Below are 72,089 nucleotides of genomic sequence, written 5' to 3' on the forward strand. Positions count from 1 at the left end.
ATGTAATCATGCAATTAAAGACTATCATATGGGAGCTGAATTAAAGGTACACATGCAACTTTACTCTGGCATTTCCTAATTTTTGAGGGCTTGACTTTGCAACCTTTTCATCATTTTTTGGGATGTAATTTCCTAAATGGTTTAAAAAGCAAGCTGGAAAAACAAATTTCATCATCTGGAATCACAATGATCCCCAACTTGGGTCATCAGCAGGGTTAGGATGTTTAGATCCACAGCGCAGTCTTCCACCACCCGAGCTAATGGAGTAACTGATAAGAACAACAGATTGTCAAAGAATATGTAAACCAGCCACTGGGGAGGGAGGAAGGAGACAGACACTTTACCAGTAGGTTTCACCGCTATTTCCTAGACAGCAAAGACCTTTTGAGTCTCAGGACTCCTGGCTTCAAATCCAGGTTCTGCAGGGAAGTGTTCTCCAATGGTTACAGACCCTTCAGTCCTTATCCCCTCCTCCTCAGCTTCTGCCCCAGTCTCTCTGCCCCTGACTCCTGTCCCCTCCTCTATTCCTGTCATTTCCCTCCTCCCTTCTATTCCTGTCCTTTCCCCCTAACTTCTGCCCATGTGCCCCTCAACTGAAAACAGAGTTTTACAATGGGAAGTTTCAAGAAAGCTTAACGATAGATGTTGCTACCTGTAATACCTATAATCACTTGACATTTTTTCAGTATTACTTAGTAATTGTATGTTCATTATGAAGTCTGACAGACACTCAAACTTCTCTGTACAGTGAAGTGCAGAGTTAGATTCATAACAGGAAAAGCAAATGGAATTTAGTGATGGATAGAGGCAATTTTATATATATAAAGAATGGTCAATGCATTCATCTACCATATAAACAGCCTTTAAGATTGGAGAACATTTTATGAAGAAGAATGTTATATACAGTTAAGCAAGGGTGGCACATGGCTCAGGCATTTGGGGAGGCTGGCATGAGCGTCAGAAGCTCCCCCAGTGCCTGCCCTGGACTGTGGCTTCACCCCGAGGCCCACCCCTGCTTAGCCTCCCCCACGCGATGCTCTGCCCATGCTCCTCCCACACGCCAACCCAAGCCCCGCTCCCATTCAGCTCCCCCCCACCACTGGCCGCTGATCCTTACTCCTATTCTCTGCTGTGAGGGTGAAGGAGAGGAGCAACTCGGCAGGTGGTGGGGTCCTTGGGGAAGGGGGCGGAGCGGGGATGGGAAGGGGCAGAGCAAGGGCAGGGCCACGGGGAAGAGTGGGAGTGGGACTTTGGGGCACAGCCCAGGTGGGGCAATAGCCCAGGTGTCTGCACTCTCAAAGGTAGTGGGTTAGCAGCTGTTTGGGGAGGCTTAGCAAGGGCCGGCTCCAGGCACCAGCTTTCCAAGCAGGTGCTTAGGGCAACAGTTAGAATGGGGTGGCAGTCCATGTCCCACAGCGGCAATTCGGCGGCTGCCGCTGGGCTTAGCCTCCCCTGGCCTTTAAAACTCACCACTTATGCTGTTAAGGCACAATATGGTTTTAAGATTAGGATCTGCCCAGAGGAGATGATAAAAGCTTCTCACAAGTACTGTGCCTTTAAATTAAAAAGAAAAAAAAAGCAAATACCATATTGTTCAAGAGACCAGTTGGCTGATCTCTCTCGATGTAGAAATAGGGGAAGAAGAGCAATATGGACTGTCCTGGTTTTCTAAGATACAGAATATCATGTGCTTTGATCTACAGTCTACAGGAAAAGTGTTTGATTACTTAAGTGTCTAGCAGAGTGTGGCAGGACCCCCCTTGGCTTCTGCCTCTGCTAGGTTCACAAAGTCACTCAGAGACCCTGGGTTTAGTAACCACTGGTGAGCTTTTTTTCTCAGGCTTGTTCCCCCCACTGTTTCACCATACAAGTAACCCTTCACCATTTGCAGGCAGGAGGGAAGGGAGAGCTACCTCCCTGCTTCTGTTCTCTGCCTTTTCCCTTTTCTCCTGCTCTCCCCTGGCTGGCTTCCATCCCCTGAGGTTTTTATGTAGCCCCAGGCTAATTAGGTAGCAGCTGTCTCCACCTCCCCGGTTAGGGCCAGGTTATCTCCAACCCGCTCTAATTTGTTCCTCTAATGAGGAGCGGGCACAGCAGAGGGCTGAATTTGCAACCCTTTCCCCAGTACCCTGTCACAGGCGTTATTAGATTTTGGGATACACTAAATACTGCTTTATTAAAAACTGCATATCATAGTGTAACTCAGGTTTAATTGTTATGGATCCAATTCTGATCTGAAGTACACTGGTGTGGTCAATGCTCAGTAACTCCAAAAGGTCAAATTCATCCCTGGTGTAAACTGCATTGACTTCAGTGAAGTTAAACCAGGGATTAATTTGGCTCATTCACTTTAATGGAATTTACCTTAGTGTAATCAAGAGCAAAACTGGACCAATTATCGTTGATGCTATATAACTCATCTAGCCTTAGCTCCTGCCCCCCCCCCCGACTCAGCCCAAGGAACTGGATGAGTTAGGTTGGGATCTGAAGCACTGTGTAAGGGCAAGGAGAGAGAAATCCTCTCCCTGCCCAGGCTGTGCACTGCTACTACTCCAGCCTAAAGGCTACAGAAGTATCAGTGGCCCTTGCACCACACATGCCTTCTGGTCCTATTTCTGTCCCCACTCCCAAAGATCTACAGCGCCCAGCTGTGCTGGGAGTCCCCATGGAAGTTTTCTTTATGGTAACCCGGGGGTGCAGACTTCTGCCCTGCAAATAGAATCACAATCATGCCATTGTGTCAGGGCAGGATTCAGGTCTGGATGCATATTTGTTACATAGTTACTGAAATCATTCGGATTAACATTTTTTTTAAAATGATGCCATGCTGCTCCATGGCCCCCTTCCACCATAGTGGTAGAATGTTAGCTGAAAAGTCTTTGGCTGACCGCTGTACTCCTCTCACTTTTTAATTTCAGACAGTTTTGCTGATATTTAACAGTTATAGGATGTGTTTTCAATATGTTTTCCCCATTTTTAACTCTGGATCCTCTGAAAATACAACCTTGCCCATGCTCTGAATGTTTTTTTTTTTTCCTATTTGTTTTTAAACAAAAGTGGCATTCAGAAAAATGTAATCAAACACCCATAAAAAGAAGGCAGCCTAATTATAAATACTGCCTTGTTTTTATGATATACATAGCTCTGTGGAAAAAAAACCGTATGTGGTCATGTAATTGAAGACTGTATCATAATGCATACACAAATTCTTAATGCCTTGATTCTGGCATTTCCTAACTTTTGAGTATTTGACTTTGCCACTGTAATAATGTTCTTTTAAAATAGTTTGTGTGTGTGCATGTGTAATTCTGTAGGTTTTCAAACAAAGCAAACTTAAAAACAAGAAATTTCATCACATAGCATCAGATTGTCACTGTAATGTGGTCAGCATCCACCTTTCACAAGCGTTCCCTCTGGCTGGGTGTGTTTGCATATTTTCAGTAAGTAGTCCCAGCCCTGGTTTAGGGCCATATCTCCAGGGCTTCCTCCCTGGAGACACTATCTTCCTGTAGCCCTCCCTGGGCTCAGTACCTACAGCCAGCCAGCAGCTCCCCCAATGCTCCCCTGGTCCCTGCCGGAAAACTGTCTTAGGCTCAGTCCTAGCAGCCAGAAGCCTCTCGCTCTCCCAGTCCCAGCCAGCAGACTGTCTTTGATCCTGCTGCTCTTTCAACCAGGCACACGGTCCTTTCTTTGCCAGCTCCAGCTCCTGGCCCTGACTGGCCAATCCAGCAGCCCCTCTGATTGATTGCTTCCTTGCAAGCACTCTAGGCCACTTGCAGGACCTCTCCACTGCTCCTTTCCTGGGATGGATATGGTGGAACCTTGAGGCCTCCAGCAAGGGAGCTTTAGGGCCTACTCCACCCCATCACAGTCACGCATGTGGGCCATCAACAGGGTTAGAACACAGATTCAGCACACAGACCTCTGCAGCTTGAGCTAACTGAGTTAGTGAAAGCAGTGGTTGGGTATCATTCTCTTTGTGGACCAGCACGTAGAAGGGGATGGGTCACACACATTACCAGCAGAGAATAGCAAAACTCAAGAATCTTGGTTTCTATTTGGATAAGGCTTTGGATTCTTTGACCATGGGATGGTGTTCCAAGTAAGAGGAGTGCCAGGCAGAGACAGGCTCCACCTAATGAAGAGAGGGAAGAGCATCTTCGCAAGCAGGCTAGCTAACCTAGTGAGGAGGGCTTTAAACTAGGTTCACCAGAGGAAGGAGACCAAAGCCCTGAGGTAAGTGGGGAAGTGGGATACCGGGAGGAAGCACAAGCAGGAGAGCGCAAGAGGGGAGGGCTCCTGCCTCATACTGAGAAAAAGGGATGATCAGTGAGTTATCTTAAGGGCCTATACACAAATGCAAGAAGCCTGGGAAACAAGCAGGGAGAACTGGAAGACTTGGCACAGTCAAGGAATTATGATGTGATTGGAATAACAGAGACTAGGTGGGATAACTCACATGACTGGAATACTGTCACAGATGGATATAAACTGTTCAGGAAGGACAGGCAGGGCAGAAAAGGTGGGGGAGTTGCATTGTATGTAAGAGAGCAGTATGACTGCTCAGAGCTCCAGTATGAACCTGCAGAAAAACCTGAGAGTCTCTGGATTAAGTTTAGAAGTGTGAGCAACAGGGGTGATGTCATAGTGGGAGTCTGCTATAGACCACCAGACCAGGGGGATGAGGTGGACGAGGCTTTCTTCAGGCAACTAACAGAAGTTACTGGATCGCAGGCCTTGGTTCTCATGCGAGACTTCCATCACCCTGATATCTGCTGGGAGAGCAATGCAGCGGTGCACAGACAATCCAGGAAGTTTTTGGAAAGTGTAGGGGACAATTTCCTGGTGCAAGTGCTGGAGGAACCAACTAGGGGCAGAGCTCTTCTTGACCTGCTGCTCACAAACCAGGAAGAATTAGTAGGGGAAGCTAAAGTGGATGGGAACCTGGGAGGCAGTGACCATGAGGTCGTCAAGTTCAGGAACCTGACACAAGGAAGAAAGGAGGAGAGCAGCAGAATACAGACCCTGGACTTCAGAAAAGCAGACTTTGACTCCCTCAGGGAACAGATGGGCAGGATCTCCTGGGAGAATAACATGAGGGGGAAAGGAGTCCAGGAGAGCTGGCTGTATTTTAAAGAATCCTTTCTGAGGTTACAGGGACAAACCATCCCGATGTGTAGAAAGAATAGTAAATATGGCAGGTGACCAGCTTGGTTGACTTAACAGTGAAATCCTTGCTGATCTTAAACACAAAAAAGAAGCTTACAAGAAGTGGAAGATTGGACAGACGACCAGGGAGGAGTATAAAAATATTGCTCAGGCATGCAGGAGTGAAATCAGGAAGGCCAAATCACACTTGGAGTTGCAGCTAGCAAGAGATGTTAAGAGTAACAAGAAGGGTTTCTTCAGGTATGTTAGCAACAAGAAGAAAGTCAAGGAAAGTGTGGGCCCCTTACTGAATGAGGAAGGCAGTGAAAGAGGATGTGGAAAAAGCTAATGTGCTCAATGCTTTTTTTGCCTCTGTCTTCACGAACAAGGTCAGCTCCCAGACTACTGCACTGGGCAGCACAGCATGGGGAGGAGGTGACCAGCCCTCTGTGGAGAAAGAAGTGCTTCGGGACCATTTAGAAAAGCTGGATGAGCACAAGTCCATGGGGTCGGATGCGCTGAATCCGAGAGTGCTAAAGGAGTTGGCGGATGTGATTGCAGAGCCATTGGCCATTATCTTTGAAAACTCATGGCAATCGGGGGAAGTCCCGGACAACTGGAAAAAGGCTAATGTAGTGCCCATCTTTAAAAAAGGGAAGAAGGAGGAACCGGGGAACTACAGGCCAGTCAGTCTCACCTCAGTCCCTGGAAAATCATGGAGTAGGTCCTCAAGGAATCATTTCTGAAGCACTTAGAGGAGAGGAAGTGATCAGGAACAGTCAGCATGGATTCACCAAGGGCAAGTCACGCCTGATTAATCTAATTGCCTTCTAGGACGAGATAACTGGCTCTGTGGATGAGGGGAAAGCAGTGGATGTGTTATTCCTTGACTTTAGCAAAGCTTTTGACACGGGCTCCCACAGTATTCTTGCCAGCAAGTTAAAGAAGTATGGGCTGGATGAATGGACTATAAGGCGGATAGAAAGCTGCCTAGATCGTCGGGGTCAACAGGTAGTGATCAATGGCTTCATGTCTAGTTGGCAGCCAGTCAAGCGGAGTGCCCTAAGGATCGGTCCCGGGGCCAGTTTTGTTCAATATCTTCATTAATGATCTGGAGGATGGCGTGGATTGCACCCTCAGCAAGTTTGCAGATGACATTAAACTGGGGGGAGAGGTAGATATGCTGGAGGGTAGGGATAGGATACAGAGGGACCTAGACAAATGAGAGGATTGGGCCAAAAGAAATCTGATGAGGTTCAATAAGAACAAGTGCAGAGTCCTGCACTTAGGACGGAACAATCCCATGCACCGCTACAGACTAGGGACCGAATGGCTAGGCAGCCGTTCTGCAGAAAAGGATCTAGAGGTTACAGTGGACGAGAAGCTGGATATGAGTCAACAGTGTGCTCTTGTTGCCAAGAAGGTCAATGGCATTTTGGCATGTGTAAGTAGGGGCATTGCCAGAAGATCGAGGGACGTGATCGTTCCCCTCTATTCGACATTGGTGAGGCCTCATGTGGAGTATTGTGTCCAGTTTTGGGCCCCACACTACAAAAAGGATGTGAAAAAAATTGGAAAGTGTCCAGCAGAGGGGAACAAAAATGATTAGGGGACTGGAACACATGACTTATGAAGAGAGGCTGAGGGAACTGGGAAGACTGGGTTTAGTCTGCGGAAGAGAAGAATGAGGGGGGATTTCATAGCAGCCTTCAACTACCTGAAACGGGGCTCCAAAGAGGATGGATCTCGACTGTTCTCAGTGGTAGCAGATGACAGAATGTGGAGTAATGGTCTCAGCTTGCAATGGGGGAGGTTTAGGTTGGATGTTAGGAAAAAACTTTTTCACTAGGAGGGTGGTGAAGCACTCAAATGCGTTACCTAGGGAGGTGATGGAATCTCCTTCCTTTGAAGTTTTTAAGGTCAGGCTTGACAAAGCCCTGGCAGGGATGATTTAGTTGGGGATTGGTCCTCCTTTGAGCAGGGGGTTGGACTAGATGACCTCCTGAGGTCCCTTCCAACCCTAATACTCTATGATTCTATTCCAGGCTCTCATGGGGAGTGTGCTCTGTGGACTGAAGCTCAACTCCCTGTTCCCTGCAAGCTTGAACCCCTCTGTTCCATACTGTAGTCTCCAACGTGTCCCTGTCTCAATCCAGCCTCTTCCTTCTCCTCCAAGATCCTTGCTCCAGTCCCATTCTTCTTTCCTACTATAATGGTTCTCAGGCTACCCAGGACGGTGAATCATCTTGTTACCCCCCTGCCTCCAGCAAGAGGGAGACCTGCTTGTGCATAACTGAGAGTCAGCTCCCTGACATCTCCAGCCTGTTAGCCACCCAGTCTCCTCTGGGCTATGCCAGCCCTGATTTTGCCTTGCAGGTTAACAATAAATGGGTGCACCCCAGTCCCTGAGCCCCTTTGAAGCACTTCTCTGCAGTGTTCAGCCTCTTATCCACTGACCACTCACAGCAATACTGGGTCTGCTGTCCTAAGGGAACAGCTTGTTTGATTCAACTCAGAACCAGGTCCTGATATAGCACCACTGTGCTGAGATAATGTATACTGAAAACAATCATAAGGTTATTATCAAAGATCAAGATTAAAGAGATAGTGAGGAAGGATAAGAAGATAATAATGGAAATAGAAGAGTTATATATAAAACAAATCCATACACACTTTCGAGAGATTAAATTTAATGCTCCAGACAGTAGTCTGTTGAAGTTCTTATCTGGCAGCGTTTTCAGCCAACCTGGGTGAGATCCTGTCCTCATTAATGTAATCACACTGCATGATTACCTCCTAGGTGTAGGATAAAGAGGTGCCTTCTTTGTCTCCGACATATACCCCACCCCAAAGTTCATTGGCCTTGTACAGAGCAAGGCTAACCCCTATGGCTTGTTTTTTTCCCTTGTGTGCTCCTTTCCTGTTGACTCCATATGTGAATGGGGCTTCCGTAGTGTTGGCTTATAATGTTTAATGTACATTTGACAGAGAGTTACACATCTTACCTCCTGTCTGGAAGAAACCTGTTTTTTCTCTTTGGATTGGTGACAGACTTTAAAATATATTGTCAATACATATACACAACTTCTTAAACATCACAATTATGAGGATCAGTATGATACAAGCTTTTATTAGAGACCTCACAAGTCCCCCTTTCGTGAACTAGAATGTATGTGCCACGATCAGGATATTCTTGTAACCCACCTTATCAGTTGGCATGAGGGGTTTGTAGGTCGACACCTGTCCTGTCCCAGTCTCCACTCCCCAGGACTCTCATTCCCATCCCAGACTTCTTCTCCACTCAGTCCACAGTCTCTCCTCCTCCCCACAGCCAGTCCCTGTCCCAGCTCAACCTCCAGAGTCCTCATCCAATTTGTCTCTTTCCTCCCCCTTCCATTGGCTCCCAGTCGTAGTCTCCCTCCCAGACTCCTCAACCAATCTCAGTGCCCCCTGCAGCACCATTTCCATCACTGGCTTCCACTTCCAGTCTCCTCACCCAACCAGTCCCAACCATTCAAACACCTACTCAACTCCTAGTCCCAGCCTCCACTTCCCCACCCCCTGCATCTCCCAGTCTCTTTGCCAAACCAGTCCCAGTCCCTCTCTCCCACTCTCCGGTCCCAGTATCACCAGACTCCTTGTCCCAATCTACTCCTGTACCTCCCCCATCTAGATTCAGTCCCCACTGCATTCAAATTAGACTGCCTCCTCCTCCATGCTGCCCAGGTGCCACAAGGGTCAGTGACAGTACAGGAGAGACAGGCTCCATGGGTTCAGTTCTGATGTCCAGCCCCACCAGAGCAGCCATTCCAGGGAAAGTTTGGTTTCACCCCTGTAGCCCTGGGCTGAAGCATGCTCATTCTCTCTGTGGGGATGACACCTGCATAGTCTGGTCAGCACTAGAGGCTCTGAGAGGCAGGAGCACACTTCAGCTCCTCAGAGATTTTAGATTTTATCCTCAGAGATAACATTGTAGAAGTACCTACTGAGCATGTGCAAACTTGGGTTTTTCAAAGCCTTATAACTTGGCCACACATGGACAGATTTCCCCAGGGACAAAGACCCAACACGAAAGCTATCCCCCCATCCCCCCGCCAAATTTCAAGGGCCTCCTTGGATGCATGTGGCCATTAGAGCAGTTCAAAGAAAAGGTATCAAGAATTTTTTTAAAAAGGACAAAAGATATTTTCCCATCCTTGTTCTCAGAAATAGCATTACCATTTCGGCTGAAATTTTCCAGAAAAATTCAGCTTCAGGCAGACTCCTGGCATAGAAACTTTCAGCTTGCACAGTGAGTTTGGCAAAGTTATAAGCAACTGAAAATGCATACATTTTAATATGGACAGTGTAGCTCTATTAAAAATAGGAAAATAATTGTTAACAAGGCACATTGAAATAGACTTAGAATATAAATCTTTGCTGTATTAAGAACATTTATTACATTGAAAGGCTCTATTCAGACTAAACGTCACACATTCCTGCTGCATGAATAAACCCACAGAGGGTAATAGGCAGTAATTTCACTGCCTATGTACATATTCAGCTGAGGTGAAGAACCAGTTTCTTCTTCATAAGGTGCTTGCCACAGAGTCTAGAAAACAAGACAACTTCATCAGAATGCCTCTTTCCACTATCATCTGACTCATATGGTTTCAAATTCTATTTAAAACATTTATATAATTTAGCGTAAGGAATGACCCAATTGGCAGTCTCTACAAACTGCCTCAAGATGGCTGTGCCTCTTTAAGGCACAATCCTGCAAACAGCAGAAAGTAGTCCCTATTTTCTTGAGTAGTCCTTTTGACTTAAAGGAAGTTAGGGTTAGCAGGATTAACACCTTAATTTATGGATCTCTTAAAGTGGAGAATCATAGCACTGACAAGACAACATTGTGATGTCAAACCTTCAGTAACATCATTAAGTTAATGAGAATGATGTGAAATGTTTATTTTCCCAGGATGACTTAATGTTGACAGACTCTATATTCATTCTTTATTAAAAATATATCATATGTGCCAATGCTTCAACAAAGATAATGGGTGAAATCCTGGCCCCATTGAACTCCCACAGACTCCAGTGGGGACAGGATTTAACTCTATACAACTCTTTCACAGATTTTGTTTATGCCATCACTAATACCAGTCCAATGCCTGCCACAGCCATGCCACCTGAGTGCTAGGCAGTAGTACCAAACAGTGTTCTTGTTTTCCTCCAGACCTAGCATTTATAAACTCTTTCACTCATGAACATATTATTTAGCAGTTGTATTATGGTAGTGCCCAAAGAGTCCCAATCAGAAACAGAGCTCCATTGGGTTGGGCACAATAAAACCCAAAAGAAGGTGCAGTCCCCACCCCAAAGATCTTGTAATCAAATGAAAGATGACCTACAAGTGGGTATAACAAACAAAAGTCGGAGGGAAAAAGGAGGATAAGGATTCCAGCAATAAGAATAGGCTGTTACATAGGCTAGCTATGTGTACAAATTGATAATTTCAACCCTTTTAACTTATATGAATGGTGAAGTAAATAACCACAAACCTCAGTAGGCCTCCACCTAACCATTATCAGTTAGCAGTCTCTTCAGGGATAACAGTAGAAGTGGATCATGAGGAGGGATTTGGAGGAAGAGAGGGGGTTGTCATGAGTTGGGCATAACCAAAGCACTTCATTGAAGATACTTGTAAGAAGCCATTTATGGAATCACGTAGCTGAAACAATAGGCACCTCCACCCAAAACAAAGACCTGTGCAAGGCATAGGGCAGGGGTGTTTCTCTGGGTATTGCTTTGGTAGACATGTGGGGATGTGAGAGAGAAACACCACAGACACAGAGAAAGACAAATCAGAAAGCCCAGGTCACAGCCACAGAAGCATGGCCCCCAGAAAAAGCTGAGAGAGAGAGCTTTTAAGCTGGGTGCTGGCTGGAAAAGGGCTTTGAGCTACAAGCAAAGACATGCTGCTCTCTCTCTCTCGCTTTTTATTTGATTCCTACTGTATTGAGGGAAACAGAACTTTGTACATTCTTTGTAAATAAACAGGATTGCACCAAAGAAATGCTTGATTCCATCACCAATTTCTCCTCTTAACGGAAACAACGCCCAAGACACTGAATTTTTGCCTAAGTGCTCAAGTCAAAAGGGGTCACAGTAACTTCTGAATAATATGAGCGCAGTATGGCTCCCTCCTCTAGTGAACAGTAACCGTTTTCAGTCATGATTGTGGCTTACATTCACAGACTGCAAGGAGCCGCTCAAGCACCTTATAAAATCTTACATATTGTAACAGCTCTCAGCCAGATTTGCTGCAGGGAATAGTTTTTCTTTTGGTTTGGGCATGAAGGACATGATGGAGTATGTGGGCTGCAGTATGCAGCTCTGAGACAACCAAAGAGAGAAGCACCATTCATACCAGAAGCTGGTGGCTAGAAAGACTGATGCTGTTGGAGCTCCCGTGAAGCAACAAAAGACTTATTGTCAAATATTTGACTGTGAACTAAGCATCAATCTAGACTCTGAATTAAAACAGCGGTTTTATACCAGCATAGCTGTTACACTGAATATTTAAATATATTGCATCAGAAAAATTCTAGGATTTTTTCCCAAACCTTTTTAACATTATCAAAAGGACTTGGTGCACCTATTTTAGACACAATAATTGTGGGACCCTGTACAACTGGACTTATGTCATCTAAATGCTTTACTTCATATTATTTATTTGATGTTGAGATGAGAAATATACATAACCAAAGAAAAAAAATCTGACTTGTTATAATACTAGGAGGGCACTTGCAGTGACTTCTTAAATTTTTAAGAACATTTCTAATATGGAAAATCAGGATGAAAATTCAAATACGTCAAACTAAAAACCATTCTGCATTCAGGTGACTTTAACTAAAAAGAGTGTTACATATTATCAGGAGATGCCCACATATTCAAGCTGAGAGAAATGGTAGTCACACTGCCAGCAACACTTGAACTTCAAAAACATACTGCACCAGATCTTCAGTTGGGGTCAACTGACATTATTGCACTGACTGCAACAGAGCTATGCCACTTTATACCAGCTGGCGATCTGATCCTGGGAGTGAGAGCACAAGCTGGTGGTGTTGGCAGCATAGCCATAAGTATACTTGTGATAAGTTTGCTTCAGACATGCTACAAAACCTACACTTCTTAGAGAAGCCGTCTTGCATAGGGCAGTATCATGAATCACTCTGAAATAATTGTTACCCAGCAACATTACTCATCCAGTCTAAAACTCAGTGACTGTATTTCATGACTAGTCCAAAATAAAATGGTCCAGTTGTCCTAATGTTGGGGGACATTTTGTTATAATCAAGGAAAACTAGCATCATCTGAGAGTGGAATGAGTCATTTGTTACTTACTATCACTGCCTGGCTCCTGGCAAGCATCTCATGCTGCGTGCCCCTTGCTAGTCCTGTAATAGTTAATTGAAATTCAACTCAAAATGGCCACCTGGGCTTTTAAACTGCTCACACCACATTACAGTTTGCTGCACACTTTAACTGAAGGTTCAACTGGGTTTTTAGGCCCTGACCTGGCCTGGGTGTTTTTGGTCAAGACCACTATGCTCCTCTCCTGCCTCACCTTCAGCCAGAGTTGCCAACCTTCTGGGATTGTCCTGGAGTCTCCAGGAATTGAAGATTAATCTTTAATTAAAGATTGTCATGTGATGAAACCTCCAGGAATACATCCAACCAAAACTGGCCACCCTAGCTTCAACCAACACTCTCCCTTAGAAAAAGCAGGAAAGCCTTCTTATCTCATCTGATGATTTAGTTGGGGATTGGTCCTGATTTAGTAGGGGATTGGTCCTGATTTGAGCAGGGGGTTGGACTAGATGACCTCCTGAGGTCCCTTCCAACCCTGATATTCTATGATTCTATGGTATCACCTGATTGACTATTGCCTCCTCCCAGCCTTTCTAGCCACCAGAGGACCAAGTTTTGGTGGTTCTTCCAGTACCAGAACCTGAGTGACCACTCTAGGAAGAGCTTGAAGGTCTAAATTTACTGCCCTTCTTTACCAGATGATACTTTCCCTTTGGGTGGGTGTGTCAAGGCAGTGATGCCTCCAACAGAGGCCAGAGAAGGGCCAGTACACAGTCACACTTACATACCTTCAAACTTTGTCTTTGAAAAACTCCTAACAGTGAATAAATCCAACTGCCCTTCCTCCAGATTATTATACTGAAGAAAAGATGCAAATAAATTGCATTTTTACAACATCTACAACCCTAAATCTTTAGTGACCTAAACAGTCTGTTAACACAAGTTCATCTTCTTTTTGTTTTGTTTTACAATTTGAAAAGAAAAGTCGTGATTTCCTGACTGTTTTGTATCCTGTAAGCAAAAATGTATGTTTCATTACTCAACTTGTCCTTAGGTTTGTCCTTAGGTTTGTTCCTAATAGAATTCAAGCCAGATTCCCACACCTCAAAGAAGGAGGCTACAAGGAAGCAAAACTCCACAAAGTTCCCTTCATAGAGTTTACTCATGAAGTATCTCTTTAGAGGGGTAGCATTTGCTTTCTCACAGTACCTGTCACACAGATGTTACCTGAAACACTGTAGACAGCTGTGATCCACAGGGCCCAGGGCTGGAACCCAGAGTAGAGGGTGGGCCTGGGTTCCCCTCCCCAACTCCCTATTGGATACAGGAGGAGTTGAACTGGACTGTGGGTCCCACCAGAGGGGAAGGTCCCTGGCCTGTCCCCCGACCCACTAGGTGGACCATCAGAGACTGCGGGGATTGTTCTTCTTCATTTTCCCCATGCTGGCCAGTGATGAGGTTAGCTGAGTGAATGGCAAGTTTGAGCCACTAGCAAAAGGTGGCCAAACTGAGGGCTACTGTGAATCTCTGAGACAAGCAAATCTGCCAATAAGTGCAGGACCCACCAAGGCAGAGGAGGAACTTTGTCACAATATCCAATCTGTTTAGTATACTAAGTTTACGGTTTTTGTTTATTTGCTAGGTAATCTGCTTTGATGTGTTTGCTATTACTTATAATCACTTAAAAAAATCTCTCTTGTGTAGTTAATAAACTTGTTTTTGCTTTATCTAAGCCAGCGTGTGGTATCATAACTCAGGGGCAAAAGCTGTTGCATATTCCTCTCCACATTGAGGGAGGAGACGAATTTTACGAGCTTATGCTGTACAGTTCCGTGTGCAGCACAAGATGGTATAATTTTGGGTTTATACTCCAGAGGTGCTTCGTGCCTGAGGAGCTGGTAGTTGCCCTAGCTGTAGCCTTCCTACGCAGGGGCTGATCAGAGAGCCTGCATGTAACTGCAGCTGGGTGTGTCCCTACCAGTACGTATGCTGGTGAAAGTACAGGAGGAAGCCTGGAGGTCTTGGCAGCTTGTCACAGCATTAGAGTGTAAAAGGGAGCCCTGGCTGGTGGGTCGGGGGGCTCAGTGCTACTTCAGTTCCAGGTGGTACCCCAGGGGGAACCCATCACAACCTGCTCCCTTCCTATTTTACAAAACAAGTGTTTGTTTCTCCCCCCCAGCAAACCTCCCTTCATCCATTTTCTGGCCAGGAACCATGGAATGTCTATTCAGGAAGGATTCAGCATAGGACCAAAATAAAACTATCACCCACAGGTACTGTGACCTGTTATTTAATAAACAAACTTAATGCTTTTTTAATAATGCCCTAACACACAAACAATGCTGGCAGCAGTAAAGAGAGCTTTAATCTGCATGTGCTGCCCAGGCCTGCTAGAGGCTAGAACCCACCTAGCTACAGAGCAGAAATAAACATTTTACCAACAGGCATGACAGTGGCCAAGTGGAAAGAATAGAGGCTTAGTGAACAAAAGCATAACTGATTTATTTTTTATTCTAAAACCTAAAAATGCAGTTAGTGTGCATCTTATAAATAAAAGAAAACAAGTGCTGAACATCTGCAGGGTTCAAATTTTTAGGTCAGACTGAGTTTTTCATGCAAAAGAAAAGAAAAACCTTGAGCAAAACTGTGTGACTTAACGGTCAACCCCAATATTTTTCTAACGTACTGCACAACGCATTTTTAAAAAATTGTAGCAGATGGAAAAAATATCACTTTTAATAAACTGACATGAGTGGCTTAACCTTGCTATGGCATTCACAAAGCCACTCCAGGCATTTTCATTCTAACACTACGCTCTCAGAGACACCAATGCCAGCCTCATTTCCACTATTGGCACTACATTTTGGCTTTTAAAGCTACAGACACATTGGGGGAAGGAGGAACATGGGGCTGCCTTGGAGTCATTCTATTCGTGGAGGACAAAGGTAGGGAAGAATTGTTCCTACCATCAGCAGCAGTTAGATTCCATATTAACAGGTGTTTTAATGCCACTTTTTCATTTATTTTAAAACCTTCTTGGGCTTCGATTTTGTTTGAATGGTTTTCGTGCTAGTTTTATTGATACATTTTTAACAAATAGCATACAGTCTACCCACCTGCACTAGACCACATCAGTCCACAGTTTGTGGTGTAAAAGAAGAGAAGAGGGAAGGAGAGGAAACATTAGAAACGCTAAGGGTGAATTCCTAGCTCCACTGAAGTCAATGGGAGTTTTGCCCTTGACTTCAGTGAAGCCGAAATTTCACCATTTATTTACAAACTATAAATCAAGTAAATTTGTCATTGAATTAAGTGGAACCAGGATTTGGTCCAACATGACCAGCTTTGCATCTGTGGATGGCAACCATAGCATAATCACATGGTCTGAAGGTCACATTCTGTGAATTGGAGAAAATAGATGAATAATAAACCTGATGAGGCAGAGCAGGTTCACGTAGTGTTACCCATGAGAGAGGGAGGAATACACTTTTTGTTAAATCACAGTTGCTGCGCTGTGACTGCTGCATCAAATACAGTCATTTTGCTGTTACTTTGTCTTAGCCTCTCCAACCCTAGACTCCCACTTGTTTGTAAGAGCCACCTGTTGTCTCTCATCATACGCTAAGATGGGAATATCTTTGGAGCAGAGACTCTTAATTATGTGTACATACAGTGCCTTGCACAACAGTGCTTTCAACACTGATCAGGCCCTCTAGGTGCATCATCATCACCACTGCCCTCAAACGATGCAACCAGAGGATCCTCTTCAACTTCTTGTTCCTAGAATGGTAGAATTGTACAGTTCAAAAATCTCCTATTCAGAGGCTAAGGAAACATACTTATTGCCATCCAAAATAATTCAGAGCTTTGTACGGAAAACTATGGATACATCAGCTCTGAGCATTACAAATGCAAGCGTTAATAAATAATATTTAAACCTTTCTCTGATTATCCCCAGATACCAGGAAACTGTCTTTCTGAAAAAAATGCCCATTCTCTTTGCCATTTGAGATACAGCAAGACTTAATTCATCAAGCAGGGAAGAGATACCAATTAAGGTTTAATTTAGATCCTGACACTGCAAACCGTACTGCTGGATGCGGTGCTTGCTATCCAAAAGTAACATAGGCATTGCCACGACGTATCAGACCTGTGGTCCATCTAGTCCAGTATTCTGTCACAGACAGTGGCCAGGACCAGCTGCTTTGGAGAAAGGTGCTAAAGACCCTCCAGTAGGCAGTCTTGGGATAACCGGTCCCCACAGAAAGTTTCTTCCTAACCCCCATTAGTTAGAGTTGACTTAACCCTGAAGCATGAACCTTTCTAAAATCCTTTTTTTTTTTTTTTTTTTTAATATTTACTATTATAACTCTGGATGCTCTTTTAATGTAGTTTTTGTGTGTGTAATATAAACAATTAGAACACTATTAACGTTGCAAAGTGAAGCACTCAAAAGTTAGGAAATGCCAAACTAACGTTACCTGTGCACCCTTAATTCGGGTCCCTTTGTGTAATATTTTTAACTACAACAATGTTCAATGTGTGTTATTTACTGCACACTACTCAAAACCTTCTTTGTAGACAGAATCAGCAATTTCCTCATGGGCTTTTTTATGGTGCTCATCACTTTAATATCTATTTCCACAACACCCATGTGAACTGAGGGTGGTATTATACCCATTTTACAGGTGGGGAACTGAGACAGAGAGAAATTGTTAAAAAAAATCTCCATTAATTTTGGAGATGCCTAGGACCTGATTTTGTCAGAGTTCTTAGCAGTATATAGCACTTCATATGTTCAAAGCTCAGTTCCTGCTGACATCAGTTGTAGCTTTGAATGCTCAGCACTTCTGCAAATCAGACCCCATGTACCACATCTTCACTGGCTCCAAGTCTTAATAATGGGAAGTGTTAGGCAGTGCTACATGCCCTACATATAATAAATGTCTAATTTCTTTTTGAATCCTGCTAAACCTTGGCTACTATGCTACACTGTGGCAGTGAGTTTCACAGGATAATTGTATGTTGTGTGGGGAAAAGAATATTTCAGGACCTGGACAGATTTCTCCAGAGCTTTTTTGGTGACTGACCTACATATCTGCACTCACTTGTAGAAGAGACCAGAATGACCACAAACCACAACTTACAGAGCCAAGTGCCTAAAAGCCACTTCTTTGACTTAGCCTTCCCTCAATAACACAAACCCAAAAAATAAAAAAAGGGAGCGGGAACCACAAAGTACAGTCCCTGCAGACAGGAAGAAAGAGAAATATATCTTTGTGTACACTATGATTTTTACTGCACTCAGATACCGTACCATAGTGACAGGCATATTAGGAATCATGTGGAAGACAAAGGTTGAAGTAGAAACTTCTTTAAGTTTTCAGTCAGTCACAGTTTGAAGAATCCTTTTTTTAAATTTTTTTATTTTGAATAAGGACTTCAGTTTTTGAATCAATCCTCTTAAATGAATTTATATAAAAATGACCAAAGACATCTCTTTCAGAAGAGGATGAGTCTGCAGAGACCACTCTGGTAAACTTGTCTGGGGAGCACTGCAGCAACATATGAAGTCCAAAGTTGACAAAAAAGTGACATCTAAGTGTACACCTGTAGCGTTGCACTTTTTTTCTGTTGCGAAGCCTTCGTATTTGTACACAGAAAATGGGACTGTGTGCACACTGATTTGTGGTTACAAAGAAGGCAGTAAGAAGATGGAGGGTTCTTTGAGTCTTTGGATCTAAGAAAGTATAAGCCTGGAAGAAACAGAAGAGCTTGGATTAACCGAAAGTGCCTTTAGTGCAAAGGCTACTTTTTCCCTTTTTGCTTTCCTGCAACACTATAACCCAATACAGATGTTTCTTTATTTTTATTTTCCACTCTTGCCAGCTGTGTTTTGATGAACTTCCTTTTGACAGTAACATTTTTCTCAGACATTTATTATCCATTTGCTGGTCTGTAGCTAATTTGCTCGTTCCTTTCATGAGACAGTGAAATCCCAGACTCGATGAAGAAGTGGGCTATGTGTCAGGCAAATGCTCAAATGTGGATATACCCCATATGTAAAAGTGTATAATATTCAGCATTGACTGCAGTAAGTTCAAGTAAAATGAATAATTATATATCAAATAAAAATATAGAACATACTGTACACGAGCAAAGCAAATTGCTGTTTCAGTGGGCTAATTGTAACATCTTTGTATTTCATTGTCTATAATATGCTGCCAAGATTTTAACAAGGGACTTCCGCCCCAAATGTTTTCCCTCAGCCTGGAATTAAACCCCATGTTCCAAGTGTGTATGTGGCTGCAGAGGGGAGGGGCGAGCCATGAAACTCTGTTCATTTATTTTCCCATTTCAAGAAAAATGTTTTCTCCTAATCATAGCTAAGGAAGGGGGCAGCACCACTGGTCAAACAAACCGACTTCCACTAAATGCAGTTTGCTGGAAATGATTATACTTATTCTGGCCTGATACCGTTAACCCATACTCCTAGGAGTAATCCTTCGTTATGTGAATATTCCCATTGGTTTCAACAGGACTACTTTGCATGAGTAGCTTCAGAACTTCCTACGCATCAAGGGCAACTTTCCAATTTGCTGAGTAGGAAGCTTCCTCTGGTAAGTGGACAGACCAATGCCTTCAACTTCTGTAGAATTTAAGCTTTAATAAAAATTAAAAAAAAAATCCAAACCTCCCCTTCCACTTGGTGCAAAATTTTAAGAGGTTCCAAGGAGCTCCCTCAAGCATCTCATGAATCTATCTCAACCTCCTCAATTCCCTCTTGAAAGCCCAAATTAACAAGGAAATCTTAAAACCAAGATGTCAGGACTAGAAGATCCTAGCCCAGCTATGCCAGCCATTCCTTAAAGAGCTTGAACAAGATACACGCCTAAATGTCACCACTTCAAGGTCTTAACATTAATATCAACGTCCATGGTTTAAAAAAAAAACAAAACAAAGAAAAAAAAACCCACCTTCAAAACAGGTATAAATGTGAAGACACTAGATCACACTTAAAATAGGTAGTATACTTATTGGGAGAAAAAGATTAAAATCTTAAGGCTAGAGTACTCCAACCCCCTGCACAGAATTTTCTCTAGAAGGACAACTTGATGCAACAAATTAGAGAAAACAAAGATAGACTCTTCTCAGGTATAAAAACCAATGCTCACAACCTGGAAATACAAACTGGGAAATACAAGGCATGCTATAAACCAAATAACTCCAATCTCTGCCATTATTCTCACATTGTATGAGAAAATTTCTCTCATCACTGCCCAAGCTTCAAGGTACAAGAAATTTACTCTTCATGATAGAGTAAAAAGATTTGCTACTTAAAAGAAAAACCTGTATTGAATCATTTTCCACCAAATCAGACAAACAATGGAAGATGGAGGTACACAATAAAACTGTACAACCAATGCAAAATCTGTTCCTAGATGGAAATACTTGATTTATTAACTTTGACAACACTTGTATAATGTATACTTTGTCTTGCCAGTAAAGTTACTATAACAGTCAGAACAATCTGTCTGAAAAGGCCCCAGACCAGCCTTAAGAATGTCTTTACTGTACATGAATTTTGGATACAGCAAAGTAGCCATGTGCTGCCTTTAGTAAGTTTCACAATATATCACATGATAGTCACCACTAGGGGGCACTAGCTAGTCCATCAGTTAAACTGTAAAATGATTTGAAGATGTAAGGTGCTATATTAACTCTTAGCATTGTTGTTAATTTAAAATACTTTTTTTTTTTAAATCAATCCTTGCTGGCTGAATCTTTTGCTCCTTGATCTGAATTTTTTTTTCTTTTTTTTGCAGAAGTAGAACTCCAGAGAAGAGCAATCAACATGATTAGAGTTATATATGGGTGGAATGAGAACAGAGAAACATACAAAGAGTTGTATTGATGCTGGCCATTTACCTCAAAGAACAGAAGACTATAAAATATTAAGATATGTAAAATAACAAACGCCATAGTGAAGGCCAAACCAGCAGTCCTATAGTACAAAAACAAAAGGGGTACAATGGAATGAGGCAACAGATTAAAAACAGAGACAAGACAATAATTTTGTAATGTGCAGAACTCAGTGCCTCAGGGTATGAATGAAGTAAATAGCTTAGTAAGTTTCAAAAAAGGGGCAGACATGATTATATAAATTACGAATCTTCCCACAGTAACTATATATATTGTTAACTAAGCCATTCAAAAAAGTCTCCAGCCAGACCACTTTAGTAGCAAAGAAATGGGCACTGCCTTCCATATCCATTGTCCTCACTGAAGTGCTAATGCCAATGTCTAGGAGGAGACCCTCTTCAATGTTAACTGTACTAGAGGGATCCTGTCAACTAATTTAAGGCCCCAAATTTTACATTCCCTCCCCCCACAGAAAAACAAATGAACAACAAATGAAATTGTTAAGCATTAAGAGCCAAATTCTGTTCACAATTACGCGGATACAAAACTTAACTATTGATTTCAATAAGTTACTCTGGATTTACATAGTTAGAACTGAGAATTTCTGAGCAGAATCCAAGACATTTCTGTACATTTGACTTTTAAACAATAAAAACAAGGTTTTTCTGACTCCCTTAAGAGACTTTTACATCGTTTTTCATAATGTGCATGTCATCAATCCTTAGGGTAGTGTTATGAAGACATATGTGTGGCTTTTACAACAAAGACTACTGAGTAGACTTTTCCAAAGGTAATTAAATGACTCCTTAATTCACATCATTTTGCTTCCTTTGTGTAAGCGGGGTGATGGTCTCGCTATTGTGGGGAACTTTCCTGGCTTCTGCACTACCCCAGTGAAATAGGCTAGTGGAAGGATCTGAGTCCTCGCTCCCACTCCCTTTACCCAGAGGCCTTCCTGCCCTCGAGGACTTTCCTTCCACTCTCCTGTCTGGCAGACTCCTTGTAACCCCAACAAAGCTGGGCCCAGGATTCCTGGGGGGGCTTGACCCCCCAACCTTGCTGTGGTCACCTAGGACAGGAGCTAGGGTGTCCCCACTCTGGGGTGCTCTCTCTGCACTGGACACTTCCCTGACCCACTGATTATTACATACAATTTAAAGCAAACACAATTTATTTAATCAGCAATTAATTTAAGAAGGAATAAGGAAAAATGGGGAAAGTTAAAGGAAAACACATCATCCCGCTCTGTGGCAGGGAACATCACAAACAGTGTCTCTGGAACGTCCGGGCAGTTCACAGTCTGTTCCTTGTAGGTCCCAGGCCTCCTTCTCAGGCCCTGGCTGTGCTGCAGGGATGCTGTGGGTTGGACACTTGCTCTGGTGGTGGCCACACACCTCCCACCTTTGGGTGGTGGGACCCTTCTTTCCAGCATCAGCCTCCAGTCGGGTTAAGATCCCCCTCCTAGTCTGGCCTGCAAGGACACTTGGCTGGGGGTGTCTTTCTGTGCTGGGCCCTTTGCCCAGGGTTCCCCCTTGGCTGGCCCCAGTTGCTCACCGCACCTGGCTCCAGACTGCTCCAGCTCCACTGTTCTAGCTCCAGCTCCACTCTGCCTCAGCACTGATGCTGCTGCTCTGCCTCCAGCCCTCTGGGCTGCTTCTCTGGCCCCTCTGGCTCTGTGGCTTCAGCCCTGCTCCAAGCACAGGGTCTACTCTCTCCTTAGCTCGTCCCCACTCTGTCTGACTGACCCAGGGTGATTCCAGCTCACACCTGGACCTTTCTGACCCCCGACTGTCATTAACCTGTCTGTCTTGTCAATCAGGCTGACCTGGAGCATTGGCCTCTCCCCATTGCCCCGGAGACTGTCAGTCTCAGGGTCCTGGTTTCCCATCAACCCTTCCCCTTCCTTTTGGTACTGGGACCTAGCCAACCAAAAACCCTCACCGAGTTTTAGTAAGGGGCCAACAGTCCCCTTACATTTGTAGACTGTACTGAGTTATGAGTGTGGAATGTTCCCAGCTGGTAAATGGCATTTTCGGGGGCATAGGAGATGAACACCACTTATTCTCTCTGGTGGGACATTGTTGTGCCAGTTGAGGTCATGAAATATTCTTCTCAGTCATTCAGCAGAACATAATGGCCTGTGGAAAGGCAAGTAGCACTTGCCTAAAATAAAGCTCAAACTAAAAGCGGGAAGTCAAAATAAAATCAGAAATTTGCACAGGATTTCTGAGAAGGAGGGGTCAAGTTCCACAATGCCATTTCCCCCATCCCATCATGCTTATTCTGTCCAATAAATTTTTATGCCCTTTTAAAAATTCCCTCAGTTGCACATGCCATTTTTCAGGCTCTGGCAGAAGCATAGACCTTGCACAACTTAGTGCAATTCTCATGTCTGTTGCTAATACAGGATGCACAATTCTCTGGTAGCTGCATAATTTCAATGTCTACTACAACTGGTGGTACAATGAGAGACACGCCCAAGGATGAGGGATGGATGATGGATCCGGTGAACAAAAGTATCAGGTAGTTGCAGGCATTCAAGGAGCAATTCCACATGGTGGATAGGTGCTTCTGAGCTTAAGAAATGCAAACCGAATAGTGGGATCTTATCATCATGCAGATTTGGGATGACAAGCAGTGGATGCAAAAGACCACATTCCTGGATCAGTGAGCTGAGCTCACCCCGGACTTCCAGTGCACGAACACCAGAATAAGAGCTTAATTGACAGTAGAAATCACTCTCTGGAAGCTTGCAATGCCAGATTGCTATCCATCAGTGAGGAATCAGTTCAGAATTAGAAAATCCATAGTGGAGGCGGTTATCATCCAAGTGTGCGGGCCATTAAACTTCTCCTTCTGCACAGAACTGTGACTCTCAGCAATGTGCAAGAAAATAGTGGATAGTTCTGAAGCACTGGGCTGCACAAACTGCAGTGGGGTGATAGATGGCATGAATATCCCTCTCCTGGCAACACTCCACCTTGCCAGCAAGTACATAAGCCAAAATGGGTATTTTTCCATGGTTATGTAAGTGCTAGTAGATCACTGGGGCTGCGTCTCTCAAACTTATGCATGACACTCATCTTTAAGAATACAGGACTTCTTCAAAAGCTGCAAACAGGGATATTCTTCCCTGACTGGCACATTTACAGTGGTGATGTTGAAATGCCAACAGTGATTCTGGGGGACCCAGCCTACCCCTGCCTCATTAAACTATACACTTGCCACCTCAACAGAACCAGAGAAAGATTCAAATACCAGTTGAGCAGGTGCAGGATGACTCTCAATGCATTTAGTAGACTCAAAGCTCCCTGGTGGTGCTTAATGGTGAGGCTGGATCTCAGCAAGGCAAAAACATTCCTATCGTTACTGCTTCATGTTGTATGCCCCAGATTTGTTGTTGCCCTCTCTCACCTTCTGAAGTTCCTTGGCTTTCCCCTGGCATTGATTCTCATCCATGTCCTGTCCCAGGTTTAGCATCCCCTGTGCAATCTACACATAGCATCTTATATTCCTTCAGCTGCCCCTTAGCTGAGCTTGCACAGCGTCTTTCCCTCTGTCCTGCTCCAGACAGGAGCACAAGGTCTAGGTTTAGCTCTCTGTAAGTGCTGAGCTGGCATGACTGGATGCTCACCAAGGTAGGCAACCATGACAAGACACTTCCAAAACATCCTGGGGGGTTGGGTGTTTTGGGGGGGCAGGCTTCCAGTATCTAGATACCTGGACAGTGTTCAAAAAATTATGACCAGCATGCCCACGGTCATGGGAACGAGGACATTGCTGGACAGCCCCTGGAGGCCTGTTAGGGTTGACAAAGGCAACACAGTGCCAACACTTGCACTAAGTCAATGGAAGTATGTCACTTTGACCCTACATCATCTGGGGAGGTGATATTATTGTGCCAGTGTAATGAGGTGCCTATATTGGGAGACGACAAATTTAGGTGGGAACACATGCAAAATTAAGTCAACACAAGTTGACTTAGGTCAACATAACTTTGTAGTGTAAATCAGGCCATAGTCAAGCCTACACTGCAATGCAGAGGCAGCTAAAGATAGTAACTTCAAACTTGCAAATCGACAGCTAGCCTCAATTATTATGTACATTTCTTCAGGAAAGTATCTTCAGGAAATTCACACTGGGTCCAAATTTGTTAAGGTTAGGCCCTCAATTGGTTGGCAGTCTGGAAAAAGCCAGCATCCTAAGGGCTAGTAGTTATGCTGTGTTGTAAAAATACATCTCTCCAGCACTCCAAAAACCTGGAAATATATGGTCACATTTATTATTTTACTAGGGGAACATTGATAGATATTTCATAAAGGATGAATAAACGAATAGATGTTTTAATAAACTATTAATGGTTACAGTCAACAGGTCAATAGGTTGCTCATGTGTTTATAATGCATCACTCAAATCTACAACATGCTTATAACCTCTATTAATTATGTATTAACCCTTCATAGGCTATTTACAAATGCACTTTTAGGAAAAAAAAGTGTGAGTGAATATACATTATAAAAGCTCATCAGGTCAAAGTAAGGGAAATCTGGCATTTCCTTGCCTTCAAAATTTCTTGTTATCTCTTAGGCTTTGCCTGTCCTCGCACAGACCTTGTCATAAACCTACAGCTAAGGGTAACAGAAAATCCCTCCTTTAGCTGTAAAGGGTTAAGAAGCTCAGATAACCTGGTTGGCACCTGACCAAAAGGACCAATAAGGGGAGAAGATACTTTCAAATCGGGGGGGGGGGAGGTTTTTGCTTTGTCTCTTTGTGTGTGTTCTCTCTGAGACAAAGAGAGAGACCAAGCAAGTAATCTAGCTCCTACTGAATGATACATCTAAACTTACAGAAATGGTAAGTAATAGCGAGGAAATGCATTGGAGTATCTTTTGTTTTAGCCTGTGAATTTTCCCTGCGCTAAGAGGGAGGTTTATCCCTGTTTTTTGTAACTTTAAAGTTTTGCCTAGAGGGAAATCCTCTGTATTTTGAATCTTGTTACCCTGTAAAATTACCTTCCATCCTGATTTTACAGAGGTGTTTTTTCTACTTTTTTTTTCTTTATAATAAAGTTCTGTTTAAGAATCTGATTGGTTTTTAGTATCCTAAAAACCAAGGGTCTGGTCTGTTCTCACCTGGTTTACCTATTTGGTTGGTAGATTATTCTCAAGCCTCCCCAGGAAATGGGGTAAAGGGGCTTGGGGGGATATTTTAGGGAAACAGGAACTCCAAGTGGTCCTTTTCCTGAATCTTTGTCTAACTCACTTGGTGGTGGCAGCAGTACCCATCCAAGGACAAGGAAGGATTTGTACCTTGGGGAAGTTTTTAACCTAAGTTGGTAGAAATAAGCTTAGGGGGTCTTTCATGCAGGTTCCCCACATCTGTACCCTAGAGTTCAGAGTGGGAAGAGAACCTTGCCAGACCTGCTACTCAGTTCTTCCTGTTACCCTGACAGAAGTGTAATTTCAGTTATTCCACTTTGCTCCTCCTTGATCATGAAGACCCCCTGGAAAGCCAGAATGGGGGTAGGGGCTCAAGCGGGACAGCTGTATCCTTGGACTGAAAGGTTAATTAGACACACAATTATCATTTTCAGCATTCTCGTGGAGAATTTCCCACTGTTGAATATAAACAGAAGAAATCCAAATGTACCCAGACACACACATTCTGTAGTGGTATCATTTAGGTTAGGGATCTCTCTAAAGTGGGAGATAATAATGATCAAAAATCACATCCAATATATTTTTGATCTTTCTAGATCACATGAAAACTTTCAAGAAACAATACTACACTACCCACACCAAGTTCAGCCAGTTCTTCCTTCAAAAGTAAGCATTTCCTTCTATGGTTCTGAAAAATTCAAACCTGATGTGACCTTGAAATGAAGGTAACTCCTTTGGCTACTCTGTGTGTAACATCCTCCTGATCCAGAACTAAGGCTATGTCTACCCTTGGAGCTAGGGGTATGATTCCTAGCTCACAGGCATTCTCATGCTAGCTCTCACTACGCTAAAAATAATAATATAGCAAAGACAACATGGGCTACCATGAGTGGTGGCATCAGCTAGCCAGCCTGAGGATGTACCCATGTGGTCTGGGCAGGTAGCCCATTCACCACAGCCCAGGCTGCCATGGCTATACTATTATTCTTAGCACACTAGTTCGAGGCGAGCTAGTGCAAGCATGTCTGCTGGAGATGAGAATCACATCCTCCTGGTGTAGAAGTGTGCACAGCTCCTAGTGAAGACATAGTCTATGGTAAAGGTTATCATTAGCACATGACTATACCTGTAAAGCTTTTCTTTTGACTCCTCCAGGGAACTTTACAGAGCAATACATTTTAAAGAAATAAACGAGTATTTCAAAGTATGTCAAATTTTGTATCTCAGACTGATTCAGAAAGAGGGAACTTTTTCAATTCTATTTCCTTCTTCCGCTCCCTCTTGAAGTCTAAAAGCTCTTAAATTAGACTTCCCAGATCAATTTTCCAAGATCACAATATCCTTCTTGGAAACACTGACTAGGGGCTTTGACCTACAGTATCACTCTGAATCTGACATTTTGGGATTTGAGCAGAATAAAAATTACCTTCTAAATGAGAGACCCATGAACATATGAACCAAATTCAGTTTCCAACATTTTAAGAGCCCCAAAGGATACTGAAGGCAGTTCACTCCCTGTCACAAGAGATTCATTTTGTAGGAGCTGACTAAAAGCAGTATCATTAGTATTCTACCATTGGGAGAGAGGGGAAATCCCAATTCCCTTCTCACCCCTCTTACAATTTGTGGAAAATGACACAGTTAAATTTTTCCAAGAGACCAGCTTGCTGTGCATCCTTCTTTTGATAAATAGATGGCTTACAAACAGAATAAAAATGATGTCCTGCAATATTATTAGAATTTATTAAAGTATCTGACACTGACTCATGAAATTGTAGTTGCAGTATTAATTTACAAGATAACAACAAACAGCTATGTGTTATGTTACCAAGAGTTGCTTGCTACTATGTTAGAAAATAAAATTTCTGGTCTTTTAAAGGCTAGGAGGACAACTGAGAGGGAAGTAGAATTCTGTGAAGGCTTCTTAGAATCCTAACAATGTGTAAAAATGTGCAGAAGGAACAGATCTGCCTAAACCTCAAGATTTAGGCCCAAGATTCAGGTTTTGAGGTGGATTTCTCAAGCCCTCAGGGCCATCTTAGGACTTAACTATGCCATAGCCATGACTGCCACAAACAGTGAAAGTAGTACTGAACACATGGGCTGCAGGAGGAGCCCCCCTGTGCTCCTCCCCACTCCGCCATGGCCAGAGGCCCCCCCATAAAAGCCCCAAGCCCCCATGTAACTTGATTAAAATATGACCATGTAGAGCATTGATGCTACCACTGTTATATAATCTTATATAATGTTACATAATATAAATCTTGTACAAAGTGTGTCAAGTAAGGTGTCTATGGAAAAGTTATGATGTGCTGAAGAGGACAATTGTGAATGGAGTATTCAAGTTGATGGCTCATCAACAAACACAATGGACCCTGGAAGAAGCCTATCCACACCTAATGAACTTTCATGTGAACTTTCTAACTAACGTCTGGGTAATGGCCTCTGCTATGACTTAGCCAAGCATGCATGGGCACGTGACTTGCTCATGTGACTCCAAACCCCATTTTGTTAACTGTAATTTTCCACAAACTAGAACAAGTTTCCCTTCGCTTGGCAGAAGCTATAAAAGGCCCTGGGAACATCTCCGTCTTGCCTCTTTCTGCTCAAATTTCTGGACTATGGACTTATACTAATGGGAGCATTCTAACCAAGGGACTGAGGACCTTCCAATGATTTGGAAGCAACCAGAGACTTAACAAGCCAGCAGTTTATTCCATCACTGCTACAAGCCTGATCCAAGAACTTTGCAATTATTGTATGTATTTGATTCCTTTAACCAATTTTAACTCACTTCTCTTTCTTTTTATAAATAAACTTTTACATAGTAGATACTAACGAATTGGCAACAGCGTGATTATTGGGTAAGATCTGAGTTATATAATGACCTGGGTATGTAGCTGGTCCTTTGGGAATCAGAAGAACCCTTTGGTTGATGAAACTGGTTTTAAATAACCACTCATTAAGTCAGTATTTTTGGTGGCAATACAAGGGCTGGAATACCTGAGGAGACCACTTTCCTGACTTCATGTTAGCCAATGTGGCAAGACAGACGTTTACTTTTGTTGCTGCTTTGGTATATCTTATGAAAGAATAATCACCAGTTTTGGGGTGTGTCTTCCCTATTTCTCAGCAGTTTGTCCTGAATTTGGTATTCTCAGCTGTGAACCATGGAGGCATGGTGACAACCCCCACACACACACACGGCTGGAGCCCTAAGTCTCCCCTCCTCCCCCAGCACGGCAGGAGGACTCCCAAGCCAGCTGGAGCCCCAAATCCCCCCTGCCCTCCCATAGCTAGAGGAGCCCCAGGCCACCAGAGCCTGCCCAGCCACGCCGCACCTCCCATCCTGAGATCCCAAGCCATCCCACAGGAAAAGCTTGTCTCTTGCCAAAGAACCTGAGCTTCTGATATGCCCCCCTATGCAGGTTCCAAGGCAGCTCAGGAGGCGGTATGTATTGCTCAGCTTCCTGGGTTCATCAGTAATCTCCCTGGAGTCCAGGGAGCACATACCACCTCTTCAGCCCCCACTCCAAACCTGTATGGGGCAAAATAATAAGCAAAAACTTCCCCCGCCAAACCCACAACCAGCGGTCACAGTGACGCCAGGGGAGGCTCAGCCTTCCCTGGCCTATTATATCTTCTCTTCAAACATAGGTGGCAGGTGTAAGGACCATATTTTTGAAATCACTATTGCTGCCTGTCATTGTTACCGTGAAAGCCTTTGTCAACATTCTCCCCACCCCTTGTAGTACAGTGGTCATCAGGAGTTTAATTGGATTACCCAGAGAATTAGGGGATGGAGCTATGCTCTGCCCCTCCCTACCTCCTGTTTCGCTTTGGGGACTTATTCCCCACCCACTCAGTTTGTTGTGATGCAGCTGAATAAAGCAGCAAGTTTCCCAGCCTGCAGTCCTGTGACTGAAGTGTTATTTTTCCTGCACTCAGTAGTCCCTTTATAGCCCATCACCTATAATCAATAGATTCACCCACCCTCAGATAAATGCATTTTGCCCTTCCACCTCACCGCCCTTATTTGTTGATGTTTTCCCTTCTTCATGTCTGCATCTCAGTACCTCGCTCCTACCCTCTCCCTGTGGGAAGTTTGGCCTACATCTCCTGTCTTTTCTTTTGTGGCTTTCCTCCAGTTTCCTGGCCCAACTCACAGTGAAGAGCTGAGTGTTGCCCCCACTGGGTTGCCAGCAGACTTCTTTGCTGCAACTCAGGTGGAAGAGAGAATCCTGAATGTAAGACATTGATTTGCTTTGATCATACACACAGGGAGCTAACACAATGGCATAGCTCAGGAGGGGTCAACAAACAGGACTTCATCTGCAGTCCTCTAAGCATCCACATTGCATGCACTAGAACTGAATTCAGCTGACTGCACTTCCTGCAGTGATGAATTTACTCCAAAAACAAGAAGTAAGAGGTGGGGGGGATGGAGCATGACACCATCCCATAATACCCTGGGTAACCCTCTCATTAATACATCAGTCCACTAAACTGGAGGTCAGCATATAAACAGCAATAGCCCCTTACCTGTGTACCTGGGTTTGCTTCCACACAGTATTAAGGAGCTGATCCAGGCAGGCCATAAAGACAGTATTGTTTGAGTTTTCGAGGCAGCTTCATTTAGAGCAGCTGAAAACTATATTGCTTTCCTGACTTTATAAGACTTTAATTAGAGGCGACGAGGGATCAGCTCAGAGGCATTTCATTTTCCTGTTGCAGGCTAAAATAGTGCCACTGACTGGCACCTGTGCTGTGGTGTTCTCTCTTTCCCTGCCCCTCTCCTGGCTGGTAAGACAAGGAGAACCCCGCTGCAGTGCCACCCAAGGGAGAAAAAATGGAAGCAGTACTCATCAGTCTGACTAGTACTGACACACGGGCAACCAAGCAATAGTCACATGAGACAATATGTCCCAGTATTACCAACCCTGAGCATTCAAAAATCATGAAATCGGGCCTAAAATCATGAGGGTTGTTTTTTTTTTTTTTAAATAAAAAGGGGGAAAGAGGAAGGACTCTTAATTGGAAGTTCTCCTGGCCCACCATAAACTGAAGGAACTACCTGTAGGAGGGGTGAATGTCAATATGAAAATATACAGTCTTCATGTTAAGAGCCACAAAACACATCCCTTCTTGAAAAGAGAGGATTATTGATGCCAACATGACCATCTGGAATTTTGACTTCTGAACAAAGATGTTGAGTTGCTGAAGATCCAGAATGGGCTCCACCCTCTGTCTTTTTTTGGGGATTAGGCAATATGAAGACTAGAACCCTCCTTCCTCGATACTGAGGCAGGACGCACTCTGTTTCCTCTTGATGCAATAGGGATTTCACTTCCTTTCAATCGCCTCAGGAGAGTGGTCCCCAAAGGGGTACTGGGAATGGCGTATGTGGGGAAGGAGGGAGATGAACTCTATGTAGTAACCCCGATGGATAATTTCCAAGATCTAACCATGCATCGTGATTAGCTCCCACTTGTAGGCTAACAGAGTAAAATGACCTCCAAGGGGGACAGAAGACGGGGCAGGTGGCATCAGAGATGGTAAGCATGTCTTGACTGAAACATCAAAAGGTGGCTCCTAGCAGTGGGCTGGAAGTGGGTTGTGGCTGTGTTGGAAGAGGGGGCTGAAAAGCAGGGCCCGTGAGCTGTCCCTTGCAAAGAGCCTTGGCAGGACACTGGTAGCATAGGCACCAACTCCATGGGTGCTCCAGGGCTAGAGCACCCACCAGCAGCCCCCCTATTAGCTTCTCCCCCTCCCCGCAGTGCCTCTGACCAGCAGCCCCACTGATCAGAACCTCCCCCTTCCTCCCCTCTTCATGCCCACTTCGGTCAGCTGTTCCGCAGCATGAAGGAGGTGCTGAGGGGGAAGAGCAAGGGCAGAGCGTGCTCAAGGGAGAGGGCGGAACAGGGTGGGAAGAGGCAGAGTGGGGGTGGGGCCAGGGCCAGAGGGGAGCACCCCCCCTCCTGGCACTGGTAAAAGAACACATGAGGAGGCAGCAGTTCTCGTTTATAGTTCTGCTTCCTGTTTGGGGCTTGGGTGTAGATGCCCAGCAAGCAGAGGGTAGACTGAGTCCTTTAACAAGTGGAGAGAATCACCAGTCTTTTCGCTAAAGAGGTTGGACTCAAAGGGAAGGTCTTGGATAATATTTTGTATCTCCCCACAGAAGCCCAGGAACTGCAACCATGAATTCCTCCTCATAGTAATACCAGTGGCCAAGCTTCTGGTTGCTGTATCAACTGCAGCCTGAAGAGTCATTTTCCCCACCAGTTTGCCCTCCTCTAGAAGGGAGAAGAATGGGGCTCTGTCCTCAGAGGAAAGTTTAGGCTGGTGGCCTTTCAGGCGAGAGTAGTTATTAAAAAGTCATACTTAACTAGCAGAGCCTAGTAATTGGCAATGCGGAATTGCAAGCCCACAGGGGAGAAAAGTTCTAGTCTGTTGGAGCCTTTGTCTGATGCGGTGGTCCTTAGGTATTGAGAAACTTATTACATTCTGTACCACTAGGGAGTAGGATGGGAGAACAGGAATTCAGGTCCCTTTACTGGAACGAAATAGCACTTCTTAGCCCCCTTAGGTGTGGGGGTGCAGGACCAATCTCACCGGTTCCAGTAACTGGGAGAGCTACCTTACTTGGGCCCCAAAGCTGCAGAATGTGTAACAGTTGGTGGTGTGGGTCTTGAACTTCCTCAGAAGATCTCTGGAGATCACTACCTACTCTTCATAATCAGTTCCAGTATTGCCTATGGTAATCTGGTGGGGATGAGGAAGAAGGAAAGACTGCCTCATCCAGGGAAGAGGAGGAGATTCTCGTCGTACCTGCAGTTCCAGTTTAACATCCTGCTCCTCACACACCAATGGAACCAGTTGTTGGCACAAGCAAGAGGAGTGGAAAGATTCCTGGGTGGGTTGTGCATGTGCGATATAGGGGTCCCATGGTCCCCAATGGGGCCAAGAAGAGGGGCCAACTGTTTGAGAGGGGCCCCATGGCAGGGGAAACCATCAGTTCCTAAGGAGGTCATGTTCATAAAGGTAGTGACCATAAGTCCTGGGTCACCAGTCCAAGGCTTGGCTCTCTCTATGGGGATGATGGAGGGAACAGTTCATCGGATTTTTCAAAATCCTAAAATTGCTCCTGTTGGAATGGCGGAGCTGTTGGTACCAGGGCAATCCAGCCTGAGGGTTGTAAGTGGGATGGTTCTTGGGACACCAAAGCAGTCCCGCTGGCTGGGCCAGAGAAGAGGAGAGACTGCAGGTAGGGAAGGAAGTTATCCTCCAGTACCATGTAGGTCTCTGTGTGCCCTGGTGTGCTGGAAGTGCCGATGGCACCAGCGCATCCCTGGTTGTGATAAGTTCTTTGGCGGATGCATTGGTACTGCAGAATTCAGAGCTACACTTGTGGATGGAAGCGGCAGATCCTTCTTTCTATGCACTTTAACCTCCACCCTGGGAGTTTTTGTGAATCCAGTTCCTTAGGGTCTGTGTGTAAGGGCTTGCTCAATCTCGATGGGCTCAGGGAAGGAACACATCTCTTATGGATAGTCCTTGATGGGGATTTGACCTTGGACCCATGAGTGTGTCCCTTCCTCTCATGGGAAGCCCTGGAGGAAGAGACTTTGGGCTTAGAAACTGAATGCGTGCTGAGGAGCGGAGCCCTCAAAGGGGCTGTGACCAGATGCCTGCGATGGGCCACCCTAAGAATGCCTCACTCAGGGCAGACTGCATGAAATAGGGCAGACAATCCCCAAAGCTGATAGTTTATTCTATAATTAGATTCACCAAGCCAGTAGCAAAAGAGCTTCTGTAGCACCACACTGGTTAACAGGCAGCCAAATCCTTTTGGCATTCCAGCCCTTGGGTTTTCAGTAATGTCTCACTATATTGGACTTGATTGTCTGTATGGGAGCCATTTCCCCATATGTGAGGTTCTTTCTAATCCAAAAGGATCGGACACATATCCCCATGTCAATATGAATCTCAGATCTTACCCAAATAGCACACTGTCAGCCACTCCTTAGTAACTAACTAAAGATTTAATAATAAAAAGAAGAGAGTTATAAATAGATTATATACATACAAATGATTGCAAAATCCTTATATCAGGTTTGTATAAAGCTTATACAGGGTAAACTCATAAATTGTTTGCCCTCTATACCACTGATAGAGAGATAAGTACAGCTGATTGCCCCCTGAGGTATTAATACATACTCTGGGTTAATTAATAAGTAAGAAGTGATTTTATTAAATACAAAAAGAAGGATTTAAGTGGTTCAAAGTAATAACAGACAGAACAAAGTGAATTACCAAGCCAAATAAAATAAAACACGCAAGCCTATGCCTAATACAGTAAGAAAACTGAATACAGATAAAATCTCACCCTCAGAGATGTTCCAATAAGCTTCTATCACAGACTGGATGCCTTCCTAGCCTGGGCTCAATCCTTTCCCCTTATATAGTCCTTGTTCCAGCTCAGGTAGTAGCTGGAGGATTTCTCATGACTGCAGCCTCCTTTGTTCTGTTCCACCCCATTATATATCTTTTGCACAAGGCGAGAATCCTTTGTCCCTCTCTGGGATCCCACCCCTCCTTCTAAATGGAAAAGCACTAGGTTAAAGATGGATTTCAGTTCAGGTGACATGATCATTACCCACTTGCCAGCACACAGGTATACAGGAAGACTTACAAGTAAACAGAGCCATGTACTGTCAATTGTCCTGGTAAATGGGAGCCATCAAAATTTCAGACCACCATTAATGGCCCACACTTTGCATAATTACAATAGGCCCTCAGAGTTAGATTTCATATTTCTAGTTTCAGATACAAGAATGATACATACATACATACATACAAATTGGATGACCACACTCAGTAGGTTATAATCTTTGTAATGATACCTTACAAGGAAGACCTTCTGCATGAAGCATATTCCAGTTACATTATATTCACATTCATTAGCATATTTGCATAAAATCATACAGAGTGCAACGTCACACCACCCACATGGAATACCCATAGGGACCGGCACTCAAAGCACCTGAGATTCTCACCCAATCACATGACTCCAGGATTTGAGACTTTAAGAAAAGCATCAAATTTATGAGACTCGCCATGAAATCAGAAGAGTTGGCAACATGATGCCCACTAATTGACATGGAAGTAGTAAAAGAGAGGAATGGGTAAAAATAAAATCCCCAGCCAGCATTAGTCAGTGTATGGACCGGACATGATTTACTGCATTTGTCTCATTTTGGAGGGACAGTCCTGATAAAACCCTGGTTTCACAAGGGCCTCTCTCTTCTGCCAGGGTAAGACCTCTCCTTATTCGTACTGATTCATGGATCACTTGGAAATGGCTCCATTTATATACAAATGAAATGTGACTAGAATATTTGACAAATCCTTTGTCTACTTCCTCCTTAGTTTGCTTCAGACCATATAAGATATACGTACTGTTTCTTTAGAACTGTGGTAGGATGTTCACTGGATAGAATAGGGTGGGTTCTGAATAGAAGCTTTGCAGTGAAGCAGAGAGAGATGGGGACTAGATTTAGGAAATGCTACTCATTCTAATCATTGTGATTCAATGCGAAAAGTGAACGTAATGACAAAAATAAAGAAAGAACATAAATGGTGATAAGTAACTTGAATAAATTTTTTTTTTAAATTTAAGTTTTAACAATCCAAGGAACTTTTTTTAAAAATAAAGGGTTACTTACATATGCCAGCATTCTGATCAGCGCCTGCAACTGAATTGGAAGCACAAAAATAGTTGAGGATATAAAATTCAACTGATGATTCCTTTTGGAAGATTTAGATCATTATTTTGGCCATGTTGTCCCATGGATGCACTAGAAATATTTTGACAATTAAAAAAAGTCAGCTATAAACGCCAGTAAACATATTCCATAGGTCATACCTAAGGCTACGTTTTAGTCACAGGTATTTTTAGTAAAAGTCATGGACAGGTCACGGGCCATAAACAAAAATTCACGGACCCGTGACCAGTCCATGACTTTTACTAAAAACACCCGCTGTGACTAAAACTTGGGTGGCGATGCCGCGGGTGCTTTGGGGGGGGGACGGCAGGGCTGGCAGGGGCTTCCTACCCAGTTCCACATCCCTGCAGCTCCTAGGCTGTGGAGGCAGGGGCTCCTCCGCTGCTTCCGGCACAAGTGCTGGATGCTGAAGCTCCCATTGGCTGGGACCCGCAGGCCCTGAAGGCGCAGAAAACCCCACTGGCCCCTCTGCCGCCTAGGAGCTGCAGGGGAGCCATGCTAGTGGGAGCCGGGGATCCCCCCCCAGCTAAACGCCACCCCCCAGCCTCCTGCCCCTAGCCCCCTTCCACACACCCAAACTGCTCAGGCAGCCCCTGAGCCAGCACCAGCTGCTGCAGAAGTCACGGAAAGTCATGGAATCCGTGACAGACTCGCAGCCTTAGTCATACCAAAGCCTATATAAATGCAGACTGTATGAAAATTTGATTCCGTTTACTAGGTTTTGATTTCCCAACAAAAAACTTAGAAGGATATTCCTCATTTGGAATGACACTGAAAATAAACAATCAAATGTTGACATTCAGATGCGAACTTGAAGTGTCTTGTAAACTCAACTAATTTTGGTCAGTCCAGGAGGATTCAGACAGTGTACTGCTGTGAAGACCCAAAAAACAACCCACCATATGCTGCTGAAGGCTGACATATTTGTTTACAGATTAAATTACAATTTTCTGTGGAAAATGGCATGCTGTTGGTTAAAATGGAAAATCTGCTAAATAATTATGTTTCGCCTATCAGCAGAAACAGTGTTACAACTGTACTGAGCAAATAACTGTCACAGAAACATGAGAGGATTCACATGATTGGATATGAATTGCTTCATGAGAACATGTCAGCAGCACCCAGGGCTGCTCAAGAAGGGGAGGAAGATCACATTTTTGCATACAGGAGCTCCATTCATCTCAGGCATTGCTATGGTATGAGATAATAAAATATGCACAAAAATATGATATTAATACAATGATGTAAATCAACTATTTAAAAGCCTTTATTTAATTTTGAAGAATGTAGTTAGATATCTAGGCATGAATGCTGTTCTTATTCTGCAAAGCTAATCCCCTGAAACAGCTAATGGCTCAGTCCCTGGCAGGAATTTTAATCAATATTTTTAACAAACAACAACAACAACAAAAAGCTAAAAGACCAATATATTGGTAGTAAAGTACCACTTTTGTCAGTACTACAAGAATCTTCCATGAACTTTTCATTTAGTGGTAACATAGGGATCCACCCTAAATATCAAAGCTTAACTTTTCTAGCACTGAAGGCCCTGATCCAGCAAAGCACTAAATCTCTGTTTAAGCACACTAGTAGTCCCATTGACTGCTCATGTGCTTAAAAGTTAAATACACACTTAAGTGCTTTGCTGGATCAGGGCCTAAATCCCCAATTTAAAAAAAAAGCATTCTTTTAAATTTACGATGGTGAAAGTACTCCCCAGTGTAAGTGCAACCATTTGCACAGATTACTCATCTCAAGAACATTTAATCCCAGCAAGGGAGCTGCACGGAGGACTGGGATTTATGCACAGCCCCCGTACCTAGTAGTAGGCCATTCAAGACAAGGAAAACTGTAAAGAGTGGAGTGCATAGAAGGGAATGGGAGCAGAATGCACAAGTTGTATCTCCCTTTTGCATTCTCTCTTCTACGTACCTACTGGAAAAAACGAGGCCTGAATTTGGTACCTAAAGTATTATGAACTATAACAAGAATATAATACTAGATTTAAAAAAAAAATTGTTAAATTGGAGTAGGGGTTGAATATATATATATCAGCAATGTAAGGAGAGAAAAATCTTACAAAAATAAGTTTCCAAAAAGCATTATAAACCCAGGAAATTCAAAATTAAATTTAAGAACCTTTAAACATTTGAAAGTGTAAAATAAGATCACCCAAACAACCTTAACTCTTCCCTCAGTTTCCAATCTTTCCTGCTTTGTATTTTTCTTGTCTAGGACCTCATCATTCAGACTCTTATTCATACAATTGAGGGTTTCAGGATCAGGCCCTTTTTTTGGACTTCTAGGATTTTTCCTACGAGATTGAAGAAGTTTGCAGAGTGTGCTGTGAACATTTTGGGAAAGCCACTGTTAGAGCTGGCTGGAAACTGGAACTCCCGTTCCATGAGAAGTTCTGAAATTAGAAAAAAAAAAAGTTCTGAAACAGAACAGAAACTGAAGTTTCAGAATTTGTCATAGTACAGGAGTTCCAAAATTTTCCTTCAGAAAAAGGTCAAAAATGACATTGTTTCAATCTTCTTGAGCAGAAGCTCCCAAAGCTCCTGGGCTGACCCAGAGCCAGGGACTCTGGGAGACCTGGCTCTGAGGCAGCCCATCCAGGCAGAAGACACTGTACTTGTACAGCTTGCATAGACTCATATATAGGATGCTGAGACATGGCAAGCTGTCTTTAGAAGTTACAAAAGGGCCTGAGGAAAGAACAGTCAATGAACTCTATTGAACAAGTTAGACTTCTTCTTTCTATTTGTATGTTAGGAGCCGAAGCTGATGCCTCATGAGGAGGGTGTATCAGCCCTTCCCTTTTTCGCTTTTCCAGTGCTACCAAACTAGGGTAGTCGGATTTCAGGCAGAAAAAAAACCACAGGAAGCAAACCCCCAGAAAATATTGTCCATAACTGAAAGATAGGCTCATTATGTCGGTGCAGAGCAGGCTGGCTCCTCTGGAAGAGTGGGGGAAGGAAGCCTGTCTGTCAAGCTCCTCTTACTAAAGCATGCTGGGAAGTACAATTTTTTTTGGCAGACATTGTATGGCTGTACAATGTCCAGAGTTTATGTGACCAACGTACAATTAAATGTAAACTAAAGTAGAGCCTGTGATCACAGACATGAAACTCTGTTATGGTTACGGCTGTTTCAGTAGTAACCAAATTAATTACAACCCAGGTTTGAATTGATTTAAGAGTGCTCTCACAGAGATTTAAAATGGTTTAACTAAATCTGTTTTTAAAAATATCTTCAGTAAAACCGGTGCAAGTTGGTGTGGAGAGAAGGCCTTATTTTTCTGTCCCTTTATATATGTATCCTATAGTCCTCAAGCATCCTAGAGCACACTAGGAGAGGCATAATGCTTTCCAGGATAAGGGGTCTCGTTCCAGTCTATAAAATTAAAATTCCTAAATAATTCCTTCTTGGAAAATGCCATGTAATTCTAAGCGGTCATATTAAAACGTGGGTGTAAAGTAGAACGCTCTAAAAGTTTACCAGTGTGAGAATATGTGGGCCCAATAAGCACGCAGCACTAGACAAAATATTAAACTGTGGGTCTGTAACAGGGGGCTTGGAGGACCAGGCAGCCTAGTGAGTGGAGTGCTTGATTTCAGGCCCCCTACTTGTTTGAAGTGCCTTTGTCTTTAAAGCTAGGTGGGGGGATGGGTAGGCAGGCGGACCCAAACCCTTCCACTCCCCCTGGTCCCAGCCCAGGGCCCTGTGTAAGTCATCCCCTGAGTAGGGAACCTGGCAGCGCGGAGTCTACATCCATTGCCTTGGGCTACTTGCTATCACTGTCCCTTCGGTTTGGGGCATGGCCCCTATAGTCCAAGTTGCGGTGGTGGCTTCTCTGCAGTAGTGCCCCCTCATGGACCCTGGGTGGCTGTGATGGGATGCCACCTTCTGGGATGCCACCTGATGTGCTGGGGTTTAACTGAGCCTCCCGTGCTCCATCAGCCTGGGTTCCCGCTCCCTGCGTTGCTGAATTAGGCTCTCCGGCCTCTTGCAGCACACACAAGCAGGCAGGGCCACACCCAACTGCAGAGAGAGACAGAGATCCACCCTGGAAAGATTCAGCCTTAGGGGCTTGCCCCAACACTCTAGTGCCCACTCCCTTTAAGTGGTACAAACCCAAAGGTTTTATGAAATTTACCCCCTCCCTCAATGTGAAGGGAGATGCACACAACTTCTTACCCTCCCCCATCCCCCCAGTTAGAAATTACATGAACTGGGTTATATTATAAACAAGAAATAAGTAACAACTACAAAAGATGAATTCTAAGTGAATATAAGAGATAACAGACAGAACAAAGCAGATTACTGACCAAATAAAGGAAAATACGCAAGCAAAGCTCAATAGATTTAAGAAACAGGTTACAAACCGTAACTTCTCACTCTAAATGTGACTTAAGGCAGGTTGCAAAGTTTCTGTGGTTCAGAGTTCCAGTTATATTCCTTTTCAGACTGGATGCCTGTCTCAGTCTTGACTCCCCCCTTGCCTTCCCTTCAGGTAGCTTTTGCATCTTTCTTCTTGGGCAGACAAGCCATGTAGAGGAGGAGTCTCATTTGCCTTCCACCCCATCCTTAAATAGGATTTACATAAGGCGGGAATCCTTTGTTTTCCAAACTTGACCCCACCACCCCTTCCAGTGGAAAGTTTCAAGAAGTCCCAGGTAATGTTTAGTATCAGGTGACAAGACCACCTGACCAAGTAGTATCACAGTTAGGTCCCCGGACGCCTCCCAGGAGGGGAGAGAGATTAATATCTTCATGGTTCTGTTGTTCCTTCCTGATGGCTCATCAAATTTGATGGTCTGTCGTCTGGTGGGTGTCTTCCCAATGCACACCCAGTTGTAATTGTTACAGTGTCCATATTTCTAACTTTAGATACAGAAATGATACAGGCATGCAAATTGGATAATCACATTCAGTAAATCATAACCTTTCCAATGATACCTTACAAGACCCATCTTGCATAAAGTATATCTCAGTTATGTCGTATTCATATCATAAGCATATTTTCATAAAGAATATGGAGTGAAACGTTACAATGGCAGGTTCCTCTGAGATAGGCAGCCATATCTTTGGCAGGGTCGGAACCCCACAAGATCTCAGTGCTTCGGCCACATGCTCCAAGGTCTCTTCCTCAGTCTGCTCTGGTGGTTGCCTTGGCTGATGCCAAGGCTAGTGGTCCTTCCCATCAGGCAGGGAGGCAGCTAGCTCCTGCCTCTTCGCCAGCCAGCCCTGAACTGAGCCAGGTTCTCTCCAGTCCAGGCCTAGCATTGGCTGCAAGTATAATGGGGAGGGGCTACCTGGGCCCAAAGGCTCTCTTTAACCTCTTCTATGCTGGTGGGCAGTTTCTCTGCTTCATCACAGAGTCTTTTGATTACATATACAAACATCTTTAGTCTGTCACTCCCTAAATTATAAGAAACAAAATATTCTCATGCACTATTGAAGGCATCCCAATCTGCAAATAAATAGCTTATTTCGGTCAAAAATTAGAGGAGATTGCAAACAAGGCTTAGAATGGAAGTCTAGATTCAAGCTTAATTAGGGATTTGCTACCAATGTTTCCACAACACTAGGTTCAATTTTATTGTAATGTAACATGCATGTAGATTTTGGTATAAATTAGGGAGAACTTTGTATGAACTTTATATCCCACATAGTCAACTTTTTGCTATTAAATTAATGTATAATTAGTTTTACTTGTACATGACAAAATTAGAGATGAGAAAGTTTTTGACCCATTCATCCATCTCCCTATCCACTCTCTACAATACATTTCAAAAACACAAAAAGAGAACTTGAAAATGTCCCAAGGTTGAGGTTTTTACCACTAACCTTAGCTATTATACTGTGCAGCAGTCAACCAACTGGCTTTTTTCATTACTGCATTAGTGAAATTCTATGGTTACACAACTCCTCTGATTTTAGAGGAACGACTTTGGTTTTATAATCGGTAATTCAGTGATGAACTAGGCCTAATATTTCTGTTGAGTTAATATAATAAGAACCCTTGAAGGGACAAAATAATGGTTCTCAATTTGTTTGCCTGCCAACTGATGTATTCAATTTTTTTAATGAAATTCAGGGAAAGTTCATTTTAATCCTCTGGTAGAAGATTAATAGGACTGTCAGAGTTCCCTCCCCACTCTGAACTCTAGGGTACAGATGTGGGGACCCGCATGAAAGATCCCCTAAGCTTATTTCTACCAACTTAGGTTAAAAACTTCCCCAAGGTACAAATCCTTCCTTGTCCTTGGATGGGTACTGCTGCCACCACCAAGTGAGTTAGACAAAGATTCAGGAGAAGGACCACTTGGAGTTCCTGTTTCCCTAAAATATCCCCCCAAGCTCCTTCACTCCCTTTCCTGGGGAGGCTTGAGAATAATATACCAAAACAAATAGGTTAACAAGGTGAGCACAGACTAGACCCTTGGTTTTTAGGATACTAAAAAACCAATCAGGTTCTTAAAAACAGAACTTTATTATAAAAACAAAATAAAAGAAGCACCTCTGTAAAATCAGGATGGAAGATAATTTTACAGGGTAATGAGATTCAAAACACAGAGGATTCCACTCTAGGCAAAACTTTAAAGTTACAAAAACAGGGATAAACCTCCCTCTCAGCACAGGGAAAATTCACAAGCTAAAACAAAAGATACTCTAACGCATTTCCTTGCTATTACTTACCATTTCTGTAAGTTTAGATGTATCATTCAGTAGGAGCTAGATTACTTGCTTGGTCTCTCTCTTTGTCTCCTGAGAGAACACCCAAACCCAAAACAAAAACCTTCCCCCACTGATTTGAAAGTATCTTCTCCCCTTATTGGTCCTTTTGGTCAAGTACCAACCAGGTTATCTGAGCTTCTAAACCCTTTACAGGTAAAGGAGGGATTTTCTGCTACCCTTAGCTGTAGGTTTATTACAAGGACAAAGCTCTTACACCATTGAGTCCCCTGTCAGTCTCTAGAATGCATTTTTGAGTGTCTTGTCAAGGTTTAACAGACCAAACAGATATTTTCAGCACTAACCTTGGACTATTCCATGTTATTAATTAATGGGCTTGGTTCATCACTGTATTCTTCAAATTCTTTGTTGGTATGTTCACAGTCAGCACAAAGGGGCCAGAGTCTGTAAGTACCCAGCAGAGAATTGCCTTGGTGAAAGGGAGCTCTCCCCATGTAGAGTTGCCTCCTGTGCCTGCTCCCCACCACACTGTGGGTGGAGGGCTGACAGAGACGGGATATATTATGGATGTGGAAGAGACCAGTGGTGTAATTGGCACAGCTCCTAGGCTGCTCTAATTCATGTCAGGGCTGGAGCTGAGCTAGCACAGACCAAACCTTGGAATCAGAGAGCCAGTTACAGGTAATCCCTCAGGCCCCTCTTCTTGCTCTGCACTAAGTACAGCTTGGCTGGAAGAGAAATCTGGCTCAAGATCTCTACATTTTCTTGGCTGCTAATTAATTAGTGGATAAAATTGTCTGGTTTGCATTTCAAAAGTAGGGGGTTGGAATCCTGATAAGCTTATAATTTTATTTAAATGATTGGAGAACCTGAATAAACATTAGACAATGTGCTGTTGGGAACTAACTTGCATTGGCAAAGAGATGGACTAGGGAATTTGGTTTGTTTTCTATACATAAACAGCCCTGTGCTTTCAGTCTACCTCTCTATTTTTGACTAAGGAAAACAACAAAAAAGATTTAAGCAAAGTCTGCAGGAGACAGAAATTAGGTGGCAGAGCCAGCTCTAGCATTTTGGGCAGAAACATTTTTCTTCCTCCTCTCTCCCCCAAAATGGAACCAATTCCAGTCCACCGCCATCATACCACTACTATCCACGTGGTCAGCCTAAGGATTTGGAGGATGGGGGCGAGGGAGGTAACTGTGTGCAATTAACTGCCTGATTTATTTTGTTTTAAATGGGTAGGAAGGATCTTTAGATTCCACTCCCTCCTCAGCCTCTTGCTGCAGAAGTGGAGCCAAGCTGCTGGTGACTGCTCTGCATTTTCAATGCTATTGCCCAGGAGAAGGGGGCTAGAAATGCACAGCTAGATCCTCTCCTTGGATTGACTCCCTATGTACCACTCAGGCAGCACAAGAGCGCCAGATATGGCCATATGAGGCCAGTTGGAAATTCTGTCCGTTGGCACAGAACTGACAAGGCCAGCTTCTGTGGCACCTGCTCCTGGCCCTAGCATGAGGCAGGAGAGGAGGCAGCCAGAAATAGCTGAGACTTGCCAGAGCAGAGTGTGACAGATGGTCTCTTGGAGCCCACAGGTTAGAATAGCCTAGCTGGGGGTACAGTTGTGCAGGACAGAGAATTAGGGACCCATAACAGACTCCCTGACAACTCGCCCTCTCGTCTCTACTAAGCAACTCTGGGTGCAAGTGAGCCTCCTTTGTTTTAAATGAAAATGAGATTCTAGTCCCCTCAAATCCAGGGGCCTACGGTCAGTGGCTTCACAAGGCCTCGAATAAAAAATCCCATTACATTTTTCCATGAATGCAGCTTAGAATAGTTAGTTTTTGCCATCTTGCCAAGCAAGATTCATGTTTGTGCCTACAGTCTATTTAGGCAGAAAAGGCTCAGATTAAAATTCCAGGGATTAATGGAAGTTGGTCAACCCTCCGCTGACCAGCCACGGGGGCAGCAAGGACCCAGATGCCACCCAGAGGGAAACCCTCCTCCATAGACATTTAACTACCCAGGATATGTTGAGTCACCATTAATCCCAAAAACTTCTAGAGCATGGAGGGATGGGGAGTCCAGATACAAACAGAATCCAGCAGTGCCACAAAACTCCCTACTGACAGATTTAAAAAAATCTTATTAGGAGCCAAGGACTTGCACAGCTTATTCAGGGAAAGAGAAAACTTGTGGTCTGCTGATGTTTGTCTTTAACAGAGGTTCTGCTGACCTGTGTACAGGACCTACCAGTAATGGATGGTGTAACATTAAATTGCATTTAATCATTCCTCTCAAACAGATTTTAGAGTGGTAATGGTCATCTACACCTAGTCCTCAGGGGCCTCCATTTGACAAACCCTGTGAAGTTTAATGCTGTCGCCTCACCTTTGTAACATACAAGAGATTCCTAGAAGAGTTCATGGGATGCTGTGGGCTGCAGTGTAACCAATACACTGAGAAAACCCAACTTTACATCTCATTCTCTGCTGGTGCCATGAAAGCCGCCATGCAGATGCCCCAGTGCCTGCAAGCCATAAGCAGAGAGCTGAAAAACAGTTGGCTGAAACTTAACCTAGGGAAGATAGAGCTGATGCTGATAGGAACTGGAAAGCCCTTTGGAGCGCTAGCCGGAGCCCAGACCATATCCTCAACTGAAGGTACCTGCACTCCAGTTGTCAAGAGTGTGAAGCCGGGGGTAATCTTAGAAGTAATTCTAAGGGAAAGAAGAGTTCAGGAGTGTTGGCAGTTGTTTGTTAAAGAGGCATTATTACAGGCACAAGAGCAAATGATCCCAATACATAGAAAAGATAGGAAGTATGACAAGAGACCACCCTGGCAAATGATCCCAATACATAGAAAAGATAGGAAGTATGAAAAGATTAACAGAGATCTTCAACAACCTAAACTCAAAACCCCATGAAAACTGGACACTAGGTCCAATTACAAAGGATGAATATAAAACCACAATACAAGCATGGAGGGACAAAATTAGAGAGGCCAAGGCACAAAACAAGATTAAATTATGTAGGGACATAAAGGGTAACAAAAAAAGATTTTACAAATACATTAGAAGCAAGAAGAAAACTAAGAACAGGGTAGGATCTGTTACTCAATGAGGAAGAAAGGAGAAAACGCAGCAATGTTCAAAGTGTTAAAATGCCTTTTGTGTTTGTTTTCACCAAAAAGGTTAGCCGCGATCAGACGACTAACACAGTGAACATCAGTGCAAATGGGGCAGGATCTGAGACTAAAATGGGGAAAGAACAAGTTAAGAATTATTTAGACAAGTTAGAGGTCTTCAGGTCAACAGGGCCTGATGAAATACACCCTAGAATGCTTAAGAAACTGGCTGAGGAGATCTCTGTGAGTATGTCTACACTGCAGTTAAAAACCCTTGGCTGGTTCCAGCCAGCTGACTCAGGCTGGAGTCCAGGCTCTGGGACCCTGTGAGGTGGGAGAGTCCCAAAGCTTGGGCTGAAGCCCAAGCCCAGAAGTCTACACATCAATAAAACAGCCCCGCTGCCAAAGCCCCGCAAGCCTGAGACAGCGGCCATGGGCCAGCTGCAGGTTTTTAACGGTAGCATACCCATCTCTGAGCCATTAGCCATGATCTTTGAGAACTTGTGGAGGACAGGACAGATCCCAGAGGGCTGGAAAAGGGCCAATATAGCACCTATCAAAAGGGGAATAAGCAGGGAATTACAGACCAATCAGATTAACTTCAATACGCAGAAAGACAATGGAGCAAATTAATCAATTTTTAAAGTATCTAGGTAACAGTCAGCATGGATTTGTCAAGGGCAAATCACATCAAACCAACCTAATACTCTTCTGGACAGGGTAACAAGCCTTGTGGGTGAAGGGATGCAGCAGATGTGATGTACTTTACTTTAGTGGGCTTTTGATACTGTCTCACATGACCTTCTCATAAGCAAACTAGGGAAATATAGCTTAGATGAATCTATTATAAGGTAGTGCACAACTGGTTGGAAAATCATACTCAGAGAGTAGTTATCAATGGTTCACAGTCACACTGGAAGGGTATATTGAGTGGAGTACTGCAGTGATCTGTCCTGGGTCTAGTTCTGTTCAAGATCTTCATAAATTATTTGGATAATGGCATAAAGAGAACTTATAAAATTTGCAAGCAATACCAAGTTGGGAGGGGTTACAAGCTCTTTGGAGGACAGTATTAGAATTCAAAATGATCTTGACAAACTGGAGAAGTGATCTGAAATAAATAAGATGAAATTGAAAAAGGACAAATGCAAAGTATTACTTTTAGAAAGGAATGATCAATTGCAAAAACACAAAGTGGAAAATGACTACCTAAGGAGGAGCATTACAGGAAAGGCTCTGGGGGTTATAGTGGATCACAAACTAAATGAGTCAACAATGTAATACTGTTCCATTTTTTTCTTTGCAACATCATTCTAGGCAGTATTAGCAGGAGTGTTGTTCTAACTGGAACAAAATCAAGACCTTTCAAAAAAATGCTGTGGAAAAAACAAGAGTAAGAGAGAGACACCTCCCCAAGAATAGCCAACAGCAAGGTGAGAGCCCTAACCTGCAAAGATGTTTTAGTTTTGATGAATCATCATTTTTTGACAAAACAAATTTAGTCAAAGAATTCCCAACCAACTCTAGTTACTGCTAATAATAGAGTTTGTCTGGAGAAGATGAAGAATATTGTGTAGGAGATGTTGCCACTGTGTGCAGAGAATGGATGTGGACACTCCAAAAAAAAGTCAAAATTTGCCTTTCCAGAAGAACAGTCTCATTCTGAAGGGTGTAACATTAGCTCTTAGCGGATGCTGAATGCCTTAGGGCACTGCTAATGGGCCTCAGAGACCTTTACCTGTAGATCACCAATCTGAATCCAGCCCATCTCCATAGGGGTTACAAGTTATTCTGATCTAATGGATTCTTGGTGGTCTCTTCTGAGAGGAGCTTAGTGACTCTCAGTTCCAGCTCCAACTTCACCACTCTTCGCGCTAACTGGCAGGCTCTCGAAAGAGGGCAAGAACTCCATGAGCCATGGAGAATGAGCTGCTCCTGTTGGGGCGATGTGTGTGGGAAGCTTGCCCTGCTTCTGCCATGTAAATAAACAGAGGGCTTCTTTCACCAGGGCTCCCAAGCACTAAGCCACACAATGTTTTTAGCTGCAGTTCAGGGTTATATGCAAAGTAGTTGCAAATATGCAAATTAACCTGTTAGACAATTTGTATAAGAATGCCACACACGGAGCTCCAAAAAAACACTTGGCAGCTGTTCCTAGGCTGGTGTGGTTACATCCCTTTCCTCTGCGCAGTGCTATCTATTGGCTAAACCGAGGGAGCAAATTGCAGACAACCAGAGTTTTGTCCCTACACATAGTTGCAAATAGAAAATTTCAGGCTCATGAGTAAGATTCATTCAATCAAGAAATGAAATTAATTCAGTGACAAAACCACAGTCATTTCAGACAGCAGCAAAAATAATTTATATAGACTAGTCCATCCAACCAAGAAAACAGAATCAACACCATATGTCCTAGGTGACCACTCACAAAGTTGGAAAAGTGAATTCCAAATATTCTATCACGTCTCAGTTGCTTTACTGTCTTGCAGGACCTGAATTTCCAATGTAAACAAAAAGCAGAACAAAACTGTTTTTGTGCGTTTTTCTTTATATTCTAAAGAAATGAGGGGCACAAACCGAATTTTTTTCCTTACAGTTTCCTTTAATGTGCTAGTAATGAGGGAAATTGCAGTCAAGACTGATACCAGGTCAAAAACTTGAAGTCCTGGCAAACATACCCATGGTTGGGAACCACTGTTCTAAGATAAGGTGATGACGAAACTGACCCAAAAAACCTACTCCTAGTCAGTCAATCAAACTCTCCAATACCTGGATAAGATTTGGTTTAAGAATGAAATAAAGCTCCCAGTCTATCCAACTCAGTGACTATTGAGAATGGATATTGGATTTTGTCTTGAAGAAAGCAATAGCTGACCCCATGTTCTCTTGTGCATAAAGAAGGGGCCAACACTTAAAAAATAATAACAATAATAATAAATTTTAAAAAAGACATTAAAGACAGTTGAGCTTTTTCCTTCTTCTGTACTGTATTACCCCGGAGAAAAAATTATTTTCCCATGATTAAGAAAATAAAGTTACGACAGATGTTTGCAATCACGAAAAGCAAAATAAAGACAGGCATTTGGACAAACTCTTTTCTTAATGAAGCACAGTCACAGAAATTGGGCATAGAAAAGTTCTCAACACAGCCAAACAACAAAAAGTACTAAAGGGAAGGTAAGCAGCAGCAGGCAAATGTTACTACAACATATCCTGCCTGCAGAATTGCAAAAGAATTTTCAAAAGCAACAAAAACGTTAGTAAGCAACATCATGTGGAATGGCTTCTTTTCGGAAAGAAAGGAAAACAAAAAAATTCCAAAACAAATTTATGTTTGAAAAATAAACCAAAGAAAGCAAAGGCACAGATCAGCTTTGTAGGTCTCAAAGTACAATTTAGCGGTCTAGGTAGAATTGAAGCTGCTGTAACTGTCCAGCTTTCATCTCTATTGATGGGGCTTTTGTCTTTAATACATAAACCCACAGTGGAACAATATTTAATCATACCATCATTTTACCGCTTTTTGACCTGAGCAGCTAGCCAAAAGCAGGGGCCTGCAACCTTTTTCCATTAGAAGGAAAAACTGATGATGAGTCATGTATTTCTTTGGTGCAATCCTGTTTATTTACAAGGAATGTACAAAGTCCTGTTTCCCTGAACACAAGAGGAATCAAACAGCAGGAGACAATTTCTTTGCTCACAGGTTCAAGCTTCCTTCAACCAGCACTTTCCTCCAAAGCTCTTTATCCCTAGGCTTTTCTCAGGGTCACATTTGTTTTGGCTGCTTCCTTGGCTTTCTGCTCCTTCTCTGTGGGTATCTCTACACTAGAAATACAGCGGTGTAGCTGTTGTACAGCAACAGGAGAGGTTCTTCCATTGCTGTAGTAAACCCACCTCCCCAGGAGACAGAGCTGTCTACACCAGGGCGTAGGTCAGTGCATTTCTCACACCCCTGAGTGATATGTACTTAGGTTAACCTACGTTTTTGGTGTAGACCAGGCCTCAGTCTGTTTTTGTCTCTCTCTCTGTCACCTACTAATACAATATCTAGTAAAACCCCTCCACCTCCTTGTGCCTTTGTTTTGGATGGTGATAGGTACATGTGTTAGAGTGGAGGGTCCTATTGTTTCAGCTACCTGGTTCCATAAAGGAGCTTAATGGCGTCTTAAAACTATCTACAATGAAGGGTGGTGGTTATGCCCAGCCTATATCAATAGTAACTGGCACTTATTTAGCACCTTACATCGGAGGATCGCTAAGCACTTGGAAAACACTGAGGGCTGGCCTAACCTGTGAAATTACGTTTGCATAGATATGTGAAAAATCCACCTCCCTAAGAGATGTAGCTATACCAGCCTAACCCTCCCCCATTTAAAGGATGTGAGTAAACAAAAAGATAGAAAAGCAATGGAACGTCCATCCAGATATCAAATAATCATGTTACAAATAATGTTGAAGTAAAGGAACAACACTGATTGAGCTAGGAGGGAAAAAAAAGAAAAAAAAACCTAGAGAAGGGAAGAAAAAGTAAAATTACAAGTAGGAGGGGGAAAATGTCCTTCCTGTGAAATGACTGTAGCTGGCACGTACAAGATAAGGAGTCCTGGCTTCTCTCATTTTTGTGAGCACTTTGAAATCCATTCAGCAGTTTCAAAATCCAGTTAGATATGTGGAGGAGTTTTAAAATTGGAGAGAGGTCAAACTATTCAAACTATTGTAACAGCTGCAAAGCTGCAGGGTTCACAAGTTTGCAAACAATAATACATTTAGGATGTTTGATTTCGTTTTGAAATGCAGCATCTGAACATAATGTAAAGTACATCGAAGAATCCATTAAACTGATGGGTTATAATGAGGATGTGCCATTAGATGGGATACAGTCCATTCTGCAATGTACTGAGCTTCCAGTATACTTTGAACTAGAAAGGATCATAGATATTTCAGGATAGAGTTTGCACCCTAGATCCATGTGCAGATCACACTCCTCCCACACAGGAGGAGGGAGACAGCTATTTCCTCATTTTCCCAGCACCCTGCAGGTTGAGAGTTGCCAGTGACAGAAAATTAGTTGGCTCCTGCCTGGTAGGACCAGAGCTAGGAGAAACACGTTGCCCCCACCACAATTTTGGTGGAGATTACCTGGGAAAAATAATACAGCCCCCAGCTCTTTCCTTTTTCTGTAGGATACCCTGCAGTGGGGTACTGTCATCCAAGAGAGGGGGTCTCAGGGATACCTGTTGTTAGGGGGAAGTAACAGGGATTAGTCTGGCCCCTTAGCAGTAACTTTCGCTCATGTGTCTTGCGCACCGTTGGCTGAATATAAATTAATAAAAAGAATTTAAAGGGACATTGTCAAGGCTCACATATCCAAAAATCAAACTTACTTTAACATTAAGGGCTAGATCCACCCCGGGGACTTACAAAGCTTATTGGGTAGGCACACTGCTGCCCAGTGGAATTCACAGCCTGGAGTTAGGCATCTGAGGCTCCCTATACAATCAATACACAGGGAGAGCTGAGCACCTGAGGATAGGATTCACAAAAGCCAACACCCTAGGCAGGGAGCCACCTATGCTAACCAATAGTGAATACCAAGAAAAGGGAAGTGGCCTAAGCTCTGCCCTTCAAAGGGAGCTAAGCATCCAACTCTGGGCTAGAGGGAGGCGCTTAGCTTCCTTTGGGATTCACAACCATGAATCCTCTCCTGAAGTTAAAGAGCTCACCTAGCCTGACTCTCTCAGTGACAGCTGAAGAAGAGCTGGCCCCTATATGCAAATAGCCCCCTAGATAGAGCACTCAGGAGATGGAACAATGCTGCTTCACAGTCCTCTCTCTGCGTGAAGTGGAACAGGAATTTGAAGCCAGGTCTCCCACCATCTACCAGAGGTACCCTAACCACTGGGCTCCACCGTATTCTGGTGTGGACTCACTCCTGCTGAAGATGTTTCACTTTTATTCACTGGGCCAGAGAGTGACTCTCTAGCCAAGTGCTTAGCCCACTCATCTGCAAGACCCAGGGTCCAGTCCCCACTCAAATTAACATCCAAGTATTTGATGTAAAGTGGGACAGCTTCGACAGGGGATGACTTGTAGCCCAGTTGGTTAGAGCACTTGGCTAGATGCTAAGAGACCTGCTTTCAAATCCCTATTCCGCATCAGGCCAAGTCAGGATTTAAAGGTGGGTTTCCCACCTTTCCAGTGAGTGCCCTAGCCGCTGGGCTATTAAATGTGTGACAGTCCAGCTGGTGCAATGTTTTGTGCAACACAGGAACGCTCCGAGAACACGTACTGGACTAGGCCCTGCAGGGGAGATTCGCTAGGGGATTTCTATGTTGGAACTCCTGCTGGGGCTTAGGTGCTGGGCAGCTCTGCAGCTGCCCACTGGCAGAAATTTAGGTGACATGGCAACTTTACTGGCAGAAACTTAGGCCCCTACAAGGTTAGGCTGCAGCTGAGCAGGTGTTTTGAGTCTCTAATTTTTGGACTTAGGTGTCCAAACTGGCAATTAGGCACCTAAACCCCTTTGGGGTTCTTGACCTAAACCCTTACTTCTACCCCTATTATTCTAAAGGAGCTCAGATGGGTCTTCAGAAAGTAATACTTGGAATGAATACTTGGCCCTAGAGACTGGTTTGAACTGCAAACTTCTGAACTGGGTGTCAAAACCACAGCATTCCTTTGGACTCAGTTCTATTTTGTACTTATAAAGAGCCTTTCAGCTAAAGATCTCAACAGTGGGTAGCTGAAAAAGTATTAGCTTCAGATCAAGTGCACAAAGTGGGGCAAGGCCTATCCTCTTTTTCAGATGGGAAAACCGATGCACACAATGGAGGAGTTATTTGTCAAATATTACACTGCAGTGAATAGCAGAATCCAGAATAGAAGCCATAAGAGATCTCACCAAATTAGAAGTCCTCTAACATACTCTGTCATGGGCAGGCATATTGTAAAAGGTCCAGACATCTCCTGGGCACCCCCTGGTAGCCAGGGGTGCCTGTGTAACACCCTTCCTCAGTTTCCCCTCTTCCAGGCTCTTCGCCAAACTCCCCACACAAAAGGTTTTCACCACTTCAACAACAGCAGCCCTTCTTAGGACCTGGTTTATTAACCCGAAGTTTAAAGTAAACAAAAAATAGTCGTCCACCCCGGCTTTATGCTGGGCGTAGCTCCTCCTACCTGAGTGCTGCCTCTTCCTGCTCTCTGAGCAGCCAGAGATGATGCAAGGCCAACCCTGCCTTCTTTACCTTCTCCCCCAAAAGAAAACAAAACAAAACTTCCCAATGGGCCTTTCTACCCAGCCAGAACTCCCAACTTGAGTCTCCCTTCCACGCAAAGCGTTGCAAAAGACTCCCCCTTGTACAATTTCTCTCTGTGATCTCCTCCTGGCTGGCTACAGAGCTCTTTACATAAACATACATACACACACAGAGGCCTGGTCTAGTCGTATGACCATCTGTCACATGATTCTCTTGATACATTCTCTTCATCTGGGGAGGCAAATCAGCTCTGGCACATGTGAGCGGAGACCCATCTCCCTTTAAAAGGGCTAGCCACGCTGTGGCACACATATTATGCTGTACTTAATACTGTGTGTTTGCTCTGTTGAAGTAAGCAAGCAGCATATTAAAATGGACAAAGATCCTCCTCTCAGAAGAAGATAGCAACAATGCAAATTTTTGTAAATTAAAGCTGGTAGCTGACTTTATCTTATCTGTATGAATGATGCAAACACCACTAGTAGAAAATCAATACATCTTAAGCTAACCTATCAATTGTGCATATCTTATTTTATGTATTCTCTTTAGAAAAGCCACCTGTGCAGAGTTATTTTCTTTAGTATATAGCAGCATCTGACCTGCATGATGAGATGCAGCTTTCCTAAGTAAAAATTTAAGCAGTCGTTAAGCCAAAGCTGATGACTCCTCTGCTTGTAAGAAGCATGAGTAAATATCAGTCATTTATTGGACTGAGGACTGTAATTATATCTCCCAAACAAATATTCAGTGATTTAATTGAGGGTGGAATATCCTGGTTAATTTTACGTTTGTTTCAGAGATGTCCCTGTGCATTATATTTAATACATGGATCTACTAACAAGAATTTAATGTTAGAACAATAATTGGCAACAGGTTAACAGTGAAAACCGTATTTCAGAGAAGCAAATGCTGTTCTGGTTCCCATGGGCACCAACCCAATATTTCAGAGTTTTATGTTCCTGAGAGAGAGGAGGAAGGCAGAACAAATGTGAAAACACCCACACAAAACTCTCAAAGTAATAACATCATCTCTCCTAATACTCTGGCCCTGCTGTCCAGCTGGTTTTCTGTCAAGTCTCCAAGTGCCTTTAGTCAAACATGATAACTGTTATAATTATCTAAAGCTTAGAGCAATGAGTAGTAACCTAAACAAATTAGCTGTATTCTCTTTGTTGTTGGAAGGAGCACTGAGCATGTGTGTGTCTGATTTGTGTTAACACAGATACCATGCAAATTAGGTAGGTGCTTATATAAATGGACAGTTGGTTGCATAGCTGGCTGTTTACAGGTGCAAATTCCTGATTTGCACAGGCAATCAAGGTATTTATCTGCACCAGTCAGAGAGAGAATTGTGTAGGCATTATTTTTAAAATCTGGCCTGTGGTCTTCAGGGATGTGGTACATAGTTTTTCCTAGATATGTAGTTCCCTGCAGTCTGGTTTTGGTGTGTAATCTGTATAATCACAAAAGTTTAGCAAATACTGCAAAAAGTGCTCAGGAAATATTCACACACATTTAAATGATTTCACTTCAGCCATGCTCATGCCCCTTTTGTATTGGCTTCCCTTGAATGTTCCTGTGATCATGTTTACTGGCAAAAATGTTCACACTAATTGAACTTCAAAGTTGCAGGCCCAAATATTGTTGAAAACAGAATTTTAAATTGGAACACAAAAAGTGCTTACACTCTTGTCCTAAAAGGGAACTGATGTAATACTATGTGACTTCTGTAGTACTAATTTAGATGGGCCCAAAAAGAGTTAAAGATGTTAACATGACCCTGAAACCGTACAACATTAAACAATTTTAAACAAGGGTTTCTTGTTCGCTATACATAGAACCCAGACCTCTTACTAGGGTTGCCAACTTTCTACTCTCAAAAAACTGAACACCCTTGTCCTGCCCCCTACCCCACCCCTCCTCTAAGGCCCCGCCCATGCCCACCCCTTCTCCGAGGGGCCTCCCCTCACTCACTCCATGCCCCCCTCCCTCACTCGCTCATTTTCACCAGGCTGGCTCAGGAGGCTGGGGTGTGGGAGGGGATGAGGGTGAGGGCTCCAGCTGGGGGTGCGGGTTCTGGGGTGGGGCCAGAAATGAGGGGTTCAGGGTGCAGGAGGAGGCTCTGGGCTGGAGCAGGGGGTTGGGGTGGGCTGGGGCTCTGGTTGGGGATGAGGGGTTTGAGGTGCAGGAAGGTGCTCCGGGCTGGGATCGAGGAGTTCACAAGGAGGGAGAGAGGGGGATCAGGGGTGGGGCAAGGGGTTGGGGTGTGTGGAGGGCTCAGAGGTGCAGACTCCGGATGGCACTTACTTCAAGCTGCTCCCTATGCAGAGGCGCAACCAGGCGGCTCTGCGTGTTGCCCCATCCGCAGGCGCCGACCCTGCAGCTCCCATTGGCCACATTTCCCAGCCATGGGAGCTGTGGGGGCGGTGCTTGGGGCGGGGGCAGTGTGTATAGCCCCCTGGCTGCCCCTACACGTAGGAGCTGGAAGGGGGGCATGGCAGCTGCTTCCTGGGAGCTGCGCGGAGCGGAGGCTAGCAGGGAGCCTGCGAGCCCCACTACGCAGTGCCACCAACAGGATAGTCAATAGTCCAGTGAGCGGTGCTAACCGGAGCGGCCAGAATCCTTTTTTGACCGGGTGTTTCAGTCACCTGGTCACCTTACTGCTTACTGCCATAGCCAACATCATTAAACATTCTTTTAACCTTTTATTAAAGATACAGAAAAAGAAGTTAAAGCATTTAGAATGTAAAGTATTAAATAAGGCTTTTATCTTAACAACATCCCTTATTCCTTTTCCCTTGAGATGGAAAGAATTCTTAGGACACTGCCCACCCACTCCTGCTCCCATTTGACAGTCTTAGATGGTACAAAAATTGTAATAACTGTCCTGTTGGGGGGAAAGAGAAAAGATTAGCTGAGGTGGGCTGGAGCTGTTGTTCTTAAAGTCTAATCTCTAAAAGATAAGACAAAAAACACACAAAAGGGGAAAGACGAGAACAGCAAATAGAAAATGCAGCTTCTGTCTATAGTGTTGACTTACACCAGCACTCTCACTGCTAGAAAACATCGTCACAGCACGTGGTCCCATCAGCCACTCCAAGACCTGGAAAACTCCTACCAGCATCAGGCTGTTTAGGGCTTTACATTTAGCTGCCTCTTTTGGTCACAGGCTCACAGTCTTGTTCTGGCTGAGCCAAACTTTTATTAGACAGAAGGAAAAAGGAGTGAGACAGGAAAGAGAAGAAATAAGGTGGGGAAGGAAAAGGACAGAAAAGGGCTGGGGGAGGGGGACGTGACAGACTCTCACATCCCAGGTGGCGGTTGGAATTTAGCCAGAGCTGGTGGAGGTGGTACTTTCTGAGTCTCTCTCTCTGGCCTGGTCTGGTCATCTCTCAGGATCAGGATGTTATGCTGGGTCCCAAGAGATGGTGGGGGTGCAGGTCATATTGGTGAAGTTTGTTCCTTCCTGATCTCCTGCTTTTCAGTCAGCCAGCATTCCTGTCCACATCCACGAATTTCCCTCCAAGTCTCTTTGTGAAGACCCCAAAACGGGAGTGATGAGTGGAATAGCCCAGCCCCTCATTATTTTGTCCAATTGTTCAATTATTTTGTCCAATTGTTCAATTTCTGACACACCAATTTTGGTTCATTGATTTCCAGTCCCACATTTTTCTTGTGTACCAGGCATGATCTCAACACAGTCCTTGAATTATATCAATAAACCTTTTTGTTTAGACAAATTCTGTTTGTCTGTCTCCCTTTTGCCCCTTTTCCCAGCAGCATTTGTTGTTATAGGTTACTTTGACATTTTATAAACTTTTATCCACTTTTCCACAGTTAGGTTCACAAGAAGGGTAGGCCTCCCAGGCCCCAATTATCACTATGCTTCTCTGGTCAGGACGAAAGGGGTGTAAGTGAGACAGTCTACTGCAGTTTCCACGGTATGCATCCGATGAAGTGAGCTGTAGCTCACGAAAGCTCATGCTCAAATAAATTGGTTAGTCTCTAAGGTGCCACAAGTACTTCTTTTCTTTTTGCAAAAACAGACTAACACGGCTGTTACTCTGAAACCTGTCTTTAAGAAGGGAGACACTCACAATTTGTATTCTCCTGTGGAGACATATGGTCCATCTTTAGTGGTTGTTGTCTTAAAGTCATCAAGACTTAAACTACTTCTTGGTTCTTTGTGTATGGAAAGCATTCCATTGAGCTCTCACTCCTCCTTTTGACTTCAATGGTTGACGAGCATGTTCAGAGGTTCGCAGGAAGCACTCAGTACTTCACCAGATCAGGCTTTAAGTGCACAAAACACTGAGATGGGTCAGAGAAAAGAGTTTGCTGCAGGGATATGACAGCCACATGCTAATTTAGGCCCAAGTCCTTCAAACACTTACATGCTTTACTTTGAGACAAAATGTTTGCTTAATCACTTCCTGGGGACTTAAACATGCCTAAAATTAAACACTGGTTTTTCTTCTCTGAGGCGCTAATTCAGAAAATCATTTAAACAACAACATGTGATTTATCTGACAACTAACCACTCAGCTCAAAGAACAAATATCAAATGCAATTGACTGAGTTCAAACAAAATCACAACATAAATAAATAATAATTAGCAGAATACTTTTGAAGAAATCACCAGCAACTAGTGCTTATTCCATGGGCAGAAAAAGGAGGCTAAAATTTGTTGATTAAGTCATTTGTAGAAAATCATTTGTGCAGCCCTAGTAAGAAAAAAGTGGAACGAGTGATGTTTTAGGTATGAATTGTCCTCCTTGGCCCTCGAATATCTCAGTTTACAAACCTCTTTGTGATGTTAGCAAATTGATTCCCAACCCTGCAGGCAGATAGTACCAAATATCACCTCTGGCCTCCCTGCAGAGTCTCTGCAGTGCCATGTTTTTCTCATTTTAAGCAAACTGTTTAGTTATATCAACAAAAGAATGAACAAAGGGTAGTCTTTTACAGTTTCTGTAAGTACCTAATTAAAGCAATCTCATTTAAGAAGATTTACAGCCTGCTCTTGCCTCTTTTGAAATCAATGCCAAAACTCCCCGCTGACTTCAGTGGGTGCAGTATTGGGCCATAAAATGCAATGCTGCAAGTAGATTAATTTATTGTCAATGCTTTAAGAATATAATTGCTGCTAAAACTGATCTTAAATCTATCAGAATCTACTTTCTGTTTCCCTGATATCCTTCTTTCTTATCTTCTTCCCTCTAACCCTTTTTATCTTTCAGTTCTGCTCCTTTTCCCTTAACTCTTCTCTCTTTTAACCTCCCCCATGGCTAATCCCTTTTCTATTTCTCATCCCACCCTCTCATGACAGGCAGCATAGCCTACTGGGAAGGCACGGGACCATAAACCAAGAACTCCTGAATCCTTTCTTCTTTTGTTTGATCTTTTTATTGAGATTTGGATTTTCAAAACACATTAAGTTCTATCCCAGCCATATCTAAAACCACAAGAACTGCATTTCAAAAAGTAGTTAAAGTTGCTAAGTGCCAGTAGTATAAAATCTAGGTATATTTTGTGATATTGTTGGGCCAGAGGAGGGGCACATAGAAACATCAGCCACTTAACAGGAATAAAAGGAGCTATTTTTGTCTTTTAATTTCATAAGTGGATTCAAACAAATTCTGTTTGCCAATGAGACTCAACTCAGAATCAGATGAGAACTTTTTTTCCTTATAAGAAGAATGAAAATATGTCTTTAATGATTGCAATTTTAACTGTAGAGGGACTGGTACCTCTCCATAATATGACACTGGTTTTTGTACAACTTTTGGAAGTATGCAGTAGCAGAGCTCCTTGCCTGCAGAGACGTTAAATGGTACATGGGAAAGGCCATGCCTCTGTTGTACAGCTTGAAAGATAAGCAGGGAGACTGAGACAAGGGCTGCTTGCGGACACCCTAGCTCAGATAATGTGTATCTTTAATTTGCTTTTCATTATGCTACATATTAGCTGTCCTCCACTACTGTACATAACGCACTGGTTAATTGTGTATGATCATGTATCCCTTTAGTGGCTGCACCACCTGGATTGTAAGAGCCTGCTGCTTCCTTTCTTTGGGTAAGGGTGATCCTTAAGATCAAGTGGTAAGACTTTGTGACTTTTGGTTGTTGAAGATCCTCCCAAGTTCTAGCTGCATTAATATCCTCGCGCAGGTTCATTACAAAATAGTGGTGCTTATGGGGTCTTAAACTCCTGTGGACTTCAGTCACTTGGTCAAGCTTCCTCTCGCAGGTTAAATTAGTAACCCACTGGCTGACTGTTTGCAATAATGTCATCCTGTGTAGTGTAGTCATCCACACAGAAAATAGGAGTCTCCCATTTATTTCCAGCTAATTCTTTTAACTCAAGCGTAGAAGAAAATATTTTCTATGATGAAGGTTTCAGGTTCCATACCAGAAAGTTATCCATACCAGAATGTTCTCCTAACATATATTTTGTATTAAATCTCCTATTTTAAAAAAAAAAAAAGTAAAGAGAAAATAGAAATTCCATAATCTGGAATTACTTCTCGACATGCTTTTTCGTACATACCTTAGGCTTTCCCTACACTGGCAAGTTTCTGGGCAGTAAAGCAGCTTTCTGGGTTGTTACTCCTGAGGTGTACACATTGCCAAGCCACTTAGTGAGCAGAAACTGCACAGTTGCAGCACTGTAAAAAAAACCACCCCGACAAGAGGCTGTACACCACGGTGCCAGTGTAGACACCCTGGTCGATCACAGTGCTGTTACTGGCCTCCAGGAGGTGTCCCACAATACCTGTTGTTGCCTCTCTGGTCATCGGTTTGAACTCTACTGCCCTGCCCTCAGGTGACCAACCGTCATCCCCATCCACCCCGTAAATTCCTTTGGAATTTTGAAAGTCCCCTTCCTGTTTGCTCGGTCATGTGTGCAGTGGTCTCAGCGCATCTTTCCAGGTGGCCATGCCTGCTCCATGCACCAGGTGATCCCCCGCTTGGAGCAATGCCGAGCTGCTGGACCTCATTAGCATTTGGGGAGAGGAGGCTGTCCACTCCCAGCTGCGCTCCAGCTGTAGGAATTATGATACCTATGGACATATTTCACGAAGCATGACAGAAAGGGGCCATGACTGGGACACACTGCAGTGCAGGGTCAAAGTGAAGGAGCTGTGGGACGCCTACCACAAGGCGCGGGAGGCAAACCACTGCTCCGGTGCTGCACCCATGAGCTGCCAGTTCTACAAAGAGCTGGACGCGATACTCGGTGGCAAACCCACCTCCACTGTGAAGACCACTGTGGATACTTTGGTGGCTCATGTGCCAATCTAGAATGGATCAAGCCAGGAGGAGGATGTGACGTTACACCCCATATGATTTTATGAAAATCTGCTAATAAGTGTGAATATAATGTAACTGGAATATGCTTTATACAAAAGGTCTCTTGTAAGGTATCATTACAAAGCTTATAATCTACTTACTGTGGTCATCCTATTTGTATAAATGTATCATTCTTGTATCTGAAACTGGAAATATGAAATATAACTCTGAGGTCCTATTGTAATTATGCAAAGTGTGGGCCATTAATGGTTGTTTGGAATCTTGATAGCGCCCATCAACTAGGACAATTGGTTGTAATGGCTCTGTTTACTTGCAAGCCTTCCTGTGAGTCAGCCCAGGAAGAATGAAGGCTTGAGGGGTCTCACAGGACATGTGACAATGTCACCTGGTACTGGAATCCATCTTAAACCTGGTGCTTTTCCATTTAGAAGGAGGGGTGGAGACCCAGAGAGATAAAAGATTCCCACCTTGTGCCAAAGCTATAAAAGGGGGTGGAACAGAACAAAGGAGGCTGCAGTCATGAGAAATCCCCTAGCTACCACCTGAGCTGGAACAAGGACTGTACCGGGGAAAGGACTAGAAAGAAGCCTAGTCTGTGAAAGAAGCTTATTGGAACATCTCTGAGGGTGAGGTTTCATCTGTATCAGTTTCTTACTGTATTAGGCTGACTTGCATGTTTTTGTCTTATTTTGCTTAGTAATTTTCTTTGTTCTGTCTGTTATTACTTGGAACCACTGAAATCCTACTTTTTATACTTAATAAAATCGCTTTTTGCTTATTAATTGACCCAGAGCAAGTAATTAGTATCTGGGGGAGCAAACAGCTGTGCATATCTCTCTATCAGTGTTATAGAGGGTGGACAATTTATGAGTTTACCCTGCATAACCTTTATAAAGAGTAAAATGGATTTTTCTGGGGTTTGGATCCCATTGGGAACTAGGTATCTGGGTGCTAGAGACAGGAGCACTTCTTAAGCAGTTTTTAGTTAAGTCTGCAGCTTTTGGGGGACATGGTCCAGACCTGGGTCTGTGTTTGCAGCAGGCTAGAGAGTCTGGCTCAACAAGACAAGGTCCTGAAGTCCCAAGTTGGCAGAAAAATGGAGTCAGAGGTAGTCTCAGCACATCAGGTGGCAGTTCCAAGGGGGTTTCTGTGACCCAACCCATCACAGAGAAAATATTGAATGAGGATGTGGAGCAGGTGCGGGACACAGGGGCAGAAGATGACTCAGAGGTCAGAGATGCATGCAGCCAGGAGCTCTTTTCTACCCCAGAAGAGGTTGGCTAGCCACAGCTGTCAGATATTGGCAAAGCGCAAACAGGAGAGGAGGCCCCTGGTAAGTGGATTTGATTTTGGAAATCGCTGAGGCAAGTTGTTGTGGCAGGAGGGTTGCAGAAAGTAGGCTTGTGTCTGTATGATGCATGTACCACCACATGCCTAGTCTGAGCGGTGGAACAGGCTGTTGATTGACTCCCTCACTTCACAGGAATCTGCCTCCGAGATCTCCAGAAAACTCTTGTGGAGATATTGAGCAATTGCTGCACACAGGTGAGCCGCATAAGGGCCAGGGTGGAAGCACCAGTCTTGGAGAAGACCCTCCCTTGATTCCCTGCTCACCCTCAGCAGCGAGATATCTTCCATAATGAACACAGCCTGTGGAAAATGTGGGGACAGGAATGATTATCAGGTCCCCCCTACAGTGCTGGCTTTCCCCAGGAGCCACGTGCCCAGGGTACAGTAAGGTCCAGGAACACTGATTTACCCTGCCCTTGCAGCTACTCACCATTTTGAGCGTCTTGTGGCTCATCTGTGCTTGCCTGCGGTCAGCCAGTGAGTGGCAGGTATGTGAATAGTGGCTGTTTTAAATCCCTGAATCAGTGTTCTGTGTGTTGCAAACAATACTGCTTCTGTAAAATGTTGCATTTTGGCTTCACAGAGGTGACCTTGGGAGCCCAGCCTCCCTCTTTGTTATCGCCGGCTGAATGGCTGCGCAGAATTAGAAAGCAGCCACAGAGAACTAAGGAGGACTTTCTGCGTGACATTATGATGTACTCCACCACCGAAAAACAGGAATCGAAGGAGTGGCAGGTCAGCGAGAAGAGGGACCGAAAGGAGAACACGGCACACCAGAATGAAGCCACAGAGCGGCTCTTAAATGTTATGGAGCGTCAAGTGGACACGCTCCAGGCACTACTAGCACTGCAAACTGAGCAGCTCCACGCCTGCCCTCCTCTGCAGCTGCTGTTGCAAAACTCTTTCCTATGCGCCCCACAGACACTGCCAACACCTTATCAACCTCCTGGCTCCAGTCTGTACCCACGGCATTCCACTCCTCCCTCCTCACAGTCCAGCACTGCGGACTCCCACTATCCACTGCACTCAACACCCATCCCTCTGCAGTTTGGCCCTGCTGAAGTACAGCACCCACTGCATCGTACTCCAGAGGAGAAGGTTGGATATGCTCCCTGGACATACACAAATCTTTAACTGAGCCCGGGACCCCACCTCCTCCTGGGACCTTCCCTTCCCCCATCCCTGTCAGTGCTGATGTGGTTTTTTGTTTTACTCTCTCCTCCTTGCTGTTTTTTAATAAAAGAATTGTGTTGTTTCGAAAGCAATCTTTATTCTATTAATTGAAAGCAAACAGAGCCCTGCAAAGCAACATACAATTATCTTAAACCTTCGTATTGCATCGCCTGCATCAATCATAGTCACCACCTAGCATTACAATCACTGCACTCCTGAGCATAGCAAAAAATATTAGTGGCCTTCAGCTTCAAATTGCTGCCTCAAGGCATCCCTGATCCTTATCGCCCTGTGCTGTGCCCCTCTAATAGCCCTGGTCTCTGGCTGTTCAAATTCAGCCTCCAGGCGCTGAGCCTCAGCAGTCCAGCCCTGAGTGAAGCTTTCACCCTTCCCTTCACAAATATTGTGGAGCGTACAGCACGCAGCTATAAGCAAAGGAATATTGTCATCAGCCAGGCCATCTTCCCATATAGGCAGCACCAGCAGGCCTTTAAATGGCCAAAAGCACACTTAACAGTCATTCTGCACTTGTTCAGCCTCCTGGCTGCTGTCAAGGTGCCCCACGTATGGCTTCATAAGCCACAGCATTAATGGGTAGGCAGGATCTCCCAGGATCAACTTCCCCTACAGCAGGGGTGGGCAAACTTTTTGGCCTGGGGGCCACATCTCGGAATAGAAATTGTATGGCGGGCCATGACTGCTCACAAAATTGGGGTTGGTGTGTGGGAGGGGATGTGGGCTCTGGCTGGGGCTGCAGGCTACAGGGTGGAGCCAGAAATGAGGAGTTCAGGGTGTGGGAGGGGGCTCCAGGCTGGGGTGGGGAAGTGGGGTGCAGGGCGGGTGAGGTCTCTGGTTGGGTTGGGGGGATTCTGGGGATTCGGGGTTTGGGATGCAGGAGGGTGCTCCAGGCTGGGATCAAGGGGTTTGTAAGCCTGGAGGGGGATCAGGGCTTGGGCAGGAGGTTTGGGACAAGGGGAGCAGCTCAGGGGTGCAGGCTCTAGGCGGTGCTTACCTCAAGTGGTTCCCAGAAGCAGAGGCATGTCCCTTCTCCGTTGAAGCTCCAGAGAGGGCCATTGGAGCATGTAGGAGTTGGAGGGGGGCCATGCCAAGGCTTCTGGGAACCGCATGGAGCGGCCCCCCGAACCTGCTCCCCAGCTGCAGCGGGGCAAGCCCCAGACCCTGCTCCACAGCAGGAGCTCGAGGGCTGGCTTAAAACAGCTGGCAGGCCAGATCTGGCCCACGGGCCATAGTTTGCCCACCCTTGCCCTACAGTGATCTTCTAGTCTGGGAAGAAAGTCCCCGCTTTCAGCTTCCTGAACAGGCCAGTGTTCCAAAAGACACATGCATCATGCACCTTTCCAGACCAGCCTGTGTTAATGTCTGTGAAATGCCCACGGTGATCCAAAAGTGCCTGGAGAAACACTGAGAAATACCCCTTGTGATTAATGTACTTGGTGACTAGGTGGTCTGGTGCCAGAATTGGAATATGAGTGTCATCTATCGCCCCTCCGCAATTAGGGAAGCCCATTTGTGCAAAGCCATCCACAATGTTACGCATGTTGCCCAGAGTCAAGGTCTTTCGGAGCAGGATGCGATTAATGGTCCTGCACACTTCTGTCAACACGAGTCCAACGGTCGACTTTCCCACTCCAAACTGGTTAGCGACCGATCGGTAGCAGTCTGGAGTAGCCAACTTCCACAGTGCAATTGCCACGTGCTTCTCCAGTGGCAGGGCAGCTCTCATTCTTGTGTCCTTGCACCGCAGAACAGGGATGAGCTCATCACACAGTCCCATGAATGTGACTTTCCTCATGCGAAAGTTCTGCAGCCACTGCGCATCATCCCAGACATGCATGATGATGTGATCCCACCACTCAGTGCTTGTTTCCCGAGCCCAAAAGTGGCTTTCCACTGTGGTCAGCACCTCCATGAATGCAACAAGCAATCTCATGTCGTAGCTACTACACGCGGTGAGATCAATGTCACACTCCTCTTGCCTTTGTAGTTTAAGGAATAACTCCACTGCCACTCCTGACGTGTTGGTCAGAGCGAGCAGCAGACTGGTCAGCAGTTCGGGATCCATCCCTGCAGCCCAAAGATGCAGAGCCCGCAGTAACAAACCGTTGAAAGATGGCACCAAATGCGGACGGAAGCACAGGGATTGCTGGGATGCGAAGCAATGCATCATGGGGTATTGGGACAAGATCCAGAATGCCCTGCAACCCCCCTCTGCCTTCCCACAATGCTTAGCGGCAGAAGAGAAAGAGGTGCTCTGTGGGATAGCTGCTTAGAGTGTACCATGCGGGTACCCATAGCCCCACAGTATGCCAACATTTTTATGGCTGACTTAGAACAACGCTTCAGCTCTCGTCCCCTAACGCCCCTACTCTACTTGTGCTATATTGATGACATCTTCATCATCTGGACCCATGGAAAAGAAGCCCTTGAGGAATTCCACCATGATTTCAACAATTTCCATCCCACCATCAACCTCAGCCTGGTCCAGTCCACACAAGAGATCCACTTCCTGGACACTACAGTGCTCATAAACGATGGTCACATAAACACCACCCTATACCGGAAACCTACTGACTGCTATTCCTACCTACATACCTCCAGCTTTCACTCTGACCACACCACATGATCCATTGTCTACAGCCAAGCTCTGCGATACAACCGCATTTGCTCCAACCCCTCAGACAGAGACAAACACCTACAAGATCTCTATCAAGCATTCTTGCAACTACAATACCCACCTGCGGAAGTAAAGAAACAGATTGATAGAGTCAGAAGAGTTCCCAGAAGTCACTTGCTACAGGACAGGCCTAACAAAGAAAATAACAGAACGCCACTAGCCGTCACCTTCAGCCCCCAACTAAAACCCCTCCAATGCATTATTAAGGATCTACAACGTATCCTGAAGGATGACCCAACACTCTCACAAATCTTGGGAGACAGGCCAGTCCTTGCCTATAGACAGCCCCCCAACCTGAAGCAAATACTCACCAGCAACCATATACCACACAACAGAACCACTAACCCAGGAACCTATCCTTGCAACAAAGCCCATTGCCAACTGTGCCCACATATCTATTCAGGGGACACCATCAGAGGGCCTAATAACATCAGCCACACTATCAGAGGCTCGTTCACCTGCATATCCACCAATGTGATATATGCCATCATGTGCCAGCAATGCCCCTCTGCCATGTACATTGGTCAAACTGGACAGTCTCTACGTAAAAAAATAAATGGACACAAATCAGATGTCAAGAATTATAACATTCATAAACCAGTCGAAGAACACTTCAATCTCTCTGGTCATGCGATTACAGACATGAAAGTTGCGATATTACAACAAAAAAACTTCAAATCCAGACCCCATCGAGAGACTGCTGAATTGGAATTCATTTGCAAATTGGATACAATTAACTTAGGTTTGAATAGAGACTGGGAGTGGCTAAGTCATTATGCAAGGTAACCTATTTCCCCTTGTTTTTTTCTACCCCCCCCACCCCCCAGACATTCTTGTTAAACCCTGGATTTGTGCTGGAAATGGCCCACCTTGATTATCATACACATTGTAAGGAGAGTGATCACTTTAGATAAGCTATTACCAACAGGAGAGTGGGTTTGTGTGGGGGGGGGGGAGGGGAGGGGAGTGAAAACCTGGATTTGTGCTGGAAATGGCCCAACTTGATTATCATACACATTGTAAGGAGAGTGATCACTTTAGATAAGCTATTACCAGCAGGAGAGTGGGGTGGGGGGAGGTATTTTTTCATGCTTTGTATGTATAAGATCTTCTACACTTTCCACAGTATGCATCCGATGAAGTGAGCTGTAGCTCACGAAAGCTTATGCTCAAATAAATTGGTTAGTCTCTAAGGTGCCACAAGTACTCCTTTTCTTTTTACAACTGAGAAAGACTCAGAGGCAGAAAGAAAGCCAAGCAGCAGCCTGAGCCTGTGAGCAGTGTGACCCTGAGAAGCCTGCCTAGAAGAAGGATCTGGGTCTGGTGCTGGTGAAAGAGGCTTGGGGCTGTACACAAAGAAGCTCTCCCCTTTGTTTTTTGGTTCCTCCTGCATTTGGAGAAGCAGGTCTTTGTATATTGCTTGTAAATAAACAAGAGTGCATAAAAGAAACTACTAGTCACCATCATCCATTTCCACTCCCAACTGGAACATCCCCAAGACCCCAACCTTTGATGAGCTGCTCAGGTCAAAAAGGGGCAACACTAACTTAGCCTCACATGCATTCACTGCACAACCTCACTTCACCCCAAACACTGATAGAAAGTGGTATCACAATACCGCTGGTTCCACAAAACTATAATTCACACCTTTTTGTTTCTTAGTCAATGACTAACCCACTCACCCCAAGTGCCTCCCAACCAGGTCACTGAAGGCTTTGTGCATTATTTTTACATCATCTGAAAGAAATGTTTATGATTCTTTGTTCTTACATACTTGTTTTGTCATCAGAACTTTGCGGAGATGGATAAACATTAACTCAATTTTACAGTTGGCCTAAATACAGAGATTTTAACAGCTTATAAGAGGCACCATGGCTTAGTGGGGGAAAGTATGGAGTCTAGCACTGCATAAATTAGTGTTCTGTTCATGACTCTGCCGCAAGCTACCTTAGCAAATCACATAAACTTTCTGTAACTGATCCTCAGCTTCTATAAACTGAGGCAGCTCCCTTTGCTCATTTATGCTAGCACATGTGCTCATTTACACTAACTGAAGATTATCTGTGCCCATTATTTCATGTAGGAAATTGGGAGGGGGGGTCAGATTAACACCTGAGAGTGGAAATGTGTGAGATCAGGGATTTATAGCTCAGGGATGTGTGAGCTCAGGGAAAGAGAATTCAGAATTTGTGCACATTGCTTTCAGAGCAGTCCTCTGTGCTGGTCAGAAGGAGGCTTCATTTACCAAACCTTAGAGCTTCCTTTGACTTTTCTATAGTAGGTCATTTCAGTAATGATGATGAAAATATTCTTCCTTCATGTTTTTACTCTTTTTATAAAATAATGGTACTTTCTTAAATATTGCCCTGTACTTGCCCTTGAAAGGTGCCTCTTACATAAGCCAATATCAAAATCTGTTTACAATTTCATGGTTTAATGTGATTTTGTTGGATAGATCAAGGGACAGAAACAAACATTAAAGTGCAAACATTTTAAAAATGAGCCATCTTAAAGTCTTGTCATCTAAATTTATTTACAAGGTTCAGAACGCTATCCAATTGCCATTGAGACCTAAGGCTAAAGAGTGAAAGCATGAGGGTTTTTTTAAGCTAGTGGGGAAATCAAAATCACCTTATAATAGGACCAAGGTTTCAACCTTCATTATGAAAAGACTATCACCTTTTTGTAGTAAACCACATATATATACAAATTTAGAACTTGCAGTGTCATCCAAAACCCACTGAAGTCAATGGGAGTGTTTGAGTTGACTTCTATGGGCTTTGGATCGGGCCCTAGGACCCAAGTTCTAGGTCTGAACACACAGCCCAGTTGATCTGGATGAAAACTGGAAAACCAGAACGGGGGAATGGAGGATACATGGAGCCCCTGACATCTGGTTAGGAGACCCAGCACCGTCAGCCACCTCTGTAATTGTCTATAGATGGGAGGAGCTGGGTGACACACAGAATCCCTGGCATGAGGAACTCAGGGAGTCCCTGAAATAGAGAGGGGATGGGAGAGTGGCACACAGAGAACTTTTGTGTGGGAATGGTGAGATGCAAGAAACTCCTGGTGTGTACTATGAACTCGGTCTACAGAAGCAATAAAGTGTGTGCCCTCTAGTTATATATTATTCTAGAGCCCATAAGTTTGCTAGGTGCCCCACAGACATAGAATAAGGCAGATCCCTGACAGAGGTTAAAGAAAGGTTACAACATATAAGCAAAATGACTGAGGTGAAGTTTGGCATGCCTTGTTCGTACCATGATTATTTTACTTCTCCGTATCTCCTTTATCTGTTCCTTCTTGCTATCTGCCTCTGAGCCAGCCCTCCCCTCTACCTAAAACAGCATTGTTATTGTCAGCTACAGAGAGACCCTTATGCTCTTAATGAACCACAGTTAGCCAATAGAGGGCAATATATTCACACAGATATAGGGCCAAACCATGCCATTTAGGCAGTGGCCCAAGGAGGGGGAAGGGTTGAAATGCACTATCCTACAGGAGTGTGTCTCAGAGGCACAATCCCTCCCAAGTACCCAGTACCTAGAGTAATTGCACAGGCTTCCCCACCCTCTAGGCTTGCTTACTCCACCATGGGCTGGTGAGAAGAGGGGGGAATGCCAGTGCCATGGCCCTACCTGCTTCTCCCTGCTGTTCGCCCATGAGAGAGCATGGCCTGAACACGACATATTAGCAAATTGATGGTAGAGACTTTAAAATGATGGACACGTTTATGTAAAACCTATTCTTCATTTCCATAGATGTGGTCCCATTTTTCATGTGCTCCTGTTTTAAAGGACGGCTCAAAGTAAGATCCTCAGGAGGGAGGTCGTGGCATGAGCCAATGAACTACAGTTCAGAGTTTGTCTGTGAGAGCAACTGACTTGAAAACCACTTTAATGACATCCATGAGTCCCCAGACTTGAATAATCACCAGCAATTCAGTCTCCTGGAGAATGCCCAGAGAGTGAGGGTCAAAATCAAGCACCTGATTCCAAAAGTGTCTGAGAGATGAACATTCTAAAATGGGGCTGATATAGATTGAGGATCTATGCCAGGATTCATTGTTGCATATACATGTAGATCCAGATATCAATTATTTTTGAGGCATATGTAATTGCTATATTGTATTCAGATACTTCAGAGGATTGCCTATTTCAGCTACATATCTTTTTTCCAACAATCATATTCATAAGTTATGTGTACATGCAGTAAATAAGCTGCCTATTTATTAAAGCATATGGACATAGTGTCTGTAAGAGACTTCCATTGATAAAAGCTTTCCTTGTCTTCAGTGGGACAAGATCAGGCTCCAAGTAAAGAGTTTTTTCTAGGTTTGTATCTTAACAGAACAAGAAGCAATGGTCTCAAGTTGCAGTGTGGGAGGTCTAGATTGGATATAAGGAAAACCTATTTCACTAGGAGAGTGATGAAGCACTGGAGTGGGTTACCTAGGGAGGTGGTGGAACCTCCATCCTTAGAGGTTTTTAAGGCCAGGCTTGACAAAGCCCTGACTGGGATGATTTAGTTGGGGTTGGTCCTGCTTTGAGCAAGGGGTTGGACTAGATGACCTCCTGAGGTCTCTTTCAACCCTAATCTTATGTGATTACACCTACATGTGATATACTAAAGATCTTAATTTGTACGTATTTGAACAAACAACAAACAAGGAAGATTCTTCCAAGGCAATCCAGAGTCCAAAGAATGTTGAAAACCAAGATAAAAGTCAGCTAATATTTGTAATCCTTTGTCTAGTTTGTGGTTATCGGGTCATAAGATGAGGGACATTGAGGGCCAACAGTTGCCAACTTAGGTGCCTAAAATGAGGCATCTAAATAAGAGGTTTGATTTTCAGATATATAACTCCATTTGGAAGCTCTGGGTGCTCAGCACTACTGAAAATCAGGCCACTTCATTAGATGGCTATCTACAGATTTACTTTAGCCCCCCCAAGTTGACATTTTGGAGTATTGTGTAAAATCTGCTGCTGTGCAAGCTGAAGGAAGTGATAACCAAGTAGCTGGCAAGTTCTTCTTTCTTCCCTGGCTTTGTGGCCTCAGAAAAAGAGATCAGAATGTTTCAGGGTTGCTGACTTCTGGTCAGTCAACCGCCAAAATAAACGTTCTTCCTTAACCAGTATTTTCCCCAGGAATTGAAATTAGGAGGGGTGTTCAAATTTACAGGGGTGGGATCAGGGCCGATGAGGGGTGAGACTGAGGGTGATGGTGGGCTGTATGGCACCACAGTAAAAACTGAAAAATGTTTCATGACCATTTTATTAGATTTTAAAATCATCACACAAATTAAAGTTGGCTACTCAAGCCTTCTATGAAGCACTACATCTACATCCTTCTTGGTTTCTTATTATAATTTTGCACAACTTTGTTAATGAACTTCTTGAATGCAATGCATTCATCTTTGGTGGCTTCTCGTGTGTCCGGTACTTCCATTCCTTCAACTGATATGCTCATTAGTTCATTCACATGATCAGGAAGACGGCGACTTCTTTCAAAACACAAAATTCTATTCAATTATGAAAAAGAACGCTCAACTGTAGCTGTTGTGACTGAGAGTAGCAAGAGGTGAATTTCTACTTCTTTCAGCCCAGGAAACATAGCACAAAGATCGGGTCGAGCCACTAGTGATGATAAAAAAGAAGTTGAAGTCAAATCTTCATTCATTCGTCATATGATATTCCACTCTGTGTTCAAATTCTCTATTCTGTCCTGAGCACATGGCAGTCCCATTGCTGGTAGTGCCTCACTCCACTCAACTGTCAGTATTTTATAAGACAGGGATCTGTAAAAGCTGCGTAGAGGTTGAGTAGAATCCAGAAGTTGCTGTTGTAGTTTTTTAAGAATCAAGTTTGTGTACTTTTTCAGTTGTCTTAACAAACACTTCTTGTCCTCTTCACTTAAGGATTCAATATAAATGGCTTCATTAGTCAACTTCTGGACTGAAGTCTTTGCTTCTTCCAGTACTTTTTGAATGGATAGCTCTCTGATTGGTCCAAATGTAGCTTCCATTGCTGGACAAAGATCTACTACTGTTGTAGCAGACGCCTGGACGGCATTGTTTAATGACCCAAGTGGTTTCAACAGTAGACTTACAAGAGAGAGAATGGTAATAGTCTTCTCTGAACGTAGTAGCAAAAGTAATCCACCAGCCTCACTACTTAGATCCGTCCCATCCTGGTAAATACTTTCCAAAGCCAGTAATAATGTCTTGAGTAATTTGAAGACAACAGCCAAGGATCGCTCATGAGAAAGCCAGAGGGTTTTCCCAGGTTGGACTAATTTGAACTTCAGTCCCAGTGTATCTTCTATATTTTCCAAGATGTTCAGTCTTTTTGGACTCTTGCTGAAAAAAGAATATAATGAAGACATTAAATTTGTAGCTTTTTAAATGTCTTTTGAGGAGTCTGCAGCTCGTACTAGTGCTAGTTGGAATAGATGGCCTCTGCAGTGTGTATTGGAGAGACTAGGGTTACACTTTTCTCTGAGCAAAGCTTGTGCTCCACCATGTCTTCCAGAGAAGTTTGCAGCTCCATCAAATGCACAAGCAGCCATCTGTTTGGGGTCCAATTGACCAGCATTTAACTCTTTTAAGATGTGGGTTGTCACAGATGCAGCCAATCTGTCTTCTATAACTTGAACATCTAGAAATGCATGTACTGGCCTACCACTGACATCAAAATAACATACACAATGACTTAATACTTCATGACCATTTGCATCGGTGCATTCATCAGCCATGTATGCAAACTCTTTGAATGTGGTAAGAGAGTTCTTTACTTTTTCAACTGTTGCACCACATGCATGTAGCCAGTCAGTTGAGTTTCTTGCAGAAAGACAGTGAGCATTTGCTGGTCTTGTTCGGAACCAGTGTTCAACTTCAGGATGAACAAGTGACAATGCCCTTAACATTGGCCTCCAGTTTGTAGTGTGTGGTATCTCTTGCCTAAATAGAAACTATGATGCCACAGACATGTTTGTTCGCATGAACTGTGTTGTGTAACAGCCTCATTAACACTCACCAGTGTTGTCCTTGGTCAGTGGAGACTCAGAGTTCAGAGGTGCTTTCACATGAGTTCACCTCCCAGG

Source organism: Eretmochelys imbricata, chromosome 2 (genome assembly GCF_965152235.1).
Source record: "Eretmochelys imbricata isolate rEreImb1 chromosome 2, rEreImb1.hap1, whole genome shotgun sequence".
NCBI lineage: Eukaryota > Metazoa > Chordata > Testudines > Cheloniidae > Eretmochelys > Eretmochelys imbricata.